Raw genomic sequence first — 72089 nt, 5'->3', positions numbered from 1 at the left:
ATGGGTGTATCGCCACTTCAGCTAAATGTTCTAACTTTACTTAAACAAGTAAGCTCTTTAGCATGTAACATCTGGATCGCATGTAAACTTGTTTAAAGCTTTTATGTATATTTTATATTATACGGGAGGTTCGTACACTTGCTGAAACAAAGTGTTACGCGGGGATTAGCTCATTAAAATGAGGTCATGATATTTTTTTGATTATGCTGGGCATACCTAGATTACGTTGGGTGTACTCGTGACAGATGTAAACCCTAAATTTTAGGGTTTGGACGCCATAAAACCTCCTTATATCCCTTGAGGCTGACCTTATCTTCAACCTCCATCCTCTAAAGCAGTCCCCTTGAAACCCTAGCCCCATTTGCGAGCTTCTTGAGCCCTTTGAGTGATTTGGTGTGTTTTCGTGCATATTAAAGAAGAAGGAGCTCATTTGAGAAATGTTGGTTGGCTAGGAGATTATAGATCCATACCTTGTTCATCTTTATCATCCTTCTGGAGGTATAAAGTCTCAACCTTTATGGTTCATTGCTTAGATCTAGTTTAGGTTAGGGTTTTAGCATATTTCGGTCCCATGGGTTGATTCTTGTGAGTAAAACCTCATCCAGAAGCTTAGGTTAGCATTTCTTGATGTTTCTGAGGTCCCTTATGCATAAAAATCATATCTTGATGGTTTTGATTCAACCATGCATGAGTTGTTGTTCATAATGTAAAGTTAGGAAGTTAGAGTCTGGTTTTGGGCCTCTTTGAGCCATGCAAATGTATCAAGTTGACAAATTTATTAGTTGAGACATTCCAAAGATCTAGATCTATGAAATGGACATTTATACTTTAGGTATTAAGTGCTTAATATGAATTTTAGGCATCATGGGAGTATGTTGGGCGTACCCTATAGGTACGCTCAGCGTAACGTGTTCAGCCTCGACTTCATTCTCTGCTAAGACATGTATGTTGGGCGTAATAGCGTTATTACCCTAAATAATAATTAGGGTTGATCTGAATGTGTTCAATGAGAGGAGCCATTGTATTAGTAGCTTGTGTGTGTGTGACTGTTTATCATCGAATTGAGGTGAGTCTCTTCGATGTACTCGTCGGCCGAAGGCACCAATGTCGGCCTACTAGATTGTGCTTGTAGGATGCTAGTTGTCTGTGTGATACTTGCATGTTTTGTATGTTGGGTGGGGACTGTTATGCGAATTAGGGTGAGGCCCGTTATACCCAGTGGGTGGGGCCCATCATGCGAGTTAGGGCGAGGCTCGTTATACTCATTGGGCGGGGTCCGTTATGCGAGTTAGGGCGAGGCCCGTTATACTCATTCGGCGGGGCCCGTTGCTCTTATGGTATGTGGTATTTAGGGGAACTCACTAAGCTTTGTGCTTGCAGTTTAAGTTTATGTTTCAGGTACTTCCGGTTCGAAGGGAAAGGGCCCGGCCTGATCGCAGTGTATCCAGCCGTGTCTAGCTTTTTATGATTTTGGGATTGTACTTTGATAACTATTTCCTATTTGATGCATTCTGAGGATTTGAGATGAATGATTGATGATTTTGGTTGATTTAAAACAAAAACTTTTACTTAGAATTGTTGGGATGTTACAAGTTGGTATCAGAGCCTTGGTTTGAGGGATTCGGACACACTCTCGAGTGTGTCTGAAATCAAACTGAAGATTTTGTAAGTTTTTCATAAAAGAAATGACTTTCTAAAAAAGATTTCTACTAGAAAGAAGGGGGTGTGATGCATGTAATCGGTCGAACTCAAGTAATTGTTCCCAAAATACCCATACATGTGAATATGTGAATAGCATGCTAGATTTAAGCTAAGGATCTGCTCATATACCAACTAAGACATCCCCAATTTTACGGCTAATTAAAACCTTTTCTTTATGCTTATTAAATGCAAAGCATTCTTTTAATTCGGAATTTGTTCCCAAAACATTTGTAATGTGATATAATATTAATATCAAATCATTTTCGAAGAAATGATTTTCATTAATATTTAAATCTTGGGATGTCATAAATGATACAAAACATAAGCATAAATTTGTCTTAACAGGCCTTACAACGTCTTATTATACTAATGGCCTGCATCTCCTCGAATCTGTCAAAACATCACTATCCATGTACCTTCGTACCGCTACCTGTGATACAAAGAAACTGAGTGGGTCAGGCTGGGAGGCTCGTGAGTACATAGGGTTTTCAACCCATAATAATATAAGTAATTCGTTTAATTACATATTTTACATCAAACAATTAACCCGATTAACTGTCCCCGTTTTCTTATATATTCATCTCTAAAGGCCTATCGAAAGGATCATTGCAAATAACAGGTTGACAATACTGCTTTGGGGATTCTGTAGCAGTAAGGCAACCACGGGGGAAAATAGAGTACATCACATGAACACCTAGTTCATCACTTACATGTCGGGAACATGTCAGTGTTCCACTGGACTGGCTAGAATAGTCCGTGATCGTCATCTATATTCTGTTAGATGATTACATCGCTACATCGCCAATATAATAGTACTATTAAAGTCATGACCTCTCCTCATCATTTTTCATCACTCACCACCCATTGTTGCCCAATATATTATAAGTATTAAAATAAATATACGGTTAAATAAAAACCATCTCATATTGTTTCATCTAGCACATAATATCTCAATTACAGATAATACACACATATAGCATTTAATTATCTAAATACTTCATATTTATGTGTAAGATGAAAGTAACTATAAACTCACCTATTAAAGGTGGATGAATTTTAGCTAAGTCTACACTCCAAATACGCTTCAACTTTTTCTTTTTAAACGGAACCTAGATATAAATATTGCTAGATTCAGTCATCGTTTATATTATTCGCGACTGTAGTTTTAGTTTCTTAGATTTATCAATAATCCCAAACGAAACACTGACTTATAGTTGATAAGAAACAACGAGGTAAGATCGTGGCGGAGGTAGGATCGGTTTGACATATAAAGATATATACTGTTTGGAAAATCTACTTTAAACACCTCACTAATCTTACCTTGTTACCATTAAGTAGATCGATCAGTATAAAAAGTGGTATTACTGATAGATCTTATTTGTAATTTCATATTAACGACTATGAACATAAATATAAGTTTTACTTAAAGCGTAGTAAGTGCAGCTTAACTTACCGGATTTTCTTAGAGATGTTCAGAAAGTTTGCTTTGACTCCGAATACTTCTTTTCGCCGGCTCTCTGATGCCGCAAAACCTCGGTAAAGTACTCTAAAAGCTAAGAAGAATCGGATATGAAAGAATAGAATTTCTAGAGAGGATTTGAACAAAATATGAGCAACAAATGAACAAAAATCAAACTTGTATTTATAGGTATCTGGACATGGGGCTTTGAGTAGGGACCAAGTTTCGTCTGTATCTTCCGTATACGAGCTTTGATTTCTTTATATCTACACGTAGGTATTTCCAAGTATTATAACTTTCATTTAAACTCCATTGACTAATTCTCGTTCTATCTCAAATTTACAAATGTGTATCGAGTTCGCCGTGTTCGAAGAGTAGGGACCAAATTTCATCAATATCTTTCACATACTAGCTGTCACAACTAGAATTTTTAGCTAGGAAATTCTGTTTTCATGTAAACATCGATTCTTGTAAAACTTGTAATCTAAGTGGATATCATGTTCTATGCTCAATAAAAAACATCCATTTGAATCAAAACTCCTGAGGGAAGTCCAAAACTCACTTAATACATCTCAGATACTCAATTGTGGGTTTGACACCCTAATGTTCCGGTTCAAACTCAGTATGGACCAAGATCCTATTACTGGGCCTAATGAGCCAGTAAACTTTTCATTTGATGATTTTGGGCCAAAGAACCCCATTTGGGCTCCAATTGGACCCACATTCATCAAACCATAACATTTGGGCCATGTTGGGCCTAAAATAAATCACTTTATTATCATGGGCCTAATGGGTCGTAAATGGGTTCAAAAGCCCTATTGGGTCGTAAACCTCATTCCTTCACCACCTTTGGGCCGTAAACCCATAAGAAGGGACCAATGGGCCGAGAACTATCTTATTGGGCCTATTATCTCGAAAATGTTCAATATTAGCCCAAGTTTTCCTTTTTGCTCTTACTTCTACCTCTCATTCTCGGTTTTATATATATATATATATATATATATATATATATATATATATATATATATATATATATATATATATATATATATATATATATATATATACGAGAAAAAACCCAATTAATCAAAACTTCACACCTCAATATGGACTAGAGGTTATCTAGGCAAATTATCCCTCAAGTATCAAGAAAATCTCATGTCTCCATGCATAATCCATCACTTATCTCTCTCTTCTCTTCCTTCTCTTCTTATTTTCGGCCAAACTTCCCCTCACTCATCACTCTTCATTCCAACTTCAAAACCCTACTAAATTACTTTCAAAACCATAAAAAATTCTCTCATCTTCACCTCCAAAAATCTGTGAGTATTGTGTGTGTTTTCAAAGAAATCATTTCAAGCTTCACACTTGTGGTAAGATCCTCAAGTTGATTCACTTTATTTTTAAGCTAGATTACTCCTCATAAACACATCATTTCATGATTCATGCTCTTAGATCCACCTTAAGTTCGAAAACTCCACTTAAGAAGCTTGCTAGGGCCGAAGTTCTTCTCATTCCTCATCAAAAACCGAAATCACCAAAGCAAGGTGAGTTCATACCCCCACACCTGAGTTGTTCGCTACGGTTAGACTAGGCCAGTCTAGGGTGACAAAAACCTTACCTTATTCCGTCGGCGTCGAAAAACGTCGGCGAAATTGTCATTATCTAGAATGGTTATAACGACTCACTTAGAGGAATTAACGTTATAAAATTTACGAGAAACCATCCTTGTGATTGATAACACGGTAAAATACTCACGCTAGTACTCAACCTCGGGTGTTGAGATTCCATCATTCTCATAGGCAGACAACATCGGGTTGTCTAGGGTCATTCTCTTTATACTCTCACAAACATTAACACACATGCATTAATACAAGATCGGACACAAACATATTAAACTGTTTTTCAGAAAATATCGGATTTTCTGGTGTTTACAAAGTAATACAAAACATTTTCTCAAACGTGCTTATGAACTCACCAACATTTTTATGTTGACCTTTTTAAATTAACTTGTATTCTCAGGAAACCGTTGAACAGGTTGGCCAGAAAAAATTCATGGATATTTTGTTATGTTTTGTTTCATCATACTTTGAATATTTTGGCATGCAATAATGAAATACAATATTTGATGTAAACCAATGACAGTTGTAATATTACATGTGTGATGATGATGATGTTATGTTTCAATTATATACTCTGTGATGTTACTACAAGAAAGAAGTCACCCAAGCCCTCGGACGTTTCCGCCGTCTGGTTCGGGGGTGTGACACTAGCTTCGTTCCTGATGTTCTCTATATCGATGGATTCGTAATTTCATAGATATCAACTTTAATTTTATACTTTGTCGGCTAATTTTCACATATTTTTCATGATTCGGTTCGATGAGGCATGGAGTATAATTAACGTTGAGAAATTTATAACTTCTTCATATGAATTCCATTTTCGAATGTCTTTATATCCTTAGCTTTGTATTGACGAGTACTACAACTTTCATTTAGATTCGGTCAGCTAATTCTCATTCTTTTTCAGTTTTACAAATTTGAATAGATTTCGCATGTGTTTCGAAACTTAGGGACCAAGTTTTGCTTATATCCTCCGCATACGAGCTCCATTTTCGATTGTATTTATATCAAAGGATTCGTATTTATGAGATATTTAACTATCGTTTACATTGTTTTGGCTAACAATCAATGAATTTTAATTTTAATTTGTGTTTTGCACTCGAAACTTTGAAAAATCATAACTTCCTCATACGAAGTCAGATTTTGGCGTTCTTTATATTGACGAGTTCCCATTGAAGAGCACTACAACTTTCGTTTGCATCACCTTGGCTAAATAGCAACCCATATCTTGTTCATTTTTTATAACGCATCTTGTCGTATCGGTTTGAATGCGAAACTTAGATAAATCATAACTTCCTCATATATAGTCAGATTTAGGCGTTCTTTATATCCACGATATCACTGTCACGACTAATACAACTTTTGTTAAGATTATATATCCAAAATAAACTTTTATTTTTAATCTTTATTTTATCGCTAAACGATAAATTTTATATCAAGGTTTTCTACAAATATTCTTTACTCATAATGTTTGTCCACTTAATGTGCATATGATAATTATTTATTATATCATAACACATATACAAAACAATTATTTTAATTAATGATTTTAATTGTTCGATAAAATATAGTTACTACGATTAGACTCTAAACGTCTAGACCAAAGTTGTTGGCGTTATATTGCTATCTAAGGAAGTGCTTGGGAGAAGAACCCAACATGATTCCACTTTCGGAAATAAGAATTGATGAGAATAAGAGTTTAGTTGAGGAACCTGAAGCAATTGTCGATCGTAAAACGAAAAACTTGCGGCACAAGATGATCAATTTGGTACTTGTGCATAGGAAGCATAATGTTGGACCGAAACTGACTTGGGAGACAGAAAGTGACAGGAAAATTCACTATCCACAACTGTTTGTTACTACATGATTCCGAGATGGAATCATCCTACGTGGGTGATAATTGTAACGCCCACTCTTTTCGTTAAGATATTTCGCGGATAGACACTTATTTACGTTGTCTTTTAAATGTAATTTGTATCGTAAATAAATAATAATTGAAAAGTTTTCTTATGTACTATGTGTTTTCGGAGTGTTCTTTGTATATAATATGTATTAATATTATATCGTTAAATATTATAACAAAATAATATTTGTATAAAAATACGATTAAAAACGAGACGAAAGGCTAAAAATATGAATTAAAAATAAAATGAAAATTAGCCGATGAAGTCTACACGAATTTTGTAGTGCTCGTCAATAGCTAAACATGCATATAAAGAATGCCTAAATCTGACTTCATATGAGGAAATTGTGATTTTTCAAAGTTTTGAGTGCGAGACAGTACAAAAGTGTGCAACACATAAATCAAAAGGAAAATCGGTTGATTGTCAGCCGAAGCAATATAAATGAAAGTTGGAGTACTCTTCAATAAGAGACTAGCAATATAAAGAACATCAAAAAACGGAGTTCGTATGAATAAGTTACGAATTTCGCAGCGTTATTTACAATCTAAGCCTTCTCGAGCCGTAAAATGGAAAATTAATTAAAAATTAGGCGACAAAGTCTAAATGAAAGTTATACTACATGTGGATATAAAGACCGTCGAAAACAGAGCTCGTATGCGAAAATTACGAATTTTACAAAATAATTAATTTTTGGAGAACGAGGAAGCGACACGTGACACCGCAGGAGTGCAACACGTGTCGCGATCTGGCACACCCATTCCTTTCCACGGTTTTGAACGTATGAACGACACGTGTCCAAAGGCGCGGTGCGCCTTCTTGGCTGGCTATAAATAGATGCGATTTGTTGCTTAGAAAGTTGCCAATTCACTCAAAACTCTCGCAATCTCTCCCGAATCCTCGAGGCACGGTTCTAGTGCTTCTTAGGCCTTAGTAACGAAGCTATAAGGCGTTGAAGAGCCTAGAGAATTAGAGTTTTTGGTTTTGAAGTTCTGCACGCGCAAAGTCAGTTTTTTTCGCTAAACGAACTGAAAATTGAGTTATGCTTATCGTGCTTTAATTATAACTTATATTTATGTTTATAATCATTATTATGAACTTATAAATAAGAGTTATCAGTAATATCAATCATTATACTGATCGATTTACTTACATAAATGATGACAAGGTAAGAACAACGAGCTGTTTAAAGTTGATTTTCCAAACAATATATATTTATATGTGACATCCCGGAATTCAGGTCTAAAACTGTAGACAGTCAATTCACTACGCACTTATTTGTAACCTGACTTATTGAGCTTTAATTCATATTTTGGAAAATAAATTGTGTCATTACAATTAAAATAAGATATCATATGGTATCTTACTTCCAATTGTCGAAAATCTCAAATGAATCATACAACACAAACTGTAACCCTAGTTAATACGTTTGAAAAATTAAAATTTTGTATTAAGAAGATGTGAGCGAATAAAACACTCAGGTCTCATAGTACAGGTTCATATGACTCCGGAAATATAAAGAACGTCCAAAACGGAGTTCGTATGCAAAAGATACGACAATTATAAGAAAACAAACAAGTATAACATTGCTTTTCTTTAAACTACTAAAACCGATTCTATCTGTTGAGGAACTTGCACACCTCCCATGGAAATTCTGATAGTGTTTTTGGACTCATACTGTGGTCTAATATTTAATTCCTTACTCGAAATATTTTGAGAAAAAATACTTGCCAAAGTCGAAAAATCGAACGTTTTGGGTCATTTTGACGCGAAACTTCAAACGCGATTTCCCAAAGTTCTACAGCTCGAAAAATTAATCCGTTCATTTTTTTTGAGTCCTTGAACTCTACCCTACCATACGATACTTTCAAAAGAAAGATTAGACTTCAGGAATTTGGCATACAAATCTAGGTGTGTTTTTGGGACTTTTTAAGAGTATGACATCACCATGGCCCACCATCCATGCATTGCTAGACCAAAATCAGCCAAGGAACTTCACAATTGAATTTCCTTCTCCCCTTCCCTTCCTTTACTTATTTTGAGTACACTCCTCACCCTAAGTACAATCATAGTTGTGTTTGTGTGAAAGACTAGTTTAAGAAACATGGGTTGCATGGGACTTGTGAGTGACTTGCATGGTTATAAATAAAGAGCCTTGGCTCTTCATTTTCCTCACAACTCACCAGCCATCACTCCTCCCTCACTCTCCCCTCTCCATTATTTTCCTCTTTTTCGGTTTAGAACCCCCACCAAGAACCACCACATCACCACCGCAAACCACCACCATTAGTCCACCATTACACCACCTTATGTTGCGAAACATTTTGTGATTAATTCCTTGTTCAAAACTCAAAGTTTTGATGTTATTTGTGGGCTAAATATCAAGTCCAAATCAAGTTCCAAAGTTGTTTACTAGTTCGTGTCCTTGCGGTGCTTCCCGGCTCAAACCTTAATCTTATTTAACTCGAGATCACGCTACACAAGTGAGTGCTTACGACCCCTCTTTTTAAATCTTTTATATTTTGGGGGAAAATATGTAACACCCCGATATTCAGGTACTTACAAACCCATCCTTATGGTTTTAATTTATGTCAATTTGGTCCCTGTGATAGAAGAAAGTAGCCACGAGAAGCCCTAGTGGAAAAACCAAAAATTTGAAAGTATAAGAGTACGTCATGCGTACGAGTGTACGCTTAGCGTATTAGGGCGCACCCTAGTGTGCGGGGCGTACTCATCAGACTTAAAAAGCCCTAATTTTTAGGTTTGAGCCCTATATAATTCTCCTTATAACCTCATTTCCTTCACCCTTTTCTGCCTCAACCCTCTTTGAGTCGATTTTGGAAGCCCTAGCCCTTGTGTGTGTTGAGATTAAGTGTGTGTGTGTGTGTGTTCTTAGTGTTGAAGAAAGGAGAAGGGATCCTTTGAGAAGCTTTGGTGTGGGATTCAAGCTTGAAGATCTGAGAACTTCATCTCTTTGGGGAACTCTAGAAGGTATAAAGTCTTGAACTTTACTTGTATATCTTAGAGATCTAACAATATGGAGTTTTATGAGTTTGTCCCCTTTTCTTGGACTTGATGAGTAAATGCTACTCTAAGAACAGAGGAGCTACCTTTCCAGAAGCTTTGAGTTGTGTTAAGTAATAAAAATGCTTTCTTGACTCATTTAGTGCTTGCATGAAATGTGTAGAGGTCTTTAGTGGTTAAGACCAACTAGGAGGATGGTTTTGAGTCCTAATGATGCATGCATAACCATAAAGTTGGAAACTTTATGGTTAAGAGCACCTTCTTTGACATGGATCTGATTTGTGGACGTTTGCTCTGAACGGAATAAGTCTTTTTGCGAAGTTGTGCATGGCCACCACGTACACTGGGCGTAGGTGGTCGGCATCGTGTTTTGGTCAAGGTGGAGTATGTTGAGCATACAGTTGGGTACGTCCCGCGTACTCAGCCTGTTGGGTTTTCGAGTTTGGGCGTCAAGCTTTGGGCCACCTTTTGGGCTTGGATGCTTGGTCCCTTATTAGACCATCATATTATAGGTTTTTGGGGCTAAGTAACGTGTTGGACCTTAGAGTAAGGCCCAAATAGGAGTTAGGCCCAATTTAGAAAATTAGGCCAATTATGGGCCTTGAGTGATTAATTATTGTTGGGCCAAGATTTGGGCCTGGGTCTTAGCCCATCTAGGGAAAGGGTAAAGTGGCCATGTACCCTAAGTATGGATTATTAGTCAAGGTGTAACACCCATAAAATTCAAGCCAATTTAAAACATTTTAACCCATTCAAAAACCATTAAGTTATTACAACTTGTTTTCAAAATAGTTTAAACATCAGAGTATCCCCAGAACCAAATCACAAAATCATGAAGTATGAGGAGCGATACGATCACGCCTTTGCCTTGCCACGATCTCCTGATGTACCTGAAACAATAAACTGAAACTGTAAGCCCGAAAGCTTAGTGAGTTCCCCCAAAATACCAACCACATACTACCATAGTCATATCATATCATATCACAATACAGAGCAACCATGCATATCGGGTCTACAGTGTGACTGGTCCGCCTGCACCGGGCCTTCAGTCCACCTGGTCCACCCTCTGAGTCTACAGTATAACTGGTCCGCCCGCACCGGGCCTTCAGTCTGTCTGGCCCACTCTCCGAGCCTCGGCACGTCTGGACAGCCCTCTTGGGGCCTTCAGCCTATCCGGACCGCTCGCTGGGCCTTCGGTCTATCCAGTCCGCCCTGGGTATGTTGGCCTACAGCACAAAGCAGGACCCGCCTCAACCCAACCCTAATCAAACAACCATGTGCACATAAACAGGTAATCACATAACTATCCACAACCAACAAACCGATCCAACAGATCATATAGCATAGCAACATCCTAACCAGGATACCGACCTAACCGGTCACTAGCATAGCATCATCCTATATACCAGGATACCGACCTAAACCAGGTCACTAACATAATATCATCCTAATTACCAGGATGCAGATCTAACAAATCAAAACATATCAAACAGTTACCCAGATTCAAATCCGATAAAGGGCTGGCCTTGGTGCCTTAGACCCTGTTGATATAGTGAGGATAACTCACCTTGCAACTGCCGAATCGAACCACGAAAACACTGACCCGAAGCACTGCTCCAAACTCCAACATCTGATGCCATCAATGGACCATGACATAAATATCCTAAAATACCATAACACCCCTGAAGGTCAAACAGGTCAAAGTCATAGTCCTGGCCAAAGTCAACCTTCCTGATTGACTCTACTCGCCGAGTCAGCCCGTCGACTCGCCGAGTTCTCAATCTCAGAAAACTCTCCTAGCACGACTCAACTCGCCGAGTCACCCCAAGACTCGTCGAGTCCAACGATCTCTGAATTCCATCCTGTCCAACTCACTGAGTCGCCAACCGACTCATTGATCCGAAGCTTAACCAAAAGAGGTTAGGGTTCTGCAACCTGACTCGCCGAGTCCAAGGCAATCTTCAACAGACTCGCCGAGTTGTTCTTCCAACTTGTCGAGTTCATGCTTATCTTCATATGACTCGCCGAGTCCACCCATGTGACTCGCCGAGTCTCTTCAGTCCTTCATCCATATAGAGGCTTTTTGAGCCATGCAGGGGCTCCAAACTATAGATCCACTCTTCTAGGGCATAACTCCATCGTAAAGTTGCAAACTTTACGTGAAACCAAGGGGTTAAAGGTCCAAAATCACTCTAGGGCTAGGGTTTAAGACAAAGGGGCTTCACCAACAACTCATTGACTGATGCTTTATGATATTCTAGACCAACACAAGTCTAGATCTGAAGTAGCAACTTCAGATCTAAACTCCAAACGCGAAATAGATCTTAAACACACCAAAATGGCCCCAAATCTCCTTCATGAATAGATCTAGATGCAAAAAAGTGAAGGTAACAGCTTATTACCTCCAAGATGTGCCCAAACTGAAGTAGATTCTGGATCTACACCACTCTCTTGATGCAAGCCCTTTTGATCTTCAAGTTTCTTCCACTAGAAACAACTTCCAAAGCTTCAATCTCTCTCCAAAGGCCTCACACACACGAGCTTAGGTTTTTTCTGGTTCTCAAGGGCAATAAGGAGGCTGAGAGAAGGACATAAAGTCCTTTAAATAGGGTGCAACCCTCGAGATTAGGGTTTTTCTTATTCCAGTACCAACTCGTCTAGTCCAGCTTGCGACTCGGCGAGTTAGTCACTTAATTCGCGAACCAAAACCCGCTCCGACTAGGCGAGTAAGCATACCTACTCGTCGAGTCCCTTCTTCGAAATTACACTTTAAACCCTTAAATCATACTTCTGAAATTCGGGATGTTACACAAAGATTGTAATCCAATTATTAATTGTATGATTATTTTATTATGTTAGTGCGGGGTTTTAGTGAGCTAGCAGCCGGAGGCTTTCAGTGTGATTCTACAGTGTGAGGTGAGTCTTCCTCACTATACTTATGGGTCGAAGGCACCAAGGCCGGCCCTTTGGATTGTTATCCTAATTATCGTATGATCGAGTATTGTAGTGAGCTGTTAGATTTGTATCCTCATTGATAGGATGATGTTATGCTCTGTCAGCTTGCAATTGGCTGGTTACTGTCTGTTATATGTATGTGTCGACACGATGTATGTGTGGGTGGGTTGAGGCGGTCATGCTTTGTGCTGAAGGCCAACACACCTAGGGCGTGCAAGATAGACTAAAGGCCAGTGGGGAGAACCAGTCAGGCCGAAGGCCCGCAGAACGGTCCAGATAGGCTGAAGGCCCAATGAGACGGTCCAGTCATATTGAAGGTTCTGTGAGCGGTCCAGATAGTCTATAGGCCGATGGGGGGTTCCAGTCAGGCGGAAGGCTATGTATGCGTGTTGTTTATTGTTATTATTCTCGTTTTATGTTGTGTTGGTATTTTGGGGGAAACTAACTAAGTTTTGGGCTTACAGTTTTGGGTTATGTTTCAGGTACCTCAAATAATCGTGGGAAGGAGAAGGCTTGATCGTACACCTCCTCATGTTTTACTTGTGATTTTAGGAAAACTCTGATAATAGACATGTTTTGAAAAACTATTTTTGTAAACAAGTGATGATTTGGGATTGTTTAAAAATTTTAAATTTTTGTGAAAATTTTGGATGTTACAAGTTGGTATCAGAGGCTTGGTTTGAGTGAATTGGATGAAACACTCGTGTGAGTCCAGTCTCAAACTAAGGAAAGGATTTTCCAAAACAATTTTCAAAAGTTTTCAAAATAATCAAGCAGGATGCGATTTGTACGATCAGCGAAGCCAGTAAGTAGACCCCAAATTACCACACTGTTATTTGATATTGTGATATGTTAGAGCAGCATGCTAGTGATAGGCTAGGGATCTTCGGGAATTTGCATGATAGAATTGCCATATTTTATGATGCTTGATAGCCTAGGTTCTTCTTACATGGAATTGACATCATTACTGTAGTTTCTTAGTGTATGCATCATAGCCATGCATAACTAAGATTCTATAGCCTGAGAATGTTTGATTTGGCCTTATTTCATGTTCTTGTTTGATAAAGGGCTTAGGGTAGGATCAGATATTCGACTGTCTATGGGGTCCAACGTTATGTATAACTAGCATACACGAGTGCTGCATGGTTGGTGGAAGTTTCATGGATAGGTTGTATGGGGTCAACCGGCCAGTTTTGAGATGATTAACCTTTCCTCTAGGGTGTGAGGATCGAGTATATGTTTATGCTAATATGTTTTGTTAGGGTTGTTGTTGTTGGATTAGGTGTCTAAGCCCATAACTATAATTGGTATGTACTTGACCCGATAGTAGCATGGTCCTTTTGGGTTGCCTTCACCATAGCAACTTGACTGGAAGAATAATAGAGAAAGAGGTTAATTGTGATTTATTAATATATTATAAGAATAATATATTAATTGAGAAATCATATTATTTAATTAGTATTGATCAGGAATTAATTTTGTGGTCAAAAGAGACTAACTGAATTAAGGGGACTGATATAGTAATTATAATATAATTGCAAAGTTGGGCTTATGGATCCCTAAGGAAGGGATGGACGAATTCAATGACGGAGTCCACATAGATTTCGTCCATATGGCCTTCTAGAAGGATCTTGTGGGCTGCTTGAGGATTAAGCAACTGGATTAGGGTTTTTACCTGAAACCCTTGTAGCTCAGCTATATAAGGAACCTCTTGGATCCCTAAAATCGGCCACTAGAACCCTAGAAGGAATACCAGCCGATTTTGAGCCTCCTAAACCTCTCTCATATTCTTCCAACTTGCTACTTGGTGTTTGTGATCCATTTGAGGTGCAACAATTGAGGCACTAAGCTCTTGAAGGTCAAGATATACAAACTACAAGCTAAAGGTATTCTTCTAACTTTGTTTTGTGTTACCAATTCCGAACATTGTATGCTAGTTAGGGTTTATGCTTTGGATAACTTGATTTGCATGTATCACTTGAGATAAACATATATCCGAAGCATTAGGGTTGCATGTACACCATAGGAATGTTGTAGTGCTCAAAACCCATCAGTGGTATCAGAGCTTAGGCTGTTTTTCTGTTGTATTTGATGTTATGTTCAATTGTTCAAAGCTGAATGAAATCGATTTCTGACCCCTGACATATGAACTCGACGAGTCCATATTGGGACTCGACGAGCTGAGCCAACTCGACGAGTCCAAAGCCTGACTCGACGAGTTGACTCGTCTGACTTCAGGATTTTCGGATTTTTAGCCTAAATTAGATTTGGATAATTACCATAAACCATTTCCTTGATTGGTGTCCACTCTCACCCACCGCTTCCTTGATTGGTGGAGGGTCGTTAGCCGAACGGGTAGGATAGGACAATTAATTCCTCATTAAAAAGTATAATAATTATTATAAACTAACTAAATGTTTTTCATATATTCCTAATCTTAGTTACTTTAGGCAAAATGTGAAAAATGATGCTATTCCATGAAATTGCACTTTGCACCTTGCCAAGTCGTTAGTGGAGCGTGTGTGGTTAACCAGCACACTAACTTGGACTAACAAGGGTGGCAATGGGTAGCTCGATGTTTATCATAGATCAATGTAGCGTGTGTGGTTATCCGACACATTGATTAGGTGATAAATGACATCGAGAGTACCAAGCACATTTGCATGGTTATTCACACAGTGTTTGTGATCATTGGTATTCCAATCACAAACTTGAAGGGCATAATTGAGATTTAAACTTATCATTGAATAGTTCAATGAATATCAAAGAATCTAGGAATTTCAATTCATTTAAAACCTAATGTTCATTTTCGTTTTTTATGGTGCAAAATTGGTAAATCGTCATTTACCTACCTTCAAATATTTTACAATTGCACTACGACATCCCTCTTCCGAATTGTTGAATATTGTGTTGGGTCCTAGCTTTAATATTTCATTTGGTTGTTATTTTAAGGATTCTTATCTAATCTAAAATTTGTCTCTTTTCTTTTCAGATGTCAGGCTCGAACTCCTCCAACACCAACTCCTCGAACCCACTTTCTCTCTTGGGCAATTGTGGGAGGGTCACATTTGATGGATCCAATTTTAATGATTGGATTCGCAACATTCGCATGGCCCTAAGGTATGAGGATAAGGAAGAGATTCTCGACAAAGAACTCGTCGAGATCAACAAATCTACTACTATTGATAGCTTATTTTATTTCTTTATTTTTATTAGTTTAATTTAGTATTTTAGCTCTTTTTATCATTATTGCATTGTATTTTATTTATTTTCTTTATTATGGATCATACCGGGGACTTTTTATGTTGCATGAGGTATTTTGCAGGGTTTTGGAGCTTGTTGCGGTTGTGGATTAGCTTGGAATTGGGCTTTATGGGCTTTCGAAGCATTATTGGGCTTTGGGGATCCACAAAAGGAGATTTGGTCCTAAAAAGCTAAGGACTTGGATGAAGTGGGCTTGTGAAGATGGGTCATGGATCTTTATTTTGGGCTTGGAGCATCCATATTTGAAGCTAGAAGATGATTGGTTAGTTTGAATCATATGGGATGTAAAGGGGACCAAGGGAATCTTTGGTAGTGGGATGGTTAGTGGAGGAAAAATGAGCTAATAGCATTCCAGCAGCACTTGCGCGGGTGGAATCTCCGTTGCGCGGGTACCCACGCAACTGCCCAGTTTTGGGCATTTTGGTCATTTGGCTTGCCATTACCTTGGGGGAGAGTATCTATCAACTATCACTTCGATTTTACACCATTGGAGACCAGAAGAAGGCGATTTTGGAGATTGAGACTCATTTCTTTTCATCTTTCCAAGTTATTGGTAGTTTCTTTATGCAATTAGACTCTTGTGATTGTTATTTTATTGCCATGAGTGGCTAAACTCTCTATTTTCGTTAACTTTGGCTAAAACCTTTGAATGTCTGTGGGTTTTTGAAGGATTCATGCTTATTTATCATTTATCTTATGTTTATGATTCTAGTTCATATTTCTTATGCTTGTTTAATACTTTGATCATGAGCTTGGTACTTGAATGAGCAATTGTTGGTTTATTTCTTTGGTTTAGCATTGAATCATTGAATTTACTTAGAACAAGGGCTTTATGATGGTAGAAATCATCTCTAGCTTATGAATCATAGCTCCTTTATGGATGTGTAAGCATTGACATCCTCTAGGAATTGGGGATTCCTTCGTTTTTAAGGCTAATCAACTTCTTGGGTTCAATTGCTTCAATTGGATCTTTGATTTTGATTAAGAAGGTGTGTTGTGGGCTTCCCTAACCTCCATAATACCTATGAGGAATCTTGGCATATCATGCTTCATTATTGCTATAACCAATTTGGGATGAATGATAAGCTTCATGTTGAATCCTAATGATAAACACACAAATGTTCATTGTGTTGAATTGCCTTGGTTAACCAATTCTCATCAATATTTGAGCATCTCATCATCTTGCTTAATTGCAAGCTTTTTAGTTATTCAAGTCTTTTAGTTTTCAAGCAATCACAACACCCCCCCCCCCCCCTTTTAAGTTTAATTGTAGTTAGTTAGTTTATTTACACTAGTTCTATTAGATTGCATTAGTAATTGAATACAACCATTTCCCCGAGGATCGATACCCCTTTTTACCATTATATTACGTTTTATTTGCAAACAAAGTGTGTAATTTGCTTGGTGGACTTGACATCCCACCAGCTACTCCTGAAGAAATCACCGAGTATTGGACACGATGCAAAGAAGCGACAAAGGTGTCATGCATCATGGTAGCCACTATGACTCCCGAGCTTCAAAAGTTCTATGGGGACTATTGGCCTTATGACATGCACCAAGATTTGATGGAAAAGTACCATCAAAGTGCACGTCAAGAGAGGTACGAGATAGTTGCCTCGTTAATAACAACCAAAATGAAGGATGGAGAGTCCATCACGACCCACTTGCAAAGAATACAAAGATATGTGGATCGTTTGCTCAAGTTGAATGTCAACTTCGATGAAGAGTTGGCTATTGATATTAACCTCCACTCTTTACCTCCTTGTTATGAACATTTCATGATAACTTATCATATGAACAAGGATGAGGTGACCTTGAGCAAACTTCAAGGGTTATTAAGAACTGCTGAAACCGGCTTGAAAGGCAAAGTTTTCACATCAACTCCTACTATTGTTGCCCTTGTCTTGGCAATTGGACAAGGGAAGGGGAAGAAGAGGAAATCTCCTTCTAAGAGCCACAAGGGAAAGTCTCATGATGGTTCTTCTTCAAATGGAACCAAAAGTGGTTCTGTTGCTCCTCCGTCTAATCTAAAAGATGTAGAGTGCTTCTACTGTCATGATAAAGGGCATTGGAAACGAAGTTGCACGAAGTATCTGCAAGATATCAAGGATGGGAAGATAAAACCCACCTTCGCAGGTATTTACACTTTCAATCTAATAACTCATCACATGCTAGTTCTTGGGTCCTTGACACAGGGTGTCGTTTTCACATTTGTTCTGATTTGCAGGGTCTAAGAAGAAGTAGGGATGTGGAGCATGGGAAGATGAACTTGATCATGAAGAATAGGAAAGCGTCACCTGTAACCAAGATTGGAGTTTATTCTTTAGTGCTTAGTCGTGGGTTAGGTTTAGAGTTGAATAATTGTTGCTACTCGTCAAAGATGACGAGGAATATTATTTCATTTCATGGTTTGTATAAACAAGGTTTTAGATTTTCGTTTAATAATGAAATTGGTTCTATTAATGCTTTTTATAATGGTACTTTCTATTTGAAGCATTGCCTTGTAATGGTATATATGAAACCGTGATGGTTGTAGACAACCTAGGAAATAATGTGTTGCATATTGATTCATCCAATGGTTTGGACAAGGCATGCTTGTGGCATTGTCGTCTTGGACATTTCAACAAGAAGCGCATAGCCCAACTCCAAAAGAATGGAGTGTTTGAGTCATTTGACCTAAAGTCGGATGACACGTGCGAATCTTGTCTGCTTGGAAAGATGACTAAGTCACATTTCACTAGTACGTGTGAAAGAGGTGAGGGATTATTGGATCTCATACACACCGATGTGTGTGGGCCCTTTAGATCCACCACAAGGGATGCAAACCACTTCTATGTGACTTTTTCCGATGATTGTAGCAGATATGGGTATATCTACTTAATCAAGCATAAGTCAGAAACTTTTGAAAAGTTCAAAGAGTTTAAGCAAGAATTGGAGAATCAATTGGGCAGGAAGATAAAGATGTTCCGATCCGATCGAGGTGGTGAGTATCTTAGTATCGAGTTCCACGACTATCTTAAGGAATGTGGAATTGTTTCACAATTTACGCCGCCTAGGACACTGCGGTTGAATGGTATGGCTGAGAGGCGCAATCGAACCTTGTTGGACATGGTTCGTTCCATGATGAGTCGAACTTCATTAACTATCTCATTCTGGGGGTATGCCTTAGAGACTGCCACCCATATCCTTAATCTAGTCCCAACTAAGAAGGTTGCCAAAAAACCTCACGAGATGTGGATAGGGAAGGTTCCCTCGTTGGCACATATCAAGGTTTGGGGTTGAAAGGCTTTCGTAAGACGAGAGACTCACGTCAAGCTTGAACCTCACAGTGAGCGGTGTATTTTCATCGGCAATCCACATAAGTCCTTTAGATATCTCTTCTATAGACTGAGTGACAATGTTGTCTTCGTTGCGAGGAGAGGGGTTTTCCGAGAGAGAGAGAGAGAGAGAGAACACATATGCCAAGAGGACAGTGGGAGGCAAATTGGCCTTGAAGAACTTCAAGAATCAAGTGATGAAGGAACCTCAAACACTAGCTCTCAACCCGAGGAGGAAACTCCTGTTGAACCGATTGACAAGTCCCTACCTCTTAGACATTCCAGTAGAGTTAGTGTTCCCCCCGTATTATATGGTTTCCATATAACTGCTGAGGGTGATACGTTTATTAGTGATAGTACACTAACAAATATGGATGAACCTAACAACTACAAGGAAGCCATGTCAGGCCTGGAGTCTGCAAAATGGAAAGAGGCAATGGACAGCGAGATTCAGTCCATGCATGACAATCAAGTTTGGAACTTGGTTGACAATGTATCGGGTCGTAAGACGGTCGGGTGCAAGTGGTGAAGGGTTTTGAGCATTCTAACACTCCTATGGTGTACATGCAACCCTAGAAACCTTGGATCTATGTTTTATCTATGATACATGCAAAATTGGTTTTTCCAAGGATCATAACCTATCTAGCATACATGGGGAACTTTTAATCATTAAAGTTAGTAAGAAATACATACCTTGTAGTAGTTTGGATTCCTTGAAAACCTTGTGAGCCTAGCACCTCAAGTGTGATGCCTCAAATGTCTCACACAACACCAAATGCACTTGGAATAACTTAGAGAGAAATGGAACACTTAGAAATTGGCTAGCCCTCACTTGTTCTCTTAGTGGCCGATTTTGGTGAAGAACATGAAGCTTATATAGTGTGTTACAATTAGGGTTACACCATTTAAACCCTAATTGTCATGACTTTTCATTTCCATGACCCATGGATTCTATAAACACCATGGAGCATCCTATGGGTTTTAGCCCAACTTGATAATCCATGAAGCATTAGTCCACTATACAAGTATGGGTGATTTACACAATCAACCCATATATTTAATTAGTCTTCTTTTGATCACTTAATTAATTCCAAATTAATTCTTGATCAATACTAATTAAATAATACTATTAATATAATAGAACTTATAATATATTAATAAACCTTAAGTGTTATTTCTATCATTTTAGTCTATCCAAATGCATGATGCCATGCAACCCAAATGGACCATGCTAATCGGGTCAAGTACATTCCAGAAATAGTTATGAACTTAGACACCTAATCCAACAGTCTCCCACTTGGATAAGTCTAATAACTATAACTGCAAGAATGACTTCAGGAACCGATCAGCAATCGTAGCTCTTTCAAGGTATCGCGGAACTGAGATGATGATGATACGCCATTTAAGATAAGTGATCATATAATCCTCTGTTCTAGATATCAGTCGGACAAATACATGGAACAATGTCTTACTTATTGTCCAGCAGTTTGTTTCTCGATTTTCGATTTGTTTGACATAGAACTTAATTGAACACATCAACTTAGTTCTGACCGGGCGCGGTACATGGGTCAACACAAAATCATCGAGGGCCCCAGATATCGCTTCTAATCCAAGAAGGAACTAGATAAACTTTGACTCATATGCTTGTTCTACTACTTGTTGAATCATACACAAAGGCACGTTTTATAACATCGAGTTACCAATGCGTTTTCGTACAATCAATGTATAACCAACTCATAGGCAATAAGTCATATCTCTAGGTTTGAAGACTTATATGATATTACCGTCTCACGATCACTCAAGATAAATTCCATGAAGTGATACCAGTGAGCGTGGGTTGAGTCCAATATCAGAACTTATGAGCACTCATGAGTGTTGTAGCCATGTCCAACATCTTAGACCTCTACAAGCCAACCCATGACAGTCTTAATTCATATCTACTTCCAACATATAACCGACTGTGGAGAATTTGAATAATATGAAATACCGAACATAATTATTCAGGAAGTCAAAACATGCAAAATGAAACGATAGTAAACGATTGACAAAAGATAGCAACACTTTAATCATAAATAAATACATCTTTTATTCATCATCAAATGTCAATTACACTTTACACATTTCAAAGCTATCTAACTACTAAAACTAATATCATCCTTCAGCCCTATGTGCCTTGCATGCTGGAGATGCTTAACCCTGCCCAGTCCCTTCGTGAGGGGATCTGTCGGGTTCTCATCCGATGATACCCTCTTTGCCACGAAGAGTCCTTCTTCTATTTGATGTCTGATGAAATGATATTTTCTGTCGATGTGTCTGGATCTCCCGTGATCCCTTGGTTCCTTGGCTAAGGCAACTGCACTTTCACTATCACAGAAAATCTCTATAGGCTCCTTTATAGCTGGTACAACTCCAAGGTCTCCAATGAAGTTCTTTAGCCATATATCCTCCTTTGCTGCCTCGCTTGCCGCTATATACTTTGATTCGCAAGTTGAATCAGCCACTGTCTCCTGCTTGGAACTTTTCCAAGAAATTGCTCCTCCGTGTAAGGTAAAGACCCAACCTGACTGAGAGCGGAAATTATCCCTATCAGTCTGAAAGCTAGCATCATTATACCCTAATATTCTCAAGTAATCACTCCCTGTCACACCCCAAACCGGAACGGCGGAAACGTTCGGGGGTGGTTGACGTCATGTGTAGTATCACAACAATTGTATCATAGCAAGCATAGTAAACACAACCAAACATTGAATACATATATGAAAAAGATTTACATTTGTCTTAATACATAATTCCGTTCATATCAAAAGTAAATGAAAAGGCGTGACTCTAACGCTCCGATTTCTCCAACTCCTGGAAGTACCTGTCTACTAATTCCCTGAGAATACAAGCAGTTTTGAAAGAATATCAGCATAAAGCTGGTGAGTTCATAAGCATTTAGTTTTGGTGGAAAAATGTTCTTTGATTATTTTGAAGAGGGTTTCTCAAGAAAATCCTATATTTTCTTATGAAAGCATGTTTGAAAAGCCCATTCCTTCCATGACTTCCCGATTCGTACTAAATACGCACAATCCAAGGAGTCATGGAATGAATACGAACGTCCATTAGTAGAAAATAAACCATCAGTTTTAGAAATGCCAGTTTTATCCTGGGAAAATCCTATATTTTCCCTAAAATCAGGTTATCTGCTCTAGAGGTAGAGATGCCAGTTTAGAAATCCCTGATTACTGTCAGTATGCATAAAAGTAGTTTTATTACTCAAAGTAAAACAAATGAAGATTAGAGTCCGTAAACCAAAGTTAGTTTATACTTATTTGCGAGTCGTATAACCATACTTGATATGACCTAGAGACCTTTATAACGTTCTTCAGGCGTTAAGCTAAATGACATTTGTTCACCCCAGGCGTGCCCGCCTAACTGTAGCTAGCAGTTCAGGTGTGGGATTGTCAGTCCCGAATAGATCTATTCACAAATCTCACGCTCTCCCTCCAGGAGACTCTGGTTATACTAAAAGGATGTATCACTGTACACCTAAGAGTACAGTATTGAAGTAGAGCCTCACAATTATGTATAATCTAGTTTACTAGCGAGAAACAGTATAAAACAATAATTATCCTTGAATAAATGTACTTTATACTTCTAAGAAAACATATAACATAAACTAAATCTGCCATAGTTTATATATATTCATCCATGAAATCTGATTTGGTAGAAACTGTCTAGAGGGTTATCCCAAACTATATCTGTTATAGTTTATTAGAGTTGTTATGGAAAATGCTTTGTAAAAACCTTTCTGAAAGCTATGAGGTTAGATTTCCAAAATAACAGTTTCCCTTATGCTCAACATATTACAAAAGGGATGAAATATCTGAGTATGTTATTAAACATGGAAATCGTTGAATTGTATCAATAAGTTTAAAACTTAATAAAAATACTTTGAGTTTGGCTTGTATTCCCCCCTGAAAACATTAAAAACACGGAAAATGTAGGGGTATGAACTCACCTGTAGTGAGTGGTTCTGACGAGTGGTTGGAAGAGGAGTGCAGAGTGTCAGGTGTAACCTTGAGCACACAATGATCCTAATAGACACATATAGACATGTATGTGTATGAATTTAGTGTATAGGCGACTAAATAAGAAGGGTAACACCCTTATTGGCTAGGAAACTCTAAGATTTATGGGGTACAATCACATATGATTGCATAACTAGGGTATATGGCCACCCTATAGAGTTTACGGTTAAAGAGGTATGACCATTGGAGTTCACGGTCTAATGACCTTACGGTCATAAGGTTCACGGTTCATGGGTTTACGGTTCATGGGTTTACGGCCCATGAATATACGGTCTTTGAAGAGTGTACTGTCCATGAGTTTACGGTCATTGAAGTGTGTACGGTCCATGAGTTTACGGTCATTGAAGTGTGTACGGTCTAAGAAGATACACTAGACCGTAAACACCTTTTGTTCATGGAAAAGTGACGATTTCAAGGCAAAACTCAAGAATCCTAACTAGATATAAGTATAAGAGGATAATACTTACGATTTGAAGGCAAAGAAGGTGTTTTAGGTCCCAAAACACCACCGTGTTCTTGAGGATTTCTTGAGCAAACTCGATGAAGGTAGAGAGAGTGTAGAGAGAGAAAGCCTTTGGAGTGTTTAAAGTGGTGAAATGAAGGCTAAATACTCTATATATAGGGTAGAGTTCTCGGTCCAAGAGGGGTCCACCTGACCGTAAACGAGTTTACGGTCTACATGAGTTTACGGTTACCCTGACCGTAAACTCAATGTCTCGACCGTAAACTCCTTTTTGAGGAGGTTTACAGTTGCTAGGTAGTTTAGGATTTAAACTGACACTTCCAAATACTAATTCCTTTGATTCACTAGAGTTAGAATTCTCAAAACATGTTCCAAACAGTGATAACTGGAAGTAAAATGAGTCTAACACTGATAAATTTTGAATGTTTACACAAGTTAGAAATTTCGGGTTGTCACACTCCCACCGAGGGTAAGGTCCCAGTCCTTAGTCCTCCGCAGGTACTTGAGAATGTTCTTTACCGCAGTCCAGTGAGCCTTGTCAGGGTTCCCCTGATACCTGCTGACCATGCTCAATGCAAAGGCCACATCAGGACAAGTACAAGTCATAGCATACATGATCGAGCCAACAGCGGAAGCATACGGAACTCGACTCATCTCTGCTAGCTCAGCCTCTGTACTCGAACTCTGAGTTTTACTCCGTCTGGCGTTACTCTGGATCGGTAACTCTCCTTTCTTGGAATTCTGCATGTTGAATCTATTCAGCACCTTCTCCAAGTAGGTACTCTGACTAAGTCCAATTAGTCTTTTACTCCTGTCTCTCAAAATCCTTATCCCTAGGATATAGGCAGCTTCTCCAAGGTCCTTCATAGCGAAACATTTCCCAAGCCAGGACTTAACTTCCTCCAGAGTTGGGATGTCATTTCCTATGAGTAGTATGTCATCCACATACAATACCAAAAAGCTGACTATACTCCCACTAGCCTTGACATATACACAAGATTCATCTTCACTCCTCGAAAAGCCAAACTTTTTGACTTTCTCATCGAAGCAAAGATTCCATCTGCGAGGTGCTTGCTTTAATCCATAGATGGATTTCTCAAGCTTACACACTCTATTAGGGTACTCTGTACTGACAAAACCCTCTGGCTGACTCATGTAAACATCCTCAGCCAACTTTCCATTAAGGAAAGCAGTTTTGACATCCATTTGCCATATTTCATAATCATGAAATGCAACAATGGCTAACATAACCCTAATAGACTTAATCTTCGCTACTGGTGAAAAGGTCTCATCATAATCAACTCCCGGAGTTTGAGAAAAGCCCTTTGCAACCAGTCGCGCCTTATAAGTGTGTACATTACCATCCATGTCGGTCTTCTTTTTGAAGATCCATTTGCACCCAACTGTCTTGCGACCTGGTACATTGTCAACCAAGTTCCAAACTTGATTGTCATACATGGACTGTACTTCGCTGTCTATAGCCTCTTTCCATTTAGCAGCCTCAGGGCCTGCCATGGCTTCCATGTAGCTGTTAGGTTCATCCAGACTCACCAGTGTGCTATCATTGATAAGTGTATCACCTTCCGCAGTAATATGGAAACCATAGTAATGCTCAGGTGCATTCCTAACTCTCGTGGAACGCCTCAGAGGTACAGACTCTTATGTCGGATCAACAGGAGTTTCCTCCTCAGGTTGATTGCTAGGGTTTGAGGTTCCTTCACCACTTGACTCTTGAATTTCTTCAAGGTCAATTTGCCTCCTACTGTTTCCTTGGCTCATGAATTCTCTCTCACGAAAGACTCCTCTCCTTGCTACAAAGACCACATTATCACTAGGTCTGTAGAAGAGGTAACCAAAGGATCTCTGTGGGTAGCCGATGAAAATACACCTCTCACTTCGAGGTTCGAGCTTATCGTGAGACTCGCGCCTCACAAAAGCCTCGCAACCTCAAATCTTGATGTGGTCCAGATTGGGAACTTTTCTGGTCCACATCTCATGAGGTGTTTTTGAAACCTTCTTTGTAGGGACTAGACTAAGAATATGGGCGGCAGTCTCTAAGGCATACCCCCAGAATGAGATTGGTAGTGAATCTCGACTCATCATGGAACGAACCATATCCAATAAGGTTCGATTGTGCCTCTCATCCACACCATTAAGTTGTGGTGTCCTAGGAGGTGTCAGTTGTGACATAATCCCACATTCCTTAAGATAGTCAAGGAACTTTGTAATAAGATACTCACCACCTCGATCGGATCGTAGCATCTTAATGTTCCTGCCCAACTGATTCTCCACTTCCTGCTTGAACTCTTTGAATCTATCAAAGGTCTCTGACTTGTGCTTGATTAAGTAGACATATCCATATCTACTAAAATCATCAGTAAAAGTCACATAGAAGCAGTTAGCATCTCTTGTGGCGGTTCTGAAGGGTCCACACACATCAGTGTGTATGAGGTCCAACAAACCCTCACCCCTAGCACAAGTGCCAGTGAAGGGTGACTTTGTCATTTTCCCAAGTAAACAAGATTCACAACTATCATCTGACTTTAGGTCAAACGACTTCAAGACTCCATCCTTTTGGAGCTGGCCTATGCGTTTCTTGCTTACATGTCCAAGACGACAGTGCCATAAAGATGCTTTATCCAAGCTAGTGGAAGAATCGATACACAATACATTATTTCCTAGGTTATCAACAACCGACACAGTTTCATATACACCATCACAAGGTAATGCTTTAAAATAAAAGACATTATTAAAGAAAGCATTAATACCACCACTATCATTATCAAATGAAAAGGTAAAACCTTGTTTGTACAAACCATGAAAGGAAATAATATTTCTCGCCATTTCAGACGAGTAACAACATTTATTCAAATCTAATACTAATCCACTACTTAGCAACAAAGAATAAACTCTAATCTTGGTGACAGGTGAAGCTTTCCTATTCTCCATGATCAAGTTTATCTTCCCATGCTACACATTCTCACTTCTTCTTAGTCCCTGCAAATCAGTACATATGTGAATACCACAACCTGTATCAAGGACCGAAGAATTAGAATGGGGTGAATTATTAGACAATATAGTGTAAGTACCTGCATGGTTGGGTTTAACTTTCCCATCCTTCACATCTTGCTGGTACTTTGGGCAGTTTCTCTTCCAGTGCGACTTTTCATGACAGTAGAAGCATTCCGCCTTATTAGGGTTAGCAGAAGGAGTGATGAAACCTTTCTTGGTTCCACTTGAAGAGGAGCCATCAAGAGACTTTCCTTTGGTACCCTTCGAAGGGCTCTTCCTCTTCTTTCCTTTGCCTTACCCGATTGCCAAGACAGGGGCTGCGGTAGGAGTAGGAGTGGTAACAACCGATTTACCTTTAACACCAGTTTCTACGGTCTTCAAGAGTCCTTGAAGTTTGCTGAGTGTAACTTCCTCCTTGTTCATGTGGTATGTCATACGGAATTGATCATAACACGATGGTAAGGAGTGCGAAATGATATCTATTGATAACTCCTCGGGGAAGTTCACATTCAGTTTCAGCAAACGGTCCACATACCTTTGCATTCTCTGCATGTGGCCCGTGATGGGTTCATCATCCTTCAACCGGGTTCTTATCATAGAGGAGATGATTTCATATCGCTCTTGACGAGCACTCTGATGGTAGCGGTCCATAAAATCCTGGTGCATCTCAAAAGGATAGTAGTCCTCATAGGACTTTTGGAGCTCGGCTGTCATAGTGGCCAACATGATGCATGCCACTTTGGTAGCATCTCTTTCATGTGCCTCATATTCAGCGATCTCGTCAGGGGTAGCAGACGGCTCAGGTACATTAAGCTCCTTGTCGAGAACATATTCTTTGTTCTCATACCGAGTGACCATCCTGATGTTCCTGATCCAATCCATAAAGTTGGATCCATCAAAGATGACTCTCCCACAAAGGTTCATGAGAGAGAAGGAGCCGATAGGGTTTGAGCCAGAAGCAGCATTGTTGGAAGACATCTGAAAAGAAGAAAGACAAAATTTGATTAGATATAAAGATAGTATTTAATAAAACACCCAAATGTAATATTAAGGCTAGGATCCAACACAATATTTTATAACTTAGAAGAGGGATTCCGTAATCCAAGCTATAAAATATTTGAAGGTAGGTGAATGGCGATTCACCAATTTCCACCATGAAAAACAAAATAAATTATTAGGTTTTAATTGGTTTTGAAACTCCTAGATTCTTTGAGATTCATTGAACTTTTCAATGGCATGTTTCAATCTCGAGTGTGCCCTTCAGGTTTTGTGACTGGGATGCCGAGGATCACAAAACAAGGTGTGAAGTAACCATGCAAATTACTTGTTACCCTTAATATTTACCCCTCAATCGATGTGCCAGTTAACCACACGCGCTCCACCGATACTATGATAAATATTAAGTTACCCTTTGCCTACCTTGTTAAGTCCAGGTTAGTGTGCCGGTTAACCACACACGCTCCACTGACGACTTAATCAAAGTGCAAAGTGTAATTTCATGGGTTAGCACCTTATTCACATTTTCCTAAAGTAACTAAGATTGGGAATTTATAAGAACATTTAGTTACTTTATATTCATCATACTTTTAATGAAGATTTAAAGTCCTTGTCTTACCCGTTCAGATAGCGACCCTCCACCGATCAAGGAAACGGTGGGTGAGAGTGGACACCCATTAAGCTGCCGTTTTATAGGCAACAACCTTATACCCCCCTTATAGACCGACTTCGTGAATGAGGCCTACTAATGGTAAAACGACTTTGTTCTTATACATATATAATTATTATTAAACTTATAATATTATAAAGTATAAGGGTTGGATTTTAACTTTTAAAATTCTAGGGGTTAGAACTAAAGTTTTTAAAGTGACTTTACATGTTCCAAAACTTGAGGGCAAGTTTTGTAACTTTCAAAACTTTTCATCTTTCATAACTTATGAGTTAATGGTTTAACAAAATGAGTGACTTTTCATTTTATGTAACCTATGTGTTTAATAATGGACTTTAAAAGTGTGACTTTTGGTAATCCATAACTTGAGGACAAATTATGGATTCCATTAAAACACATAATGATCAAGAATTGAACTAACAAGCAAGTTACAAATAATTCCTATGATCTTCTAAACTCATAAGTTCATGAACATGCATATCAACAATTTCAAGAATCATAAAATTAACCATATAAAACTTGAAATTTTGATAATAGCTATTGAAAATGGATTAGCATAACCATTACACCATCTAAAACAAATTTTATAGCACCAAAACAGTTTAGGGTAATGTTTCTAGTCCATTTCCAGCACCAAAACTCGAAAAGCTACATTTTGTGGCTCCTACTTGTCGAGTGCAAGAACCTACCCGACGAGTAGGTTGAGTTTACTCATGGAATCGTCGAGTCCCCCCATGGACTTGGCGAGTTCATGCTGCAGAGTGCAGAAAAACTGAGTTTTTTTCACAATTTTGCATCAACTATCAAACAAACAAGCCTAGGCTCTGATACCACTGAAGGGTTTTGAGCATTCTAACACTCCTATGGTGTACATGCAACCCTAGAAACCTTGGATCTATGTTTTATCTATGATACATGCAAAATTGGTTTTTCCAAGGTTCATAACCTATCTAGCATACATGGGGAACTTTTAATCATTAAAGTTAGTAAGAAATACATACCTTGTAGTAGTTTGGATTCCTTGAAAACCTTGTGAGCCTAGCACCTCAAGTGTGATGCCTCAAATGTCTCACACAACACCAAATGCACTTGGAATAACTTAGAGAGAAATGGAACACTTAGAAATCGGCTAGCCCTCACTTGTTCTCTTAGTGTCCGATTTTGGTGAAGAACATGAAGCTTATATAGTGTGTTACAATTAGGGTTACACCATGTAAACCCTAATTGTCATGACTTTTCATTTCCATGACCCATGGATTCTATAAACACCATGGAGCATCCATGGAGCATTCTATGGGTTTTAGCCCAACTTGATAATCCATGAAGCATTAGCCCACTATACAAGTATGGGTGATTTACACAATCAACCCATATATTTAATTAGTCTTCTTTTGATCACTTGATTAATTCCAAATTAATTCTTGATCAATACTAATTAAATAATACTATTAATATATTAGAACTTATAATATATTAATAAACCTTAAGTGTTATTTCTCTCATTTTAGTCTATCCAAATGCATGATGCCATGCAACCCAAATGGACCATGCTAATCGGGTCAAGTACATTCCAGAAATAGTTATGAACTTAAACACCTAATCCAACAAGTGGATCTTCAAGAAGAAGACCGACATGGATGGGAAAGTGCATACGTTCAAGGCACGATTGGTTGCGAAGGGCTTTACTCAAACCCCTGGGGTTGACTATGATGAGACCTTTTCACCAGTGGCCAAGATCAAGTCTATAAGGGTTATGCTAGCCATAGCTGCACTTCATGATTATGAAATATGAGAGACGGACAACAAAACCGCTTTCCTTAATGGAAAGTTGGCTGAGGATGTTTACATGAATCAACCAGAGGGTTTTGTGGATATAAAGTACCCGAATAGAGTATGAAAGCTTGAGAAATCCATCTACGGATTGAAACAAGCATATCGCAGATGGAATCTTTGTTTCGATGAGAAAGTCAAAGAGTTTGGTTTTTCGAGAAGCGAGGATGAATCTTGCGTATATGTCAAAACTAGTGGGAGTATAGTTAGCTTCTTGGTATTGTATGTGGATGACATACTACTCATAGGAAACGACATCCCAACCTTGCAGGAGGTTAAGTCCTGGCATGGGAATTGTTTCGCTATGAAGGACCTCAGAGAGACTGCCTATATTCTAGGGATAAGGATATTGACAAATAGGAGTAAGAGGCTAATAGGACTTAGTCAAAGTACTTACTTGGACAAAGTGTTGAAACGTTTTAGCTTGGAGAATTCCAAGAAATGGGAGTTACCAATCCAAAGCAATACCAAGTTGAGTAAGACTCAAAGTTCGAGTACCGATGCTGAAATAGCGTAAATGAGTCGAGTACCATATGCTTCCGCAGTTGGCTCGATCATGTACACTATGACATATACTCGCCCTGATGTGGCTTTTGCTTTGAGCATGGTCAGCCGATATCAAGGGAACCATGGTAGAGCTCACTGGATAGTAGTAAAGAACATTCTTAAGTATCTGCAAAGGACGAAGGATTGGGTCCTTGTACTTGGTGGAAATGAAGACTTGAGAGTGACAGGGTACAGTGACGCCAGTTTTTAGACCGACAAAGATAACTTCCGCTCTCAGTCGGGCTGGGTATTTACCCTGAATGGAGGAGTAGTAACTTGGAAAAGTTCCAAGCAGGAAACTGTAGCTGCTTTAACGTGTGAATTAGAGTATATAGAAGCGAGCGAAGCATCGAAGAAGGCGATATGGTTGAAGAACTTCATCGGATACCTTGGAGTTGTACCAGCCATAAAGGAGCCTATGGAGATTTTTGCAATAACGAAGGAGTGGTTCCCTTGACCAAGGAACCGATGGATCTTGGAGATCCAGGCACATCGATAGAAAATACCACTTCATCAGACATCGGGTAGAAGAGGGACTCCTCGTAGTAAAGAGGGTATCGTCAGAGGAGAACCCAGCAGATCCCTCACGAAGGGTCTGAGCAGGGTTAAGCACTTACAGCATGCGAGGAGCATTGGTCTGAAGGACGATATTAGTTTTAGTGATTAGATAGTTATTTAGAAACTTGTAATAGATAAAATGTAATTGACATTTGATGATTGAATAAAGGAGTTTTATTTATGAGTAAAGTTACTATCTTGTGTCAATTGTTTACTATTGTTTCACTTTTGCATGTTTTGACTTCCAGAATAATAGGATTATTCGAATCATTCGCAGTCGATCATATTTTGGAAGTAGGCAATGAGGTTAGACTGTCATGAATTGGTTTGTAGATTGTCTAAGTGTTTAGACATAGCAAAAGATCTGCTGCAACGTTCATGAGTGCTCTTGTAATAAGATTTGAGTATTGGATTAAACCCACGGTCATATGAATCACTTCGTGGAATTTATCACGGGTGATTGTGAGACAATAATATCATATAGTCTTTAAACTGAGATATATAAGTTTTTGTTTACAAGTTGGTTGTGCATTGATAATGCGTAAACGCATCAGTAACTTTATGTTATAAAATTTATTGTTCTGTACGATTTAATGAGTAAATAGTACAAGCATATAAGTCAAAGTTTATATGCTCCTTTTATCCTAAGAGGATTAAAAGCGATATCTTGGGCCCCTCGATGATTTTGTGTTGACTTATGTATCGGGCCCGGTCAGGACTAAATTGATGTGTTCAATTAAGTTCTATGGTAAACAAATCAGAAATCGGGAAACAAACTATTGGACAATGAGTATGACTTTATTCCATGTCTTTGTCCACACGATATCATAAGAACGGAGGACTACATGATCCCTTATCTAAAGGACGCGTTATTGACTAGGTCAGAGTTCGACAGTGGCTTTTGAGAGCTACAATTGCTAATCGGATTTTGAAGTCATACTTGCAAGTTATAGTTATTAGACTTATCCAAGTGGGAGACTGTTGGATTAGGTGTCTAAGCCCATAACTATAATTGGTATGTACTTGACCTGATAATAGCATGGTCGTTTTAAGTTGCCTTCACCATAGCAACTTGGCTGGATGAATAATGGAGAAAAGGTTAATTGTGATTTATTAATATATTATAAGAATAATATATTTATTGAGAAATCATATTATTTAATTAGTATTGATCAGGAATTAATTTGGTGGTCAAAAGAGACTAATTGAATTGAGGGGACTGATATTGTAATTCTAAGATAATTGCAAAGTTGGGCTTATGGATCCCTAAGGAAGGGATAAACGAATTCTATGAGGGAGTCCACATAGATTTCATCCATAGGGCCTTCTAGAAGGATCTTGTGGGTTGCTAGAGGATCAAGCAACTGGATTAGGGTTTTTACCTGAAACCCTAGTAGCTCATCTATATAAGGAACCTCTTGGATCCCTAAAATTGGCCACTAGAACCCTAGAAGGAATACCAGCCGATTTTGAGCCTCCTAAACCTCTCTCATATTCTTCCAACTTGCTACTTGGTGTTTGTGATCCATTTGAGGTGCAACAATTGAGGCACTAAGCTCTTGAAGGTCAAGATCTACAAACTACAAGCTAAAGGTATTCTTCTAACTTTGTTTTGTGTTACCAATTCCGAAAATTGTATGCTAGTTAGGGTTTATGCTTTAGATAACTTGATTTGCATGTATAACTTGAGAAAAACATAGATTCGAAGCATTAGGGTTGCATGCACACCATAGGAATATTGTAGTGCTCAAAACCCATCATTTGTGATGATCCTTTGGAACAAATGCGGGTACGTATGGAAGGTAGTATGGGCCCGTACTACATGAAGCACATGACCCGTACACGTAACAAGGAAGTCACAACCCCTAGGGATTTATTGGGAGTTGGTTCCCTGTCTTGATATGCGTGTTATCTGATATTCCCTGGTTTATTTTTAGTATGGTGACGACAAGGCGAGTTAAGACTGGTTCCAGATCAGGATCAGGAGCTGGCAGTCAGGGTGGGTCAGCTGAGTTGGATGACAGGATTAGGGAGATTCTCCATGAGGAGGTTGTGGCTATTGTCAGGGATCATATACCAGAGTTATTTGGGTCTATTAAGACCGCGATGATGGAATTCTTTGATGACAAATACACAGCCGTTAATGAGACTGCTGCTGCTGCAGCCTCCACAGCCGTTGCAGCTGCAGGTGTTGGACCAGGTCAGGTTTTTCAGTATTGGGACTTCGACAATACGAATCCCCCGACCTTTGATGGAGTTCAGGACTCGATTTTAGCCATGAGGTGGCTATCCGATGCGAGGGATTGTTGTGGATTGTTAACCGTTGTGGTCGGGTATGGGTTAATATGTCTGGTGGGGTCAGACAGATTGTGTTGGATGAGGCTCATAAGTCTCGTTTTTCTATCCATCTAGGGCCACTAAGATGTATCGGGATCTGAGATTGAGTTATTGGTGGCCATGTATGAAGAGGGAGAGAGCATGGTACGTGGAGAGGTGCATGACCTGCAGGATGGTCAAGGTTGAGCATCAAAGGCCGCATGGCAAGCTGCAGCCTCTAGAAGTTCCCATGTGGAAATGAGAGAAGATTTCGATGGATTTCATCACCAAGTTGCCGAAGACGGCAAAGGGTTTCGACGCTATTTAGGTCATCGTGGATCGATTGACTAAGAGTGCCCACTTCCTGGCTATTCGGGAGAGTTCTTCGGCCCAGAAGTTGGCCGATGTGTATATTCGCGAGATCGTTGCTCACCATGGGGTTTCGGTCTCCATTGTTTCAGACCGTGATTTCCGATTCACCTCCCGTTTTTGGTATAAGTTCCATGAGGAACTGGGCACGAGGTTGCACTTCAGCACAACTTATCATCCGTAGACCGACGTCCAGAGTGAGCGGACGATACAGACCCTTGAGGATATGTTGCGGGCCTATGTCATAGATTTTGGTGGGAGCTGAGACTCCTACCTACCTCTCGCAGAGTTCTCCTACAATAACAGTTATCACTCCAACATTGGTGCTCCGCCTTTTGAGCTCTTGTATAGGAGGAGAAGTCATACCCCGGTTTGCTGGGGCAAGGTTGGTCACAGAGTTATGGGGCAGACCGAAATGGTCCTCCAGACCACGGAGATGATTCACCAGATCAGGCAGAGATTACAGACTGCTTAGAGTCGGCAGAAGAGTTATATCGACCGGCATCGATCCGAGTTGGAATTTCAGGTCGGCGGCATGGTATTACTGAAAGTCTCACCTTGGAAAGGTATGATTCGCTTCAGGAAGAGGGGAAAATTGGGTCCCCGCTATATTAGGTCGTTTCGGGTTACTGTCAAGGTTGGCAAGGTTGCTTATAGATTGGATCTTCCTCGGAAGCTCGGTCAGATTCACAACACTTTCCATGTTTTGCAGCCTCGGAAGTGCATATTGGATGAGGATGCAGTGGTTTCGTTGGATGATATTCAGGTTGATGAGCGCCTGAACTATGTCGAGAGGCCAGTAGCTATTCTTGAAAAGAAGGTAAAGATTTTGCGTAGCAAGGAAGTACCTTTGGTAAATTTATGCTGGTAGCACCGGAGGGGCTCCGTGTGGACCTGGGAGACGGAGCCGGAGGCTGAGACGCGGGAGCATTATCCCGAGTTGTTCACTGTAGTAGACTCTGAGGATGAAGTTTAGTTCAAGTGGGGGAGAGTTGTAACACCCTGATATTTAGGTACTTCCAAACCCATCCTTATGGTTCTAATTTATGTCAATTTGGTCCCTGTGATAGAAGAAAGTAGCCATGAGAAGACCTAGTGGCAAAACTGTAATTTTGAAAGGATAAGAGTACCCCATGCGTACGAGTGTACGCTTAACGTACTAGGGCACATCCTAGTACGCGGTACGTACTCATCAGACTTATAAACCCTAATTTTTTAGGGTTAAGCCCTATATAATTCCCCTTATAACCTCATTTCGTTCACCCTTTCAGCCTCCACCCTTTTTGAGTCGATTTTGCAAGCCTTAGCCCTTGTGTGTGTTGAGCTTGTGTGTGTGTGTGTTCTTACTGTTGAATAAAGGAGAAGGGATCCTTTGAGAAGATTTGGTATGGTATTCAAGCTTGTAGATCTAAGAACTTCATCTCTTTGGGGAACTCCAGAAGGTATAAAGTCTTGAAATTTACTTGTATATCTTATAGATCTAGCAATATGGAGTTTTATGAGTTTGTCCCCTTTTCTTGGACTTGATGAGTAAATGCTACTCTACGACCAGAGGAGCTACCTTTCCAGAAGATTTAAGTAGTGTTAAGTAATAAAAATGTTTTCTTGACTCATTTAGTGCTTGTATGCAAAGTGTAGAGGTCTTTAGTGGTTAAGACCAACTAGGAGGATGGTTTTGAGTCTTAATGATGCATGCATAACCATCAAGTTGGAAACTTAATGGTTAAGAGCACCTTCTTGGACATGGATCTGGTTTGTGGACGTTTGGTCTGAACGGAATAAGTCTTTTTTCGAAGTTGTGCATGGCCACCACGTACGCTGGGCATACCAGGGCGTGCGCTGGGTGTAGGTGGTCGGCATCGCGTTTTGGTCAAGGTGGAGTACGATGAACGTACAACTGGGTACGCCTCGCGTACTCAGCCTGTTAGGTTTTCGAGTTTGGGCTTCAAGCTTTAGACCACCTTTTGGGCTTGGATGCTTGGGCCCTTATTGGTCCATCTGATTATGGGTGTTTTGGGCTAAGTGAAGTTTTGGACCTTGGAGTAAGGCCAAAATAGGAGTTGGGCCCAATTTGGAAAATTGGGCCAATTATGGGCCTTGAGTGATTATTTATTGTTAGGCCTTTTAGGTCAAGATTTGGTCCTGGGTCTTAGCCCATCTAGGGAAAGGGTAAAGTGGCTATTTACCCTAAGTATGGATTATTAGTCAAGGATTGTAATCCGATTATTAATTGGATGATTATTTTATTGTGTTAGTGCGGGGTTTTAGTGAGCTAGTAGCCAGAGGCTTTCAGTGTGATTCTGCAGTGTGAGGTGAGTCTTCCACACGGTACTTATGGGTCGAAGGCACCAAGGGTAGCCCTTTGGATTGTTATCATGCTTATTGTATGATCGAGTATTATAGTGATCTATTAGATATGTATCTTGGTAGATAGGATGATGATATGCTCTGTCTGCTTGCTATTGGCTGGTTATTTGTATGCTTGTCTGTTATATGTATGTGTCGACACGATATATGTGTGGGTGGGTTGAGGCGGTCCTGCTTTGTGCTGAAGGCCAACAGATCCAGGACGGGCCAGATAGACTAGAGGCCAGTGGGGCGCACCAGTCAGGCCAAAGGCCCGAAGAACGGTCCAGATACACTGAAGGCCCGGTGAGGCGGTCCAGATAGGCTGAAGGCCCGGTGAGGCGGTCCAGATAGTCTGTAGGCCGGTGGGGCGTTCTAGTCAGGCTGAAGGCTCGGTATGCATGATGTTTATTGTTATTATTCTGGTTTTGTGATGTGTTGGTATTTTGGGGGAAACGCACTAATCTTTGGACTTACAGTTTTGGGTTATGTTTCAGGTACCTCAGATGATCGCGGGAAAGCGAAGGCTTGATCGTGCACCTCCTTATGTTTTATTTGTGATTTTGGGAAAACTCTGATAATAGACATGTTTTGGAAAACTATTTTTGTAAACAAGTGATGATTTTGGATTGTTTAAAAAGTTTAAATTTTTGTGAAATTTTTGGATATTACAAAATAAATGCTAAATGATTTCTATTTGGATGATATAAAATCTTATTTAAGTAAAAATGCACACACATATATTTTTCTAAAACTGTGATAGAATCGACATTCTAGATTAATTTTCTTGTTTTGTCTTTCAAATATACACACACACACACTTACACACACACACACACATATATATATATATATATATATATATATATATATATATATATATATATATATATATGTGTGTGTGTGTGTGTGTGTGTGTGTAACATTGCCACCTTTGTAGTATTTCAAGGATCAAACTATTATCCTGCATGTATATATATGTTTAAATACATATGTATATAAGTTATAAAGAGTAAAAACACTTACAAATTCATAACTAGTTTATATATGTTATTTTGCTAAATAACACCTCATATGTAAATAAACTAGTCAAATTATGTTATTTAGATATATTATAGTTGTTATAAATATATTACAACAAATAAAAACGATATATCTTCCTACTACAAAGTGTTATGATTTCATTTATAAAAAGCTTGTCATAAACAGTTATCAACTTTGTAGTTTTCAACTTATATCATGCATACCCAAATATATATATATATATATATATATATATATATATATATATATATATATATATATATATAAAGACTTAGGTTATTTTGTTTTTACTAAGTATTGTGTGTCAGAATGCACAGATCTGGACCAACGGATGGAATTAATCAACGGACATGATTTGAGAGTGTATGATATTACAATGGGGTAACATATACCATATAATCACACAATGTTTTAGCAAAAGGGTATTTTGGACAATTAACTACATTTATAAAAGGAAATTTTCAGATTTTTAGGGATGATTAATTCTCCTAATTTAAAAAATATGATTTTTTTTTAATTAATTCAATTCTAATTCTAACGTAATTTGTAAGCATAACCGATTTTATTCTGTCAGAATATTTTTTGTTAGAATGATGCTCTTTTAGAATTTTATTCTAATAGAATATTATTGAAGAACAACAAAATTCTTGAATCAGATGTTTAAACATAACAATATTCTAATATATTCTTATACATCCGAAGTTAACTACAAATTCATACATATTCTTACAGACTAAAATCCTTATACATTTTAATATAATTATACATATTCTAAAAGAATATCAACAAAAATGAATAAAATTCTTAAAAAATAACAACATTCTTAAATTGAGAGTATGATCAAACTTTATTCATTCTTCAAGTTATTCCTATTAGGTCTTCAACGCCTTCTTCGAGCCATTCCTATCACAAATACAGCAAAAACTAATAATGGTTAAAAACATGTTACTTGCAATTAACTATCACTCAATACATTCTGGTTAGAATACATAGAATATGACAGAATACATATAATACATTATGGCAGAATACATAGATTTTATTCTGGCAGAACACATTCTGATAGAATACATAGAATACATTCAAAAGTATTGTATTTACTGCTAACGAGGGACAATAGAAATTGGAATTCAAAATCACAAATTGAACCAAAATAATACACAGACAAATTAATAACATCATACACAGAAACGTGTAAAAAAGAATAACCTTGCAGCTTCTAGCAATATGTCTTCCTTCAACCGGTCTTCCATTTGCTCCACCCTTGCCTTATTGATACCCTATTAATAAAATCAAAGTTTAGATATAGAATGGGATAAATCAGCATGTTTATCAACAAAAAAAAGTATAACAAAATACTGTAAATCTAAAGTGGAAGTTGTGATTTGAGCATAAAAAATAAGCACACCGTGTATTCAAGATTGGAGAAGGGTCTCTCAACCTCGCGAAAAACAAATGGTCGTCCATTGATATAAACCACATGTTCCAAGAAAGAGTTTTACCACAGTTATTCAGGACATCAAATCCTAAAGTTATTGCCATAAACAAGTGGAAGCATGAAAAAAAATCATTTTCCAATTCTAAGAAATTATAAGCAATAAAGAAAGGGAATAAGACAATGTACTGGTTCCTCGCGTAGGTTGATCCAAAGAACATTTTCTTGCTTCCCATCAATTTGAGCCCCAAAATATGTAAGAACGTTCCTAATCCCATCAATAGTTGGGATTGCAACACCATGTACGCGCAATGATTCCGCCTGATGATTTCATGAAGCAAATGAACCGGACTTTCAATGGTTAAATCGAGGAAAAAATGATGTAAAAAAAGGAGGAATACATAAGTTCCCGCATGCTTTCTGGAGAAATTAAGCACTACACGAAAAGAGGGGTGTACCTATGAAGTATAAGAAAGAGGATGAAACAATAAAATTGAAAGAACAGGATCACCTTGCGAAAATTTGGGGCGCCGTCGATTTGGGGAGACAGTCGCTTGTTCTGACATCCAGGAAAATGGTCGCTCTTAAGAATGGTCTTTTTCCCAAGCACAGATCCATCTCTTTGCTTCATCACCTGCTCCGGCTCCTTGGGTATTGACATGGTCCGATCGATTCCTAACTATCCGAGTATCTGACCTAAGTCTGCATATTATTTCAATGAGGACGACGATATATGTTAGGGTTGTGGAGATGAGGTTTGAAATAAGTCAAATAATAGTAGACGTGATTTAAGGGATATACCAAATATATAAGAATTTATTTTTGGTTTATAAAAACAAAATGACTCATCTACCCTTTTTTTTTACATTAATGATTTATTTTTTTCTTGAATTCTCATTGGTGCATACATGCACACAATAGTTGCTAGAAACATTTGAACCTAGCTCTCTCTTTCTCTCTCTCTCTCTCTCTATATATATATATATATATATATATATATATATATATATATATATATATATATATAAGTTATTAAACTTGTATCCTAGATTCATACATGTACTTGTGTACACTACCATAAGATTTATCACCTATTTAAACGAGTATCATGAACTTTTACGCTTATATTTATCGAACATACTCGGCGTTTATCCATACAACTTTATCCGTATCTGCGGTTGCTAACTACAAAATTGGCATATAACTATATCCGTATAACTTCATCCATACAACTTTATTTGTATAAATATCTTAATTCTTTACCTATGACGTCCAATGAAGTGTTGTAAGGGTCACATCTAGTCACATAGTTCGGTTATAGGACTCACTATAAGCATTAACTGGATCTCTCTCTCTCTCTCTCTCTCTAAACCATGGAATTGGTTTTTGTCACTACAAAATAGTTTAAGTATGGTTACTTATGGAATAATACTTTTGGTTTCCAAAGATCTTTAAAGGTTCTTTACAACCTCATTTTCAAGCATGGTTTTACTTACAAACACAAATACTTTTTGATCATTTTAAAAGTATCATTACAACTGTTGGCTGAAAACCTGTAACTCTCACCAACCTTGTGCTGACCCTCAAAACTACATGTATTCTCAGTCATGGATTTCAGGCGACCTAGTTATCTAGTTTTATTTTGTTATATCTATCTACCTGTTTAAGGCAACTATTGTACTTTATCATTAAGTGTAAGAACCTTGTAATTAAACTTCAAGATGAAATACAACTATTGTTTGTTTATCGTTGTACTTGTGTTGTATATTCAATTTCTTGTGATCCCTGAACTAAGTCGTACAGCCCGACATGTTCCGCCGCCTCGACTGGGGGTGTGACATTACATACCAAACGGATCCTACCTCTAATACGGTCTTTCCTGGTTGTATCATATCAACTATAAGTTGCTATTTCGTTTGGGATTACTAATAAATCTAAAAAACAATTATAACTACAAATAATATAAACGATAACTAAACATAGTAATAATTTATTTAGGTTCTTTTTAAAAGAAAAAGCTTAAGCGTATATGGAGCGCAAATTTAACTTAAAGTCTTTCATCTTTAATCAGGTGAGTGCGTAGTTACTTTCAAGTACATAATTATACTAAAATTAATTATCACAAGTATTTATCGTTCACATGATTGTTTATATGTTAACTGTTTAATATATGTAATTTTGTGCTGATTTTACTAAGTTATAATAGTATTGTAAAATTAGGAAACTTATTTAAAGTTGATTTTCATTTATTATAGTCTTGTTAAATTTAATTTAAGACTTATAAAAAAGGATATTAGATCAAAGTAAGTTGAAAATCTGAAGTCTTATAGTCGGGTAATTTGTATGAGACTTAAAGCAGAGTGTAGTAGTCTTCATCTTTTTGGATAGTCAGTATTGGCAGGTCTAGATCAGACAGTCGGAGGGTATGTACGGAGCATCTTCTAGAATGAGATGACAACACTTGATTATTTTAGACGGTCCTATAAATTATGTTGATAGTGTGGCGTTATAAACCACATACATAGATAAAATGAGATACCATATTTATCAAATACTCTGAAATTTGGTTGTCTTTAAAAAGATTTACACCGACCAAGGACCCCCCCCCCCCCCCCCAACTATGTAGCCAAACAATTGTTCAAACGATTTATCAGGTTAGGTGATTCTTCGAGATAATCATTGAACTAAGATTTGTGAGAATCGATTGGGTTGGGTATGTCCGGGTAGAATGTCTTATAGATATTTACGTTGGATTTATATATCTATATTGTTTGGAAATGTTTGTTTACAAGGTTATTAATATAATTTAATATCACTAAATTATTGTGGGCTTGAAAAGCTTATGTATCTTACCATGTTTCCTAAACCTGACTCACTCAATTAGTATGTATCACAAGTAGTGGTACTAAGGACGTTGGATTTATATCTCTATATTGTTTCGAAATGTTTGTTTACAAGGTTATTAATATAATTTAATATCACTAAATTATTGTGGGCTTTCAAGACCTTTAAATATTTAACCAATGTTGGATATTTAATTATGACATCCTTAGTTTTGTAATATTTTGAAACAATGTTTGTTATCTCAATAAAAATATTTTATTAAACCGAGATTTTCCACAACAAAACAACTCATTATTTTAAAGCATAAAGAAAAAGTTTTAATTGGTTCTGAATAAATGAAAGATATCGCAACAAAGAACTTGTAAGTTTTTCTCGAATTAAATCTTACTTTTATTAAAAGTTTTTATGTTTTTTATTTTTTTGATTTGAAAAATACAAGGGCTTCTTTAGAATATACATTATACAATTGAAATTAATTTGAAAAAACCCCAACATATAACTTTTTGTATAACTAATCTAAATTAAAATATCAAATCGAAAAAAATAAAATTAATATAATTATTTTTTCTTTTTAAATAAAATAAAATATAAATTTAATCTAAAAAAATCAAAATATATAAGATCTTTTATATAGGTAACCGTTGTATTAAGTCATTGTTCTAACAGCTTAAACCATTTTTTTGTAAAATATATTGATTCAACCTACAAATAAGATTTATAATACCTTAGAAAATCACATAGAAAATACTTTATTTTATAAGACAATATCTAACTCAATAATCGATATAAAGTATTATCAAATTAAAATAAAAATCGAAAATGGTGGTTGCTTGAGTTAGTTAGAGTGGGCAATTTGCATGAAAAGGAAAACAATGGGACCCAGTTAGTATAAGAATGAAACTAATTACAAATATAACCAAATTGCAACTCCCCAACTAACATACTTTGGTGAATGGTTGCAAATTGTGTGATCCAATATAATGTAGAAAAATAATTAAAAGCATGTAATAATTAATATCAGTTTTTCAAATTAATTTCCATTTTTCACAAATTACCTTTTAATTTAATTTCAGGTAATTTGTGAAATGATATCTAAGATACGTCGTTATTTTATATAAAATGATAAAAAGCACATGCTTAAAATTGGCAAAATAAAATAAAATAAAAAATAAAGCAACTCCATTGAAAGGGTTTTGCAAGACTTATTAGTTATTATTAGTTATTATTATTTGTACAACCAATTCTTAAAGCTTATTACCATGAAAATATGTGTTTTTTTTTAATTTACAAAATATAGCCCCATCAATTATTATTCAAAAATAAATAGTTATTGAGTTTTTTATACAATCCATTATCTCAAAATAAGAAGAAAATTATATCAAATATACCAAATAAAAACTAATCTATTATTTAATTTATCCTCCTTAACCCTATTATTTTAGACCTATTATTTCAAGTGTCGTGTATTATTATCTTTTCAGTTATGTTTAATATTTACATAAAATTAATTTTTTTTTTATTTGAAACATATGACGTGTTAAAAATAATCGATAAGATTAGTAGATTTTTACGTTATTTAAAACCATTTAGTTTATAGATAAAAAACTAGTTAGAAAAATATAAAATAATATAAAATAGTATGTAGAATGATGAATTATTAATAAAAATGTATACCTTTTTGTTTGCCGTTGATAACAATTTAAAAATTTTCAAAAAGTAAATTAATTGCGAACGTTAAAATATTTCAAATAATGATGTGAATTATTTACTTTTAGAAAAATGCTTTTGAACAAGTTTATGCAGTTCTAAAAGTTTGGAATAATATTCACCAATGACCAAAATTTATTAACATGTATTAGAACTTGACAAGCTTGGTAACAAATAACCTAACACCTAGTGGGGTTTTTTTTTTCGAACTAAATTTAAACTTTTCTTTGATTTTTCTTCTATCTGTCACATTTTCTTCTCCGTCAATTCTCACCATCGTTCTTACTTATTTTTCTTTAAAATAGTTATTTTGTAATGAAGATTTTTTTTCTCATCTCTCATCTCTAGTATAAATAGATATCTGAAACAAAATATAATTTTGAAACACAACTCAGACATCGGGTATTAAATCGTGCAATCGTATCGTGTTTTGTATGACATAACATGAAACGACAAGTTTTTATGAAACACGGACATGACACGACACGATGTCGTGTTTTTATACTTAAATGAAAATGGCCGAATTAAAAAACGCATGACATGGCTAAGTTTACATAAAATAACTGTTGGTTTATTTAATTCATACTTAATCATACAAAACATGATGTTGTGTTTTTTTCACACTAGATATGAACAAAACTTCAGATTTCAATTTTGTCTCAATTTCGTTTCTTGATGTGTATTTTTATCGTATCGTGTCATTGATTGTTACTATAAATTATACACACGAAAAACAAGTTCAAAATTCACGAAAAATAATTTGAAATTTCAAACTATAGTATTTTAACTTTATATGGACTTTTTATGGAAAAATACAATTTACAAACTTTTTTTTTCTTTAGAAAGAATGAATTTGAAAATCTATATCTAGTTTGAAAATTCTAAATTTTTGTATTTGATGGTCATTTATGTTACTTGTTAAAAAAGCTAGTTATTTTTTAATATCTATCATTTTGATTATTATAAAAAAAATACTTGATTATTAGTTAAATATAAAAAAATTATACAATAAGAAAGATTTCTATAAATTTATCGATTAAAATCAAAGCTAAAATGTGAAACATTTAATTGGCGAAAAGATAAGTCTATTTTTTAAGGGCTAGATGCAAAAATAAAATGTAATTGTTTAATTTTGTATTATAACATTTTATCTTTAGTTTTTCTTGATTGCTTTTTATTTGTATTGCATTTTCATAGTTTGATAGATATTTTAAAAGACAAAACTATATTAAAAAATAAATTGTTTTCTAAAGAAGTATTTTCATTTAGAACAAACTAGTCAATCTCCCAGCAAGTGAATGATTAGGTGAAGATACATAAACGTATTTGCCTTCTAATTTGCAAGCGGAATTGAGTTAACTTTTATGGGATGATTGAAGCTCTCGGGACATTGAGCTTAGTCTCCTATGGGTGGCGCTTACTAAGGTGTTTTTTTGTTTTTTCGGAGACAAAATATATGTAGTCTGCAGACCATATTTGCAAATCTTTGTAGTAGACGAGGTGGAGCAAATGTCTGCAATCTGCAAGAAGAAGACTGTTTTTTTAACGTCTGCATGTTGTTAAAATAAACTGAGATTTAGATATACCGGTTTTTTTAAACATAAAAAATATTACAACAAACTAAATTTTTCATCAGTTATAACTTAAACAACTAAATAAAGCATACGACTAATTCACGAATATAATTAAGGGTGAACAAAAACCGAACCGATAAAAAATATGATAAAAACGCAACAAACCGAAAATATTAAACTGAAATCGATACAAAATTTGGCGATGTGATTGAGATTCGAAAATGCTAAAATTCTGTTGGGATTCAATAATCAAAAAATTAAATGAACCTAGTTATTAACGTGGTATAAATTATGATAACTGAAAACATAAAACTTCATTAAGATTATTAATATTATATATATGAACTAATTAATTGATGATATTGTTTCTATCCTAAATAATATAAAAAAAAGAAAGTTATCAGATTTATCTGTTAAATGTAAACGTGCACAAAAATAAAAATATCTACAAAACTATGTCAAAGTTATTTGAAAAAATATATTATCTTAATAGAAAAACATGTAACATAATCATATACATAAACATTTGGGTTAATACATAATTATAATATAAAAAAACAATAAATAAAGAAACCAATAATTACAATAATCATCAAAAAACATTCTTTTTTAAAAGTTATATATATATATATATATATATATATATATATATATATATATATATATATATATATATATATATATATACACACACATTGTGGGAATAGGTACGAAAGGACTAAAATATGTTAGAAGACATAGGTCCATATCTGTTTCAAGAAGAGGACGCGCAGACATTTTTAGGTCCACGGTCTTCTAAAAAACAAACAGTCTGTGAGACCAAACGACTGCACGTTGTCTGCGCGGCGCAGACATAAGAAGTCAAGAAGAGTTTTTGCAAAAAAAAAAAAACACCCCTAAGTCTTACTAGATAAGCCACCAACCGATCGTCATAACAATAAAATAAAAATAAAAATAAATGTATATTAATGTATACTATTATAAAATGATCAATATATCCTACAAAAAAAAGTTATTATATATTTTTGAAAATGTTAGAAGTTAATAACTATTTTTTTAATTATTTGCAAATGACCATATTTTTCAGAAATTTAAAAGTTTCTAACTATTTTTCTTCTTCTTCACAAATCTTCATTTTTCAATAAAGAAAGTTTTTTTTTTCTCTCTTCTTCCATTTCTATTATATCACTTCAATAAATATTTAACACAAAAAAACCAATTTGATACTCATGAACAAGCTCAAAACTTATAAACTGGTTCAGAACAAAACCCAAAAACACGAAGACAAAATACAAAAACCGTGAACAGATTCAAAATTTTCGATTTAGATTGTGAATTTTCGAACTAGAGATCGTTTTGAACCTTCTTGAAAAAATAAAAGAGTTCGAAATTGTTATTCGACAAGAACAAATAGTTTGAACCTCTTGGTCATTTGCCAAAGAGAAAGGCAAAATTTGTTATTACCATCTAACACTTATAAAAATTTGATCATCGGATGAATATCCTAAATATAACTAATATGGGAAAAAGAATCCATGCTATCCATATGAAACTAGAGCTACCATCAATATACCAAAATTAAACGAATGTAAAAGCCCAAAAAAACTAATAATTGGCATTAGAGACACACATGCCTATTAACGTGACAGATATTTGCAAAGAAATATCTTAAATATTTGTTTAAATATTTTTTTGGATTGCCAATTTTTTTAGAGTCTTGATTATGTACTAATTGTACGATATATACAAAATGGTACATATTCATATTCTCCATTTCAAATGACGGTACAATAACTAACAAGACACAAAAAAGTACTAGAATTTTTTTTATATATGACAAAACTCATATAAATAGCTCATAAAATATCTTAAAATAAACATGATTTGTAAATCCATCATAGTTTAATATAATCCAATATAAAAACCAGATTAAATCATTGTTTCTAATATTTTTGTAAAGAAACATCTTCGTCTTTCCAAAAAGGAAATACTTGTCCTACTTATATATGAAAAAAAAAAAAGTTAATTGTATTTATTCATGATAAGAAGATCTAAACCGTCGATTGCACTATGCAAAGAAAATAACATAGAAGTGTAATGAAAAGAAAAGGTAAAGAAAATGAAACAAAGTACAAAATCAAATCAAATAATTCTGGTGGGTCCAACCCAGAATCTCCCACCAACGAACTGGAAGTTGTTAAAATTTATTTCTTTTTCTTTCCATTTCTTGACCCTTACATATAAATATGGATTATATATTAAAAATTATTAAATTTTTTAAAAATAATAATAATAATAATAATAATAATAGTCATAAAACACGTGCATTATTTTACGGATTATTTACTACAAGAATTATGGTTAGTTTGTCTATAAACTAGACTAGATGATGAGTATAATTTTTTTTGATAAAATAAATATCTTCCTACATGTTTATTTATTTTCTTACACATGTAAGATAAGTAAGATGATAACAAATGTCATATTTTAATAAATTTAATTATGTTTTTGACACTTATCCTTATTTTTTTTCTCAAAAGGAAACTTAACAATATATATATATATATATATATATATATATATATATATATATATATATATATATATATATGTGTGTGTGTGTGTGTGATAGAAGTATTATTTACTTATAAGAATTTTGATATATTTGGATCGCTTTTAACAACTTAATCCGTCATCTAAACTTCAACTAGGGCAATGGTGTTGTAAATTGTTTTGTTATTTACCAAATATTGATGATTTAAAACTTAAAAGTGATCAAATGAATAGTTTCGATAATGGATGAAAGGAAATTTTTAATAGGGTTTAATTGGTGGGTTTTATAAATAACATATATAATTATATAAATATATGATTAAAACTTATATTATTAGATTTTTTTATAATGGCTAATACATACACCCGTTATCTTACTCCTAATAAATAACATAAAAGGTTAATTTTATATATAAATATTTTTTTTTGCATAAAACATAGTAATTATTTAAAAATATATATTATAAGAATATAGAAAACTTTTGTGTTCACAAAATATATTATTATAATGGTATTTTGTCCATTAAAATTAGTATTTTTGTGAACCATTTGTTCAACAAATAAAAATTATAACTTTCAACTAAATTATTTTGGCCAAACATATTCAAAATGTTTTTAGTTAATTAGTAAGAGCATAATCTAATTTGTATATTTGTTCCTCAACCATTAGGTTAAGATATCGATGGGGATTGATATTTCTTCCTAGCCGCTACTCAACAAAAAGAAATGATAGCTGATGAAAATATTTGTATGTTTCCAAAAAGTTTACTGAATTTTGTTAAAAGTATTTTAAAAAGATACAATGAATTTGATTTTTTTATTATAATAGTATATGTCAAACAAATAATTTTGTGAAAGTTGATAATTTGTATTTTAACATGAAATTGGAGTCATTTTGTGGCAAAGTTTACTAATATAAGTACGTTTATATCTTCACTTCCAGTCCCCTACTCTCAACCTACCTTCCTCCCTCTCTAAATAGCAATTCCTTTTTGGTTACTTGGTGATATCTGCTTCTGTGTCTCCTCAAATTCTCATTCTATCGCCAGATTGTGAGTTCATCTTCGTGTTGTTACGATCAATACTTCAAGTTTTCACTCTTTTCGAACACACAAAGCTTAGAAGTTTTCCAAATTCCTTCTCTCTCTAGAACTTGCAGAGAAAATGCTGGAGAATTCAGATATGTTTGAAGCAAGTGGTTGCTTCGATCCAAATTCTGTAGCTCACCATCAACAAGTGCTTATTGATCACCAATGTGACAGTTTCCCACAACCCCATGTCTCCAACTTCCACCAAATTTCCAATTTCTCCGCCATTGAAGCACCTGCAGATCAGCTTCATCACCAACATCTCATGAACATGGACATGGATCACCAAAACCACCAACAAATCAACTGGGCTCATAATCCTCATGATCAGATTCTTATCGGGAACGATAACAATTGTTTGCCTACACCAACACCACCAGATCTCCTCAATCTCTTCCAGTTACCCAGATGCTCTTCATCAATATGCTTTTCCAACCCGACCCATATCGATCAAACCTCGGGTCAAGTCATGTTCGATCCGCTATTGCCTCACAATCTCCCTCCACAGCCTCCATTCTTCAGAGAGTTGCTGAATTCTCTCCCAAACGGGTTCAATTTGACTGGTTGTGGCTCCATTTTTGGCGAGATGGAAATGGACAGAGGAGAACAGAATCAACTGTATCATGACGGAGATGCGGTTTTGGAGTTTGGTGGGGGGATAATTAATGGAAAAGGGAGAGAAAACAAAGATACAAAACATTTTGCGACTGAGAAACATAGAAGGCAACAATTGAATGGCAAGTTTGAAGCGTTGAAGGGATTAGTCCCAAATCCCACAAAGGTATGAGAATTTTGAGTCTGAGACGAATTTGATAACATTTACATATTTTAATTCTGTTTTCTTGTTGAAGAAAAGGCTGATCGAGCATCGGTGGTCGGAGATGCCATTGAATACATCAACGAACTCAAGAGAACTGTGGAAGAACTGAAGATTTTGGTGGAGAGGAAGAGATGCAACAGAGGTAGGATGAAAAAGCACAAAACAGAAGACGATTCGACTTTAGATGTAGAGAGTATTTACACAAAGAGCAATGGTGGTGGCAGCGCCGGCGCCGGCGCCGGCGCCGGTGATCATGCTCATGATCAACAAACCTACAACGGCAATTCAACTTCTACAATGAGGAGCTCATGGCTACAGAGAAAATCCAAAAACACAGAGATCGATGTTCGAATCATTGATGATGAAGTTACAATCAAATTGGTGCAGCAAAAGAGGATCAACTGTTTGTTTCTTGTTTCAAAAGTTCTTCATGAACTTCAACTGGATCTTCATCATGTCGCTGGTGGACTCATTGGTGATTTCTACAGCTATCTGTTCAATACCAAGGTACAACTTCTTTAAGCCATCGTATGCAATGTTGAGTTGTACATTACAACCCATTTATTCAATTTTTCTGGGTATTTCTCCAAATAACAAATTATTTGGTGGATTCATGGAAAGTTTCTTGATTTTGAATGACATGTGCAGATTTGTGAAGGGTCCTCTGTTTATGCAAGTGCTATAGCCAATAAGCTAATTGAGGTGGTGGACAAACAATATGCAACTATCCCAGTCACTTCTAGCTACTAACACAAGGTACAACTATTTCTGCAGAAAGTACAATCCACCCAACAGAAAAAGCCAATTCCTCAAAGACACTTTTCCATTGTGTTTCTACATTTGGGCATACAAGTTTATCTACTTTTATAAAACACTCTTTCAAATTGTGTTCATTACATTACATATAACTCTTTAAATAGTTTTGTTTTAAATAATATAATGGTAATTTTTTTTTAATTTTATTTTGCAGATTTATGGTAGACCACATGGGCTTATGCTTGTTTGCTTTGATACTAACTATTGGGGGAAGACATGAAGAGGGGGTAGAGAGGAGAGAAATTGGGATTTGAAATTGACACTTAACTACATGAGTAACTTACCACAAATCAATTAACTAGAATAAAAGCAGGGGTAATTCTGGTATTTGGAATTAGACTTTTGGAAATTGCATGCCTAAAGGCAACCATTGGGGTTTGATTTGTTAATTTTATATTACATGAAAATGTTTGTTTGGTTTCTCCAATACCTTTTTAATTTTGTATTGTTCATTTTGTTATTTCATTCAAAACTACTATTTCTTTAAATTTGATGCAAAATGAACTAGAGAAAACAGAACAAATGTGAAAAACAGCTTACACACTCTGCGCATAAGCTTTTCAACCAACCACCTATCTATCAATTCGAGTTATGATAGAAAACCGGAAATACGACTCAATTAATATAGGAATCATCTGATTTAGGGTATACTGTAAAATCTAAAGGTTTTATCTAATTAGAATACATAAATCTTCACAAATTAACTCTAAGTACTTGACTAAAGATCAAATGACTCAAATAATTAACTTATTTAATCATTTTCCAGGAATTAAAATTTCACAAATTCCTACAATTGCCATACATTTTTTTAGCGGATTCACTAAAAGCATTATTCACTATGAAATGGTCCTCTATATTTAAGAGATTTTTTTCCACTTTTGCACCAAGTTTTTTTGTAAATTTCTTTCAACCTAAGAATTCGTATTCTCAATATAAATTTTCATTTAGCAGTACTTCATTTTGAGTGGTTTATTGGGATAAACATTATCGTTTATAACATTTCATAGTGGCCACTACATTTTGAAGTGGACCCATGCGAAATGTGTTGTTATATTTAGAAACTTGGTTACATTTTTGTTATTATTTGGCAGATTATTAAGAGGTGTGGTTATTTTTATCAGGCTAAATTAACGCCAACATCTCAAAACTACTTGACCCAAAAAAACACTAAAAGTCTAAAATTAACCTAATATTTTGACCAAATTGGACACTTTGCTGGACTAAGTAACAAACCCATTCGTCTAGATCAATGCTTTTGAGTCGATAGGACCCATATAACGGGCCAAATTCAAAATGGATATAAAAAAGGATGCCTTGTAAAAAGACACCATATGTTCTTTTGTTTAGTAGATCATCTCTACATCATGAATTAAAACTGAAGTCCTTAATATCAATAACGTTTTTTTTCTTTTTTTCTTTTTTTTATTAGTTCGAAGTTTTGCCCAAAAAGTTTTCGATTTTGATAGATTTAATCTCTATAATTTTGTAATTTATAGAAAATGTTAATGTAAAGTTTCTATTTTACAAAAACAGGTCATATATTTAAGATTTTTGTATGTTTGGCATTTTTGACCTGTAGAAAATAAATTACAAAAAATATCATATTAATTATGAAAAGGTCATTGTGCAGTTTTTTTTTTTTTTTTTTTTTTAAAACGGTCCATGTATTTAAAAAAATTATCCACAAAATAAATTACAAAAAATTACCCACACCCCGCTCCCTCTCGCCCCCACAATATTTTGTCATGTTTCATTCCTACACTTTCGCTACATGACTTATAAATATTTGCAGGTTTAGTCCCTACACTTTTATCGTTATCCAAGTTCAATCCCCCCGGTAGTAGTAACTTACTAGTTTTTAATTAAAACAAAATAAATAAAGCTAGCCCCACCACCCAACAACCCCATTCCTCTCTTACCATAACCATATAAACCATTTACTTAATTTTATAATTCTCTTTTACAAATCCTTTCTCCCAATCTATCATCTTCAACATTGATGAAGAAAACAAATCAAAATTTTTTCTTCATTATCATCGAAAACCCTAACGAAACAAAAAGTTGTTTAATAACTCATAAAGTATAATTAAACGATTACTGTTCTAAAATGTAAATTGGATGTCGTAAGTTGCTAAATAGTGACCATAACCCAAAAAAGAATTAAATCAAGATGAATAATCTTATTTTTGTTTTTGTTTTTTTGTTTTTTTTTAACAAACAAACACGTATACCAAAACAAAACCAGATTCTATTTTTTAAACAATGGGTGAGAAGCTAGAATAAAAGCTAGTTTTGGGTTCTTTTAACCCTTTACAACAAGAAACAAAACCACATTCTAATTTCTACATAATAACTACAATCATCACTTTCTAACCTGTATCACTGATTTTCCCTCCTTTATAATCCAGAGATGAATAGTTCCAAAAACTACAACCACACCAAAAATGATAATAATAATATACATGACAAACATGTTATCATTTAACAATAGTGAATGTAACAAAGAGCAGATGAAAAAATCTTACAAAATTGGCGAAAACTATGTGTATATTGTTGAAGAAAAGTAAATTTATTGAACTGCTAATCGTTGAAGATGATCTAAAAAGATTTCAAAGCTGACATCATCTGTAAACAGAACATCTCCACCAGGAGTAGGAGGAGCTTCCGAATTATATGTAGCTGATGGATTTAGTTTTGCTAATAGAAAACGAGCCTGCATAAAATTAATTCCCAATTATATAAAAAAAAAAACAAGTTTTACAGATTTCATAATAATAAATTAGTTGAGAGATTATGTAACCTGAGATCCATGCTGATCACAAATCACTAAACGGGGTACTGGAAATCTTTCCTTTACAATAGCATCAGCATCATCGAGTGGAGCTTGCAACAACTGAGCAAAAACCTGCAATTACAATTATACAAACAATGACTTTTATACCCTTTTGGTAAAAAAAGAAAAAAGAAAAAAGAAGAGTACCTTGTGTTCAGGTTCATTTTGGTAGCCAGCTTTACGCCATTGAGCAATGGTGGATCCATGAAAGACAACAACAGTGAAATATGAATCCAAAAGAAGGATTCTATCAGCAGCAATTGAAGCCACATCTAATAAAGCAGGTTCAGCTCCAGAATTAAAAGCATAAGAAATTAAAGAAGGCTGAATCATCACAACTGAATTTGCAACATTTTCTCTGTTCATAACCATTCTAAAATACGCTGTCTCATCTGGGCTGTTGTTGAAAACCTGTATAAAAACTAAAAAACCTTAATTTTCAAAAAAAAAAAATAATAATGTTCCTGAAAAGTAAATGAAGAAAGAAAGTGACACCTGTACAAATTGAGATCTTCTCAAATTGAAGACAAATTGAGGAATGATTGATAATCGAGGAGATAGGACAAAAGAGGATGGGTTGTCTTTTTGATAGTCACCAAAACGTGAACATAAATGTATCAGTGTTTTATCCAGCCACCTTATGGGGTCAAACTCAGCCTATATATGGTCAACACAAAAAAAAAAAAAAAAAAAAGTTAAATCAATTAAGGTGCAGATGAATAATGTATATATATAAAGATTGTTACCTCTGTTTCCATTTTGAAAGAAACTAGGCGTCCCATGACTACTGCAGCTGCTTCTTGGTCAAACCCAGCAACCAAATCCTACAAATGCAAAAACCAATTTTGACTTTTCTTAATCAATAATAATAATAAATTAAGAATTAAAGTAACTTATAGGATAGATGAATAATCATGCCTGTATATTTCCTGGACCTGTGACCCATCTTCTTGAAAGAGTGGTGGCTCTAAGCCTCATTTGTCCATTGCTATGCTGATAATAAGTCAAAAATTGGAAATAAAACTGATTATTTGCAGCTTGACCAATAACATCTGAGCTTTCTTTTTTCACAATATCAAATATTAAGCATAAGGAAGTCGATTTGTCAAGTCCACACATCTTCCATGCAGTTGTACCCCCTTGACCAATACTAGTATCAGAACATAAAGCACCTTTCTGCACAAAAAACAACAATCAGTCAACAAAAAGTCAACCAAAAGTCAACATTCTTTAAAACACTATATGAACCTTCTCAAGTGATGCACATGGACCAAGAATACCCTGGATTTTGATATCCTTTGAAAAGTTTACTTCAAATATACCACTGCAGAAAGTGAGAAGTTCATTACAATTTACAATTTACAATTTACAAACAAAAACAAGAACTGATTGAGTCAACATTAAGATATGACATATCAATGTGTTAAGGATTGAAGAGATTAAATCAAACCTTACTTTGATGATAAACCCAAGTCAGTGTCACCAGATTGGAAAACACGCAATAAAGAATCTTTAAAAACTGAATGACCAAAGCTTTCTGCTAACACAACAAGTCCTCCAGTTTTTTCAACTGCAATTTTAAGCTCAGCTACCCCAACCTAGAAGAATAGACTGTCAGGTCAACTTAGCTAAGTATTGAATCCATATGTAATGAAAGTGACAAGATTTTAAGGAAAGATTACCTGATCAAGAGCACAAGCAAAAACATCAAGAACATGTCCTTGATGTATAAGTTGCTTTGCAAGTCCTTCATATAACTTGACTGCTTTGTTAAAAAAAGGAGCAGCATCTTTATCTAGATCCTTGTGAGAACGAATAGGTTCAGACAAGGCTTTTGATACAATCTGAAAGATAATGCAAAAGATTTTAGAATACAAGGCTTTTGATAGTTGATACAATCTTGAACATATATATACAATAATGAGTAACACAATTAGTAAGAGTCTGTGACTAGAATATACTCACAGAACCTGGCCCTTCAGTTGTGGGCCCACCCAAAAATGCCATTATTCTAGCCCCTGAACCAGGAACACATACTCCCAACAAATGAGCAGCTATGGTTAAAGCAGTGCCAGTGGACCTTGGTGCTCTTTGATCTGCAGGAACTGGCCATGGATCTTTTTGAAGCTCATCTAATACCTGATATGATATCAAGTTATAGAAGTATACAAAGATTAACGACTGAACATGAATTTTACATAAAGGAGTATGGAGATGATACCGAATTTAGGGCAAATTCGCAATCTGCAGCTGGCAGTAAGAATCTGGAAATGCTTTCTTGAGAAAGTCCATCTCTAACTCCGGCAACAACTCCTGTAGCTGGTCTCGGTTTCTTTAGAAAGAAACCCATCTGCTCCAAAACCTGATCTTTAGTAATCTCTTTGGCCCCATTAAACACATAAACCTTGGGAACTCTTCCGAAAAACCCCAACTCATGAACACAAACATACCTCCCGAAAGTAATCAAACCGACAAGAGAATTCTCCGGAATCTCCCCAATCACCCTCGAAAGCCCTGATCTTAGAAACCCGATTTCCTCTTCGATCATACAAGTATCCACCACGAAGAAAAACACCTGAGGAATAGCTTGGGAAGCGGGTCTCTCGTTCTGGGGTTCGTATTCGATGGTGGTGTACTGAGGGAAGAGCTCCGCGGGGAGGTTATCATCGGAGATGGATTGGTAGTGGTGAGGAAAGTGATTGCGGTGGAGGCAGAAGGAACAGATCCAGATTTTGGTGGAGAAGTCGACGATAGAAAAAGGGTTGAGTACGGATCGGCAATTGCGGCAGCGGAGGGGGGAGTAAGGGAGGAGAGGGCTGGTGTTGGGTAAGGGTTTGATCGGAGTGTAGATGGCGGAAATTGGGATGACGCATTGAGCGGCTTCTTGTTTGGTGCCGGGGAGAACATTCCATGGCATCCGCACGGCGTCTTGGGTTTCCAAATCCAAGAACTCCGTCATCCTGTTGAATCAAAATTGGCTGATCAGTGTGAGAGAGCAGTGGACTTTGGTTCTCTCGATTTGGAAGCAGAGGTTCCTGTTAGGGAAGAAGCGAGACCAAGGAGCCAACTTTAGGTAGATGACACTTTGTAATTAGCCAGCCATATGTTATGTTTATTTTATTTTTTTTGAAAAAAAACTGTAAATCTATTATAGGGAAATTGAGTAATCTAAACAAATGAGTAGGTATTTTGAATAAAATAACTGTCTTTTGAAAAATAATCATTTATTTTGAAATGGATCATCGTGGATTAAAGTTATTCCGTCCGGCCCATTCGGTATCGGGTTTCGGAGAAAATGGTAGTATATAAGACATTTCGGAATGCATATAAGAATATCTTAATATTTCAGATTTAATGGCAAAGAGGAAATGACATCTGATTGATTCCAATGAGTTAGAAGTTTTACGTCATTACGTGCAAGTTTTTCACTCCTTTACTTGTACTTGTTAAATTTTGTAATTATAACCGTGAAAACTAGAGTTCGGAATGCGAAGAATATTCCAAGAACAGTTCTGGAATGTTGTATTAATTGATAACATGTACCTGAGGTATGTAGTTTTTTAGTATTAGTAAAGACCCAAACGATTAGAAAAGTAGTTACGTTTACAATAGCATGTGCATTAGGTAACCCCAAATTGATTTTCGTATTTCGGAACACAAAAATCATCTCTGAAAAAAGTCTAGAATACGACGATCACGTCCGGAATACAGCGAACTAGTCCGAAATGTTTAGAACCATACGTTTTGGAGCACCATGACCGGTCCATAATTATCTTCAGTGTCATATTGAAAGTAATTTGTTTTTGTTTTTTGCAACATGACCACATTTGTAATGTTTCTCTTTCAATGTCTTTGCAAAATTGGTAGGTGGTTAGATATTAATATCGAGGTAGAAGATGATCATTTTCTTTTACATTACATATTCTGCAAATAAGTTGTCACACACCCTCGAAGCCATTTAGAGGAAATGGTTTTAAGATCAAGGAGTAAGAGTTGGCCTTTGGGAAGAGGGAATTATGCCTTGTCACCGACTTCCAGTTTGATGAATATTTTGTAGCCTCGGATTCCTGGCACGCCTTCCGATTACGTGTGTTTTCATACGGTTAAGATGACGAGTCAATAAAATTGGAACATGTTATTTATGTATATGAAATTGATGAGTTTTCTAGGTTACATTAAAAGTTAAAACAACAAAATTTGCACAACGGAATCATAAAACTATTTTATGGGCACATGCAACTTAGAAATCTATGGCTTTTCTTATAATAGCAACACACTATGAAAACTATGAACTTAACCTATGTAAATCGAAAATCACAAAAGGTTTGTGTACATACCTTTGAGTATAATCAAATATAGTTAAGCTTCAATCCTCAAGAGTTCTGTGGAAAAAAAGCATTAATAATGTGGATGCTTCTAATGGCTCACACCCAATACCCTAGAAACCCTAAGGAATGATTTAGAGGAGAGAGAGAGAGAGAGAGAGAGAGAGAGAGTAGAGGGAATTTTCGATTCTTGCTCTTGAAAGGCTAGGGATGAAAATGTCTTGCATAAGGGTCCTATTTCTAGTTTTAGGAATCCTAATTTGAATAATAAAATAATAATATTTTAAGTCTATTCAAATCAGTCTCCTTATCAACTAAAAGAGGCTTCCAGAACCCTTCTGGACCTCTCCCAAAACCGTCCACCATAAGGAGGGTTCTAGAATGCCTTCCTTATTTAAAAATTAAACAATTATAATTCAACCCTAGACCTTTAATTAACTCTAATTAATCCAAAAATAATTTCCAATTAATTTTGGTTAATTCTAAATTAATTATTAACCATTTCTAATTAATTTATTAATCATATAATAAATTAACAAATTATTTTCTTACTCCTCTAAATATGTTCCTAGCTATTTCTAGTTATTGAGGGCAACCCAAAAATGACTTTGATTTTATTCCATAAGATTATACCGATTTAGTTATGACCTTAGACACCTCATCCAACAGTCTCCCACTTGGATAAGTCAACAACTACAATTGCAAATATGGACCTTGAATAAACAGCAAAGTGTGTTTTCCAAAGCCACTGCCTAAACACTGAATCATATCAGACATTGGCCCTAAGATAAATGATCAACTATTCTTTCGTTCTACAAGATGTCGTATGCACACGAGACAGGTATACAAATCAATCTGATAGTCCAATATTATGTTTCTTGATTTCTAATTTATGATGACCTTATTAGACTACGAATTGAACACATCAATTTAGTCTAGGATGGGCCCAACATTATAATGTCAACATCAAACCACCGAGAGCCCCAAAGATATCGTTTTTTTAATAGGAAAAATGAATGAATAAACTTTGACTACAATTATAACCTTTGCTCATCATGTCATGCATGGAACTACATTTTATAACATCCAGTTACATGTGCGTTAATATAATACCAATGGGCAACAAACTCGTAAACTATAACCTACGTATCTTTGCTTGAAGAATAGAAGATATTATCGTCTTATAATTACTCGTGATAGAATCCATGAAGTAATCTCTAAGCGCGAGTTTAACCAATACTGGAAATCCTTATTTTAAGCACTCATGAGTATATCAACAATCTCTATGTTATGTCAAATCACTATGAACAATATACTAAAACTCCATGGCAGGCTTGAATCATACTTGAATGTGGCGTTTCGGATAAATAAATACCCAGGAAGTAAACATGCAAAAATGAAACACAATAATAAATAATTGAAGAAGGTAGTTAACATACTCATAAATATATCTTCATTATTTAATTATGAAAAACAATTACAATTTATTTTGCTACATTGTTTCAAACTATCAACTAACTAATAAAACTAACATCATCTCTTAACCCAATGCTCCTAGCATGCACGAAGTGCTTCACCTTGCTCAATCCCTTTGTAAAAGGATTTGCAGGAATATCCTCTGATGATACTCGATTCACCACAAGGTCGCCATCTTATACTCTGTGTCGAACATAATGGTATTTTCTCAGAATGTTCCTTGATCTCCCCAGATCCTTTGGTTCTTTAGTTAAAGCAACCACACCTTCATTGTCGCATAAAATTTCTATGGGCTCTTCGATTGATGGAATAACTCCGAGATCACCAATGAAATTCTTCAGTCATGTCGCTTCCTTTGTTGCCTCGCTTTCTGCGATGTACTTTAACACACAAGTAGAATCATCCATCGTTTTCTGCTTAGAACTATTACAAGTTACCTCTCCACCATTCAGTAGGAAATACATAGCCATATTGAGAACAAAAGTTATCTCGATTGTAACACTTGGATTTGGGTATGTTCCTTTTAGCTCATTTGTATTTATTTATTGCTTTTTGGTCCTTGGAGTAGTACATGGGGCGTACCATTGGGTACACTTAGCGTACTCGCTGAAAATCCAGTACGCGGGGCGTACCACATACTACGCTTAGCGTACTAAGTTGGATGAATCGCAGGACCGAGGCCTTGTATGTTGGGCGTACGAGGATTACGATGGGCGTAGTAGGGGTTAATGATACCCTAATTTTAGGGTGTTGCACCCTATATAAACTCCTTAAGTCCCTAGGGTTGGCCTCTTTACCAGCCTCCATACCTCCTAAACCCTAAATCTCGACCTTTAGCCTCCAGTGTTGTGTCCTTGAGCTTTTGAGAAGAAGTTGGTGCTTATTTTGCTTATTTTGAAGGGATTGAAGAAGATTGAAGGTGCATTGCTTAGTGTGAAGCTTAGAGATCTAGAATCATCACTCATTTTGCAAGTCTTTTGAGGTATCAAGTTCATACTTTGTCTTCTCCTTGCTTAGATCTCTTCATGTTATGGTTTTATGCTTCTTTGTCCCCTTTTGGTTGGTCTTGATGGGTTAAGGCCGTTTTAGAACCTGAATCTTGTAGATCTGGGTGTTTGGAGGGTTCATTATGCTTAAAGGTGCAAACTTTATGGGGTTTATGGTCTCACGCATGCATTAAGTCATCTATTAAGTCCTTTTGAGCTTTAAGATCTTCATTAAGCCATGAATGCATGTAAAGTTAGCAACTTTACGTGATAAATCAACCCAAGGAAGTTAGGTCTAAGTTTTGGAGTAAAGTCTTTAGGGATTAAGAGCTGGAAATGAAAGTTGGCTAAATGGGGGAGTACGTTAGGCGTACAAGAAGGTACGCTTAGCGTACAAGCCCTAAAGCGAGTATGCTGCGCGTACGTGCTGAGTACGCCCCGCGTACTCAGCCCGTTGGACTTTGAAACTTGGATCTTCGGTTTGGGCCATTCTTTTGGGCTTAAATGTTTAGGGCTTTGTTGGGCCATCTGAATTCTATTGTTTTGGGCTGGGTATATTTGTGGACCTTGGATTAAGGCCCATGGAAGGGATTTGGGGCCAATTTGGAAAATTGGGCCATGTTTGGGCCTTATAAGATTATTTTGGTAATTGGGCCTTTTGGATTGTAGGTTTGGGCCTTAGTCTTGGACCAAACTAGGTAAGGGATAAAATGGTCTTTTTACCCTAATTATGAACTGATGGTTATGGATTGGAATCCAATTATTAATTAGATGTTATATGATATTGATAGCTCGGGGATTTGTCGGACCAGCAACCAGAGATTTATTCGTGTGATTCAGCAGTTCGAGGTGAGTTTCCTCACCATGTTTAGTGGGTCGAAGGCACAAATGCCGGCCCATTATCTGTTATGTTAGAATACTCGTTGTCTGTGTGACACTTGTATGTGTATGTGCTTATATGCTTACTGGGCGGGGCCCGATGGTTATTTTGTATGCTATTACCTGTTATGCCTATATAAATTATACGTGGGTGGGGCCCATTATACTCATTGGTGGGGCCAGTTATGTGAGTTTGGGTGGGACCCATTATACTCAATGGGCGAGGCCCATTATGCGAGTGTGGGCGGTGCCCGATACACTCATTGGCGAGGCCCATTATGCGAGTGTGGGCGGTGCCCGATACACTCATTGGGCGGGGCCCGTTATATGTTATGTATGTATGGTATGTGGTATGTTGGGGAACTCACTAAGCTTTGTGCTTACAGTTTTCAGTTTATGTTTCAGCTACTTCCGGTTCCAAAGGGAAGAGCTCGGGATGATTGCAGGGCACACACCACCTCGTTCCACATTTTCTTGATTTACTCTGATATGAAATGTTGATCGATACATTTGTTTATCTGGATTTTTATGATGATGTATTTGGGATATCGGTTTTATTAAATTAAAAATTAAATTTTTGGGTCTTATTTTTGGGACGTTACAAGTTGGTATCAGAGCCTTGGTTTGAGGGATTCAGACATACTCTCGAGTGTGTTTGAGCTCAAACTGAGGATTTGTTAAAGTTTTTCATAAAGAAATGTATTTTTTTAGAATAGAGTTTTCTAAGACAAGAAAGGGTGTGGTGCATGCAATCAGCCGAGTTCAAGTAAGTTTTCCCAAAATACCCATACATGTTATCTGATATGATTTGATATGTGAATATGTGAATCACATGCTAGTTAGGGCTACAGATCTGCTCAGTTTTGCATGATAGAATGCTAGGAGAGATGCCTTTGTATGCCTATTGTATGAGCTTGTTGATTTTCATGCTAGTATTGATCAGTCAGTGATAGGATGGCCTAATTAGGTGCGTCTTGGTTCTGATTACTTGATGCTCGAATGCTGCTTGCTTTGTGATTTTAGGAGTTCTCACTAGCTTCAGCTAACTAGTGAGCAATTATGCTAAGTTACATATTATGGGAAGTAAATAATTTTAGAATGTTAGGTTTTAACTCTATTGTGCAGCTCTTGTTTGAGTCCAACCGTTGTAGTGTGAGACCTTTCATTCGAAGAATTATCTGGTTTTAGTGATATGTAATTGTATTGTGAGCTAGTTAGAGGAAGTTAGCAAGAGTTCCTTCTGCAGCTCATGGCGGAGAGTGGTGTGGAGTCACCCTAGGAAAACCTATGTGACATCCCTATTTTCACAGCCAGAAAAGACCGATTTTGTTTATGATTTGTTTAAAAATCAGAGTAACATTTTAAATAAAAGTGTTGCGGAATTTGTTCCCAAAATAAAATATGATAAAGATTTATCAAAGCATTTCCGTAGAAATGTATTTCATTAAAAACCTCGGGATTTCATGTTCGATACAGATCAAAAGCATAAACAGTACAATATAAGCCTTACTACATTTATTCATATCTACAGGCCTATATCCGTAATCTCTCATCCCAAACATCATATCTATGCTCGTGCACCACTACCTGTAATACAAGAAACAGAGTGGGTCAGGCTTGGGAGCCTGGTGAGCACATAGGGTTTTCAACCCACAATAAATAAGTTTATTAATTTCATCAACCAACAATAACCCGATTACTCGTTCCCGTTATCCTCACTTTACGTCCCTAAACACCTATCATAAGGGACCTAGCCTAAGGATCATCATCGGGATGGACACTATTGCTAAGGGGGTTCCTCAGCAATAAATGTACTAAAGGCAACCATGAGGGGGATGGAGTACACCGGTGAACACATCGTTCACAAACACCTACAGGTTGCGAGCCTGCTAGCGTTCCACTAGCCTCTCATCATTTTATCACACATCGTCTATTACATCTACCCATGTTTTACCCCAACATTATGTAGATATAAAATACATATACAGTTTAAATCATTTTTAACATGTATAAAAATCTTTCATCAGCATAGACAGCAAGTATTCAGACAATATGCACACATAGCACGTAATTTATATTAAATACTTCATATCTATGTGTAAGATGAAAGTGACTATGCACTCACCTGAAAAGATGGTGACTCTGCACTCGGACAGCGCTTCGTTACTCTTAAAATAATTTTCCTCGACAAAACAGCGGGTTTTTATTAAAAACCGGGCTTCGCTGGAGTAGCGTTTCCGATCCGAAAGCTTTTCTTCTCAGAGTCTTCGGGCGCTCCGGGGCTTCCTTCTCATGCTAGGGAGGTTCCCTAGACTTGGGAGGGGTTTAGGGAGGCTAGAGAGAAGTTAGAGAGAGAAAGAAAGGCTTATGGTGTGAAGAAAATATGAAGAGTTTACCCTTTATTTATAGGGATTTTATAGTAAACTAGCCCCTAAGTTTCGTCCGTATCTTCCACGTACGAGCTCCGTTTTCTACGTTCTTTATATCCACGCGTTGGTATTTACGAGTACTACAACTTTCATTTAGACCCTGTCGGCTAATTCTCCTTCTATCTCAGATTTACAAAAACTGTATCGTATTTATCGCGCACGAAGAGTAGCAGCTAAGCTTCGTCCATATCTTTCGCATACGAGCTCCGTTTCTGACTTTATTTATATCCACGCGTTGGTATTTACGAGTACTACAACTTTCATTTAGACCCCGTTGGCTAATTCTCATTCTATCTCGGATTTACAAAACTGTATCGAATTCGCCGCGCTTGAAAAGTAGAGACTAAGATTCGTCCATAACTTTCGCATACGAGCTCCGTTTTTGACGTTATTTATATCCACGCGTTGGTAAAAATAAAATCTACAACTTTCCTTTTTACTCCGTCGGCTAATTCTCGACCGATCTTAAATTTAACAGTAGGAGGTGATTACACTGTTAAATGTCCGCGTAAAATTCGTAACTTTTACATATGGACTCCGTTTTCGTTTGTCTTTTTGTCGTTGAGTTCCTATTAATAAGATCTTCAACTCTCATTTAGGGCGCATAAGCCAAAAACCGCTCGAACTAAAATTCGAGTTTCGGGCTGTGCAATGCTATGCCAAATCTTAAAAAAATCATAACTTCCTCATACGAAGTTAGATTTGAGCGTTCTTTATATCCACAGAATCCTTGTTTCGACCACCACCACTTTATGTAAAGATATCGGGTTATCTCACACTTTAATTTTGACGCTTATTTTTATTCTTTATTAATTATACCTTTATAATGAAGTATAAAGCACATAAATTCACATAATTCACATAATACTCAAATAATTCAATTTTATTACTTCAAAAAGAGTTACAATAGTTGACCTAGACTATTAGATCATCTGTTATTGCTTAGCCCCAAAACCCGGGCGTTATAATTCTCTCTCCCTTAGGATGATTCCGTCCCGGAATCATGCATCGGCAAACAGATGTGGATAGCGACTCATCATGTCACTCTCTGTTTCCCAAGTGAGATTCGGCTCATTCGAATGTTTCCATCGGACTAGCACTAAGTCGACCATCTTGCGTCGTAACTTCTTAGTCTTACGGTCAACGATTGCATCGGGCTCTTCGATTAGCCTCTTATTTTAATCCATCCTTAACTCTGAGATTGGAATTATGTCGGGAACTTCTCCCATGAACTTCCTCAAATAACACACATGAAAGGTGTTATGAATACCATCTAGTTCTTCGGGTAATTCGAGCTTGTAAGTTGGGTTCCCAATCCTCTGAAGAACTTTGAACGGTCCAATAAACCTTGGACTCAGCTTCCCTCGTTTTCCGAATATTATAAGTCCCTTCCACGGTGAGACATTAAGCAAAACGGAATCTCCAACTTCAAAAGTCATCGGTCGTCTTTTCTTGTCAGCATAGCTCTTCTGACGATTCTGAGCTGCTAACATCCTTTCCCTGATCACCTTTAACTTTTCAGCAGTCTCATGGACTATCTCGGGGCCCATAAACTGCTTCTCTCCGGTCTCAAGCCAACAAGACGGCGTACGACACTTTTGTCCATACAAAGCTTGATAGGGTGCCATCTTGATGCTCGAGTGGAAACTGTTGTTGTAGGAAAACTCTACCAAAGGTAAGTGCTCATACCAGTTACCTTGGAATTCTAGGGTACATGCTCTTAGCATATCTTCGAGTGTTTGTATCGTTCTTTCGCTCTGACCATCAGTATACGGATGGTAAGCTGTACTCAAACACAACTTCGTACCCAATTCCTCTTGTAGACTTCTCCAAAATCGTGACGTGAAACGACTATCACGATCTGATACAATCGTTAGAGGAACACCGTGAAGTCTTACTATCTCCTTCACGTAAGCATTTGCGAGCTTATCCATAGACCACCTTTCGTTGGCTGCTATGAAGTGTGCACTCTTAGTGAAACGATCCACGACCACCCAAATCATGTCGTGACCGTTCTTCGTCCTGGGTAGTTTGGTCACAAAATCCATGGTGATGTCTTCCCATTTACCCATGGGTACAGGTAAGGGTTCTAAACTCTCATACGGCTTTTGATGTTGTTCCTTAACTCTTGCACAAGTTACACACTCGGCCACATACTTTGCAACATCGAGCTTCATCGTCGGCCACCAGTAGTAGGGTTTTAGGTCCCTATACATTTTTATGCTACCGGGATGAATTGAGTATATGGTCTTGTGCACTTCTTCCATCAGAAGATCTCTTATTCCTCCCGTCTTAGGTACCCTAATCCGATCTTGGAATACCTTTAGTCCTTGACTGTTTGTACCGGACACTAGCGTTTTGCCCAAACGTTCTTCCTTTCGGTTGTCCTTCTCTGAAGCTTCTTCTTGAGCTTTCCTGATAATTTCCACAATCGTCGAGACAACTTCTATTCTCAACGTTATTGGCCTTCTTCTCTCAAGATTGACTTTCCGACTTAGAGCATCAGCGACAACATTTGCTTTACCGGGGTGGTAAAGTATCTCACAGTCGTAGTCCTTGAGTAACTCTAACCAGCGTCGTTGCCTCATATTCAACTCCTTCTGATTAAAGAGATACTGGAGACTCTTATGATCAGTGAAAAGTTTGCACTTCATGCCATAAAGGTAATGCCTCCATATCTTTAGAGCAAATACGACCGCTGCCAACTCCAAATCATGAGTGGGGTAGTTCTTTTCATGCTCCTTCAATTATCGAGATGCGTATGCTATCACCTTTTCTCTTTGGGTCAGAACACAACCCAACCCGACTCCAGATGCGTCACTATAGACCGCGAAGTCTTCAACTGCATCGGGTAGAGAAAGAATCTGTGCTTCACATAACTTCTTCTTTAGCTTCTCGAATGCTTCTTCGTGCTTCTTGCTCCATGTATAAGTAGCTCATTTGTGGGTCAAAGCTATCAATGGAGCAGCTATCGAAGAAAAGCCTTGGATAAACCTTCGGTAATATCCAGCTAATCCAAGAAAGCTTCGAATCTCTGTGGGACTCTTTGGACGTTCCCACTTCATCACAGCTTCGATTTTTTGCTGGATCAACTATTATTCCCTCCTGGTTAACCACATGACCCAAGAATTGTACTTCTCGGATCCAAAAATCGCACTTGGAGAACTTTGCATACAACTTCTCCTTCTTCAAGACTTCCAACACTTCTCGTAGATGCTTGCCATGCTCCTCTTGGCTTTTCGAGTAGATCAGAATGTCGTCAATGAACACTATCACAGATTTATCGAGGAATAGTTTACAAACCCTATTCATCAAATCCATGAATGCTGCTGGAGCATTGGTTAGTCCAAACAACATAACCAAGAATTCGTAGTGTCCATATCTTGTTCTGAATGCAGTCTTCTCGATATCCTGCTCTCTCACCTTCAGCTGATGATATCCTAACCTAAGATCGATCTTTGAGAAATAGCTCGAACCTTGCAGCTGGTCGAATAGGTCATCAATCCTCGGTAATGGGTATTTGTTCTTTACTGTTGCCTTGTTCAGCTCTCTATAATCTATGCACATCCTCATGCTTCCGTCTTTCTTCTTCACGAATAGCACCGGAGCTCCCCAGGGTGATGAACTAGGTCGAATGAAACCGTTGTCCAACAACTCCTGAAGTTGCGTCATGAGCTCCTTCATCTCCGTCGGTGCTAATCGGTATGGTGCTTTCGCTATCGGTGTTGTTCCTGGTAACAAGTCTATTCTGAACTCTACTTGTCTATCAGGCGGTAATCCAGGAAGATCTTCGGGAAAGACTTCCGGATAATCACACACAACCGGTATATTCTGCACCTCCTTCTTTTCCTTCTTAGCATCGATCGCAAATGCCAAATATGATGCGCATCCTTTGGACAAACATTTCCTGGCTTTCATCAGGGAGATGATTCCAGAATTTACTCTACGTTTGTCCCCGTACACCATAAATGACTCTTTTCCAGGTGGGTTCACCCTTACTATCTTCTTTCGGCATTGTATATCGGCGTCGTTGGCGCTAAGCCAATCCATTCCCAAAATGATATCAAAACCGTTCAACTCTATGGGCAACAGCTCTTCGTGGAATTCGTTTCCATTTAGGTCGATGACGATGTTCCTAATACGATCACTAACAGGTACGAATTTTCCACTGACAACTTCTACAATCAGGGCATTATCAAGTTTTTCTACGGGCAATGCTAGTTTCCCACCAAAATTATGTGACACAAAGGAGTAGTTTGCTCCGGAATCAAACAGTATATTGGCAGGCAAACCATTTACAAGGAAGGTACCTGAAGCGACATCGGCTGCCTCCTTTGCAGCTTCGAGCGTCATCTGGAAGGCTCTTGCCTTCGGCTTCGGTGGAATGTTGGGTCTTCCTGCCTCCTTCTTCTTCAGGCAGTCCCTCGAAATGTGCCCCTCCTCGCCACACCTGTAGCAGACTTTCTTGGTGAGGGTGCATTCATTGGCATAGTGCCTGGGCTTTCCACACTTGAAACAGGTGACCTCCCCGTCACATTTCCCATGGTGCTTCTTCTTGCACGTATCGCACCATTTTGCTTCGGCTCCTCCTCTTCTCGAACCAGACTTCGAGAATTTACTATTCTTGCTGGACCTCGAGGATCCATCGAATTTCCTTTTCTCACCAACCTCGACCCTCTCCAGGCCCCTTTCCTTCTGCTGGGTCTTCACATTCTTACCTGCTCAAACTGCTGATTTCAGAGTGGTTGCCATCTTGATCGTCGGGCCAAAGTCGGCTGGCAGTCCATTTGCGAACCTCTCAATTTTGGAGAGTTCGGTTGGCACTTAGTAGAAGTTCGAGACGAGAATATTAAGATAGGGAAATCTTTATTTACGATAGACGTATAATTCCTCATTGTCACTCCGAAAAGTTACATGCTAGTTCTAATACTGTAATTTATACGTTTAGAAATCTGAACACATAAAGTTTCCAGATCTGGTCGGCAATAGACCATATATCTGATCAATTAATAGCATATAAGACATCTTTATAGCTATAACATAAATCATTTAGCACATAATAGCAATTTAGGTATCTTTCCTAAAATAAGCTAATGCACGTGTCTAAAATATAGTAGACACTCATCTCACAATCATCGCTTAGCATTCTAAGTTTAAGTCTAGAAATCCTACAAATTCCTAGTTCGCTTAAACTAATGTTCTGATACCAACTGTGACATCCCCATTTTCACGGTCAGAAAAGACCGATTTTTGTTTATGCTTTGTTTAAAAATCAGAGTAACATTTTAAATAAAAGTGTTGTGGAATTTGTTCCCAAAATAAAATATGATAAAGATTTATCAAAGCATTTACGTAGAAATGTATTTCATTAAAAACCTCGGGATGTCATGTTCGATACAGATCAAAAGCATAAACAGTACAATATAAGCCTTACTACATTTATTCATATCTACAGGCCTATATCCGTAATCTCTCATCCCAAACATCATATCTATGCTCGTGCACCACTAGCTGTAATACAAGAAACTGAGTGGGTCAGGCTTGGGAGCCTGGTGAGCACATAGGGTTTTCAACCCACAATAAATAAGTTTATTAATTTCATCAACCAACAATAACCCGATTACCCGTTCCCGTTATCCTCACTTTACGTCCCTAAACACCTATCATAAGGGACCTAGCCTAAGAATCATCATCGGGATGGACACTATTGCTAAGGGGGTTCCTCAGCAATAAATGTACTAAAGGCAACCATGAGGGGGATGGAGTACACCGGTGAACACATCGTTCACAAACACCTACAGGTTGCGAGCCTGCTAGCGTTCCACTAGACTGTCTAGAAGAGTCTGTGGTTGTTATCCATACTCCGCTAGATGACAGAATCAACAACAACAACATCGAAGCCTCTCATCATTTTATCACACATCGTCTATTACATCTACCCATGTTTTACCCCAACATTATGTAGATATAAAATACATATACAGTTTAAATCATTTAAAACATGTATAAAAATCTTTCATCAGCATAGACAGCAAGTATTCAGACAATATGCACACATAGCACGTAATTTATATTAAATACTTCATATCTATGTGTAAGATGAAAGTGACTATGCACTCACCTGAAAAGATGGTGACTCTGCACTCGGACAGCGCTTCGTTACTCTTAAAATAATTTTCCTCGACAAAACAGCGGGTTTTTATTAAAAACCGGGCTTCGCTGGAGTAGCGTTTCCGATCCGAAAGCTTTTCTTCTCAGAGTCTTCGGGCGCTCCAGGGCTTCCTTCTCATGCTAGGGAGGTTCCCTAGACTTGGGAGGGGTTTAGGGAGGCTAGAGAGAAGTTAGAGAGAGAAAGAAAGGCTTATGGTGTGAAGAAAATATGAAGAGTTTACCCTTTATTTATAGGGATTTTATAGTAAACTAGCCCCTAAGTTTCGTCCGTATCTTCCGCGTACGAGCTCCGTTTTCTACGTTCTTTATATCCACGCGTTGGTATTTACGAGTACTACAACTTTCATTTAGACCCTGTCGGCTAATTCTCCTTCTATCTCAGATTTACAAAAACTGTATCGTATTTATCGCGCACGAAGAGTAGCGGCTAAGCTTCGTCCATATCTTTCGCATACGAGCTCCGTTTCCGACGTTATTTATATCCACGCGTTGGTATTTACGAGTACTACAACTTTCATTTAGACCCCGTTGGCTAATTCTCATTCTATCTCGGATTTACAAAACTGTATCGAATTCGCCGCGCTCGAAAAGTAGAGACTAAGATTCGTCCATAACTTTCGCATACGAGCTCCGTTTTTGACGTTATTTATATCCACGCGTTGGTAAAAATAAAATCTACAACTTTCCTTTTTACTCCGTCGGCTAATTCTCGACCGATCTTAAATTTAACAGTAGGAGGTGATTACACTGTTAAATGTCCGCGTAAAATTCATAACTCTTACATATGGACTCCGTTTTCGTCTGTCTTTTTGTCGTTGAGTTCCTATTAATAAGATCTTCAACTCTCATTTAGGTCGCGTAAGCCAAAAACCGCTCGAACTAAAATTCGAGTTTCGGGCTGTGCACTGTTATGCCAAATCTTAGAAAAATCATAACTTCCTCATACGAAGTTAGATTTGGGCGTTCTTTATATCCACATAATCCTTGTTTCGACCACCACCACTTTATGTAAAGATATCGGGTTATCTCACACTTTAATTTTGACGCTTATTTTTATTCTTTATTAATTATACCCTTATAATGAAGTATAAAGCACATAAATTCACATAATTCACATAATACTCAAATAATTCAATTTTATTACTTCAAAAAGAGTTACAATAGTTGACCTAGACTATTAGATCATCTGTTATTGCTTAGCCCCAAAACCCGGGCATTACAATTCTCTCCCCCTTAGGATGATTCCGTCCCGGAATCATGCATCAGCAAACAGATGTGGATAGCGACTCATCATGTCACTCTCTGTTTCCCAAGTGAGATTCGGCTCATTCGAATGTTTCCATCGGACTAGCACTAAGTCGACCATCTTGCGTCGTAACTTCTTAGTCTTACAGTCAACGATTGTATCGGGCTCTTCGATTAGCCTCTTATTTTAATACATCCTTAACTCTGAGATTGGAGTTATGTCGGGAACTTCTCCCGTGAACTTCCTCAAATAACACACATGAAAGGTGTTATGAATACCATCTAGTTCTTCGGGTAATTCGAGCTTGTAAGTTGGGTTCCCAATCCTCTGAAGAACTTTTAACGGTCCAATAAACCTTGGACTCAGCTTCCCTCGTTTTCCGAATATTATAAGTCCCTTCCACGGTGAGACATTAAGCAAAACGGAATCTCCAACTTCAAAAGTCATCGGTCGTCTTTTCTTGTCAGCATAGCTCTTCTGACGATCCTGAGCTGCTAACATCCTTTCCCTGATCACCTTTAACTTTTCAGCAGTCTCATGGACTATCTCAGGGCCCATAAACTGCTTCTCTCCGGTCTCAAGCCAACAAGGATCCGTACTCGAGTCAAGGAGGGTCGCGATGAAACCAGGAAGCTTGTAGAGTTGTGATCCATCGATATATTTTGATACGTATTATGATGGTTTATATGGTCTATTTTCAGTATGGTGACATTGCGAGGCAGACTTGTTGGCAGTTCTGGTGCTGGAGAGTGCTCGGACTCAGGTTTTGGAGTCGGGCAGCTAGATGATTAGACTAGGGAGTTCATATCATATGAGATTACGCATTGCATTCTTGAGCAGACTCCTGTGATCTTTGGCACGATTAAGGAGGGTATTTTGGAGATTTTGGATGAGCGGTCGAGTGTCTTTCTTTCTGAGATGGTGGCCTTGGTGGGGGCGCGTTCATTGACATTCAGGGAGTTCCAAGCATGTGGAGCTCCGGACTATCACGGGGTGAAGGACCCGATAGCTAGTAGGAGGTGGTTAACGGATGTTACTAACGCCTTCTGCACCAGTAGTTGCCGCGAGGGGGCAAAGGTCAGACTTGCCTTCTGTCTTCTGAAGGACAGGGCACGGGATTGGTGGGAGGAGGTCGAGCGTGCAGTGGGTGATGAGATTGTTGATTCGATGACCTGGGATGATTTTGTGACCAGGTTCAGGGCTGAGTTCGCACTAGTGATTGAGGTGCAGCAGTTGGCGCGAGAGTTTCAGGACCTCCGCTAGACTACTGAGAGGGTGACTGAGATCACCGTGATGTTTCGGGAGAGGACACTTTTGGTTCCGCAGTATGTGGAGGATGAGGAGATGAAGAAGGCTCGGTATCATGAGATGTTGAGGAGTGACATTTGGTAGTTTGTGAGCCGATATAGTTGCACTACGTTGGAGGATATGATAGCAAGGGCTA

General features: G+C 37.1%; 2 protein-coding genes across 2 annotated transcripts; one reads left to right on the top strand and one right to left on the bottom strand.

Moving 5' to 3' along the window:
- Positions 1 to 48499: 48499 nt before the first annotated feature.
- Positions 48500 to 50760, top strand: LOC145105682 (transcription factor bHLH91-like). The gene is made up of 4 exons (XM_079042764.1): positions 48500 to 49445; positions 49521 to 49991; positions 50133 to 50240; positions 50455 to 50760. The coding sequence occupies exons 1-3, from the start codon at positions 48741 to 48743 to the stop codon at positions 50232 to 50234; spliced, it is 1278 nt and encodes a 425-aa protein (XP_078898890.1). The 5' UTR covers positions 48500 to 48740; the 3' UTR covers positions 50235 to 50240; positions 50455 to 50760.
- Positions 50761 to 52460: 1700 nt separating this feature from the next.
- On the bottom strand, positions 52461 to 56223 carry LOC145105680 (protein transport protein SEC23 C-like). Its single transcript, XM_079042762.1, has 12 exons — positions 55355 to 56223; positions 55099 to 55272; positions 54816 to 54977; positions 54589 to 54731; positions 54382 to 54457; positions 54052 to 54309; positions 53880 to 53957; positions 53629 to 53790; positions 53281 to 53544; positions 53101 to 53205; positions 52826 to 53013; positions 52461 to 52727 (listed from the first exon to the last, which is right to left on the bottom strand). The coding sequence occupies exons 1-11, from the start codon at positions 56090 to 56092 to the stop codon at positions 52870 to 52872; spliced, it is 2304 nt and encodes a 767-aa protein (XP_078898888.1). The 5' UTR covers positions 56093 to 56223; the 3' UTR covers positions 52461 to 52727; positions 52826 to 52869.
- Between the last annotated feature and the right edge of the window lie 15866 nt (positions 56224 to 72089).

This window comes from Lactuca virosa, chromosome 4 (genome assembly GCF_052849685.1).
Source record: "Lactuca virosa cultivar CGN04683 chromosome 4, Lactuca_virosa_CGN04683_v6, whole genome shotgun sequence".
Lineage (NCBI taxonomy): Eukaryota > Viridiplantae > Streptophyta > Magnoliopsida > Asterales > Asteraceae > Lactuca > Lactuca virosa.
The sequence above is the reverse complement of the archived record's forward strand: the minus strand, read 5'-3'. Positions and strand labels throughout refer to the sequence as shown.

Excerpts from the sequence above, each read along its gene's own strand:
- LOC145105682 (XM_079042764.1), top strand. The coding sequence starts at position 48,741 with ATGCTGGAGAATTCAGATATGTTTGAAGCAAGTGGTTGCTTCGATCCA. Across the intron at positions 49,446-49,520 it reads TAGTCCCAAATCCCACAAAG|GCTGATCGAGCATCGGTGGT; the intron begins GTATGAGAATTT and ends GTTGAAGAAAAG. Across the intron at positions 49,992-50,132 it reads GCTATCTGTTCAATACCAAG|ATTTGTGAAGGGTCCTCTGT; the intron begins GTACAACTTCTT and ends TGACATGTGCAG.
- LOC145105680 (XM_079042762.1), bottom strand. The coding sequence starts at position 56,092 with ATGACGGAGTTCTTGGATTTGGAAACCCAAGACGCCGTGCGGATGCCA. Across the intron at positions 54,978-55,098 it reads CAACTGAAGGGCCAGGTTCT|ATTGTATCAAAAGCCTTGTC; the intron begins GTGAGTATATTC and ends ATTATCTTTCAG. Across the intron at positions 53,791-53,879 it reads CTTTCAAAATGGAAACAGAG|GCTGAGTTTGACCCCATAAG; the intron begins GTAACAATCTTT and ends GACCATATATAG.